The following is a 72,089-nucleotide window of genomic DNA, read 5'->3' on the forward strand; positions in this document are numbered from 1 at the left end:
TACAGGTGCCCGCCACTGCACCCGGCTAATTTTTTTGTATCTTTAGTAGAGACGGGGTTTCGCCGTGTTAGCCAGGATGGTCTCCATCTCCTGACCTCAGATGATCTGCCCGCCTCGGCCTCCCAAAGTGCTGGGATTACAGGCATGAGCCACCGCGCCCGGCCCACCCACAGAAGTTTTGACAGCATCTTTTAAAAATAAAAAGCCTAACCCAAGGGGAGAACCTTTAGTAGCTTATACTCCTGGACCAAGGCAGAACTTACAGCTCTTACTAAGAAATTTCCAGATCCTACCCAGGATCCTATAGGTTTCACTAAAGGGTTTAGTCTAAATTGTACGAACTTATGAACCTGGCTCTTCAGATGTGTATCAGCTGGTTCACATGTTAGTATCTGAAAAAAAAGAAAAGAAAAGAAAAGAAAAAAAGTGAGGGAATCATTATCAAAGGCTGACTGGAAGGATTCATTAAGCAATTTTCATAAAGAAAAAGCCGAAGACCAAGAAAGAACTCGGGAAATAGCAAATCGTGTAGCACAAGTAATTTCCCAGATATTTCCTAAGACCACTGCCTCCTCTAAAGACCAGCAGTGTAAACAAAGAGCAAATGCGACTGTGCTGGACTATTTTGAAATATCTGAGAGGGATTTTAAATAATATTTGGGAATGAATAAAGAAAGTCTAAGGGACTGTCAGAATGATTCTTTATTAAATTCAATCTTCTTTCATGGACTCGATGAGCAATTGGCCAAGATGGTCAAATTGCACCAAATAAATTGGGATTCTGTGCACACTTCAGAACTACTGAATCTTGCTGGTAAACTGGCTAGAGTTATACAGCAGAAGGAAGATTAAAAAGCCACTAAAATCATGAATTTACAGCATCAACAATGTACTGGTGAATTTATCTGATCTAAACAGAAGTCTCTCTTTCAAAAGGGAGTCCCATAAACATCTAAAGATGTCTATTATTATTGCAAGAAAATAATACATCTAAAGAAAAATTGCAGAAAGTTGAAATGGGTACAGAAACAGAAAGAAAAAGAGAAAGGAGAAAAGGAATAGGGAGACTCTAAGGAGATAAAGAGGGCCTTCCCCTGTCTTTTAAGCAACACTCTGGGGGAAGTGGAACTATATATAAATGGAGAAAAAACAAAGGCATTGGTTGACACAGGATCTATCCTTTCTGTTCTCAACCCTACCTTTTTAAAGAGCCCTCTTCCTTGAAGTAATCAAATTGTTCAAATGATAGGGTTGATTAGATAATCAACCAATGACTATATACAAATAAAAACTTTTCCCTTTCCAATTAGGTCATTTAGATGGACATTCTTTTCTTTTGGTGCCCTTTGCACCAGTACATCTTATAGGAAGAGATTTTCTGGAGCTTTATAATGTTCATATTTCCTTCTCAAAAAGAGGAGAAATGTTTTTGAAAATGGCTGAAGCGGAGCTTGCAGTGAGCCGAGATCATGCCACTGCACTCCAGCCTGGGCGACAGAGCGAGACTCCGTGTCAAAAAAAAAAAAAAAAGAAAGAAAGAAAATGGCTGAAAGAGCATTGACTGAAAATGATAAATCAGGAAGTTTAGATCAAATGATCATCAAAATTCATAAAGTAGTAAGACAAAAAAGAACTTGATGCTTTATTATGCCAAATCGCTGGTTGTTTATGGTCCCAGTTGTCTACTGACATAGGGAAAAATTTAACAGCCACTCCAATATGGATACAGGTGGATTCAAATAAGCCACTTCCCAATATTAAATCATATTCATTAAAACAGGAAGCCATAATAGGAATAAAACAAATAATCGAAGATTTCATTGATTAAAAAAATGATTATTCCTTGCACCAGTCCTTATAATACTCCCATCCTTCTAGCACAAAAACCTAATGGGAAAGGATGGAGATTCATACAAGATTTGAGAGCCATTAAAAATATTGTCATTCCTTGTTACCCAGTAGTTCCAAACCCCCACACTCTTTTATCTAATATACATGTAAGCAGTAAATATTTCACTGCAATTGATTTATGCAGTGCTTTTTAAAATATCAGTTGATCCTGACAGTCAATACTTGTTTGCCTTTACCTGGGACACCAGTCCATCTGGACTGTTATGCCTCAAGGTCATACTGAAAGCCCAACTTATTTTCCACAAATGTTAAGGGCTGGCCTGGATGAGCTAAATGTTTAAGGAAATTCCACTCTACTTCAGTATGTGGATAATCTCTTGTTATGCTCCTTTAGTCTGCATAACTGTAAAAACAACTCCCTTTACTTGCTAGAACAATTAGCAAACAGAGAACACAAAATGTGTACAGAAAAACTCTAATTTTGCTTAATGGAAGTAAAACATTTGGGACATTTAATTTCTAAAGAGGGACAACATATAAATCTGGATCGAGTTACTGGAATTCTTGCATACCTCACTCCAAAAACTAAAAAGTAGCTCTGGGATTCTTAAACTTAACTGGTTACTGCTGTAGGTGGATCACCAATTTTTCTCTCATGGCACAGCCTTTACATACATTGTTAAAAGAAGATCAACTTGATTCTATACAGCGGACATCAGAAGGACACATATCAATTCAAGAAATAAAGGAAGATTTTAGAAGGGCCCCTGCTTTGGGCCATCTAAATTATCAGCTGTCATTTTTCCCTTTTGTTTATAAAAAACATGACAGTACCCTGGGTATTCTGACCCAAAAACACAAGATATTCTATCTTGTCTATCTGACAAGATAGACCTATTGACCATTATAGTCAGCAGTGACACACCGTAGCGCATGTGCTGCCCCCTTGTCTGAGGTCTATTTCCGTAGCCGCAAGCTCCTTGAGGCCACTCAGGCAACTGTAATGCAGGCTCCTTTGACTGTATATGTACCTCATTCCGCAGAAACTCTTTTAAATTCACAATATATGCAACACTTTTCTGTTAACAGATTAGCTTCTTATAAAGTACTTTTACTCTCTGCTACACATATTATCCTCCCTTACTGTAATTCTCTTAATCGCACAACATTACTTCCTGAAACAACTGATGAAATACCTCATGACTGTATTTTACTAACAGAATAGCTTTTGATGCCCAGACAGGATTTACAGGAGACACTGCCGTAAAATGCTGATGTTATCTGGTTCACAGACGGATCGTATCTAAAGGATGAATTTGGAAAATAATGAGCAGGCTAGGCCATTGTGTCTCTTGTGGACATTATAGAGAGCAATCCCTTGCCTACAGTAGAATCAGCACAGTTAGCTGAGTTAATAGGGCTCGCCAGAGCTTGTCAAGTGGCCAAAAATCAAATGGCTAATGTTTACATTGACAGCTATTCTGCTTTGGGTGTAGCTCATGATTTTGGAATGTTGTGGAAATAGCAACCTCCTCCAGACGCCCTATTATCGTGGCTCTCAAGTTTCTGATCATTTAGAAGCCATCCAATTAACAACAACAACAAAAATAATGGACTATTATCAAGCCCATTTATAATAGCCCTGGACATTTCCAACTTCACTCTCCAGAGAGTAAAGGAAATCATTTTGCTGATTCGACAGCAAAAAAGTCTGCATTAACACTGATATCAAATAAAACTAGAGAGGTGGCTATATTTAAAATGCACTCCATTGAAAAGGAACTCCAAGGGGCTCAAGAAAAGTCTTCAGAGAGGGAAAAGCAGATATAGCTAACAAAAATGGGGGTGCTTTTTCTCCGCTTGCAAATTATGGTATGGACCCAACGACAGACTAGTTTTGCCTTTGGGATTTCAATTTTCTATGTCACAACATGTCTATGAGCTCACTCACTGGGGGCCTGAAAAAATGATTGCCCAGGGAAAACAATTATTATTGGGAATTCTCACCCACAATAGCACATAGACTTTATGCTAAATGTCCAATTTGTCCTAAACCTAATCCAGGAAAGTGTCTTCACAGATTTCAAGGGCATTTCCCTTTGCCCACTGGACCTTTCAATATATGGCAAATGAATTTTATCCAATTACCTCCAGCCCAGGGTTATAAATATGTGCTGGTTATGATTTATATGTTCACTCATCAGACTGAAGCATTTCTTTGCAGAAGAGTCATGGCACAAGCAGTAGAATAATATGTGTTGCTGTGGGTAATTCCCTCTTGGGGAATTCCTTCCAAATTACATTGCAATAGGGGACTCATTTTACTGGAGAGATTATCCACTCCATTTGTAAAATCTGGCTCATTTTCCAACATTTTCATTTTGCTTACAGTCTTCTGAATTGGTGGAATGGAGAAATGAAATAATAATAACCCAGCTGGCAAAATTAATGAAAGCTTTTCCTATTATGTGGCCCAAGGCTCTTCCATTGGTTTCACTCAACCTAAGAGCAACTCCTTTCAGAAAACATCAATTATCTCATAAGATAATTACAGGGTGACCTATGAAATTGGATGGTGGTTTATATAAACCAACTTTACTGAAAGGAGATATACTCCATTATTGTCAAGGCTTAACTAAATGTCTTTTCAAAAAAAATCAATAAAACTTATTTTAACAGTGTGCTCCCAGAAGATGAAGATCTCAAATACCACGATCTCTAGCCAGGTGACTCTGTTGATTGAAAAAGACATCAACTAAAAGTCTCGCTTCAACCTCATTGGAAAGGAGTTTATCAGGTATTGTTGACTAATCACTGTGAAGCTAAACTTGAAGGAGTTGACTCCTGGATTGACGTTTCTCAGTTAAGAAAAGCTCCAACACCTAAATGGACTTCTAAGTCCACCAGAGACCTCCAATTAAAGATCTCTAAGATTTCCGACTCCTCCGAAGGTGGGAAGGAGACATCTGAGTAGACAGCATTTCCCAAGATACCAGACCAGGTGTGTATTCACGATGATTTTCTTCTGCATATACCTTTTGTTTTTGCATTTTCCTGTCACGATAATGAGTATCTAGTAACGTCCTCTCCTTTGTTTGATCCCCATTTCTCTTATTGGGAAATCACTCATCTAATTTATATGGAAGTAGAACAAACCTTTTTCAATATCAGGAGGATATTGGAACTCTGATGTTGACTTCTTAGAATCAGTTCGATGTTCCTATAGCCTATGGCACCTTCTTTTCAGGCATAATATACTATTAGGGACCTTATTTAAAGAAATACATCCAGAAAATTCTTCTCAATTCGATGCCTGGTTGGGCAGTTTTTAATACTTTACTAATAGCTCACTGCATGACTGTGAATCTAGATGATCAATTACTACCCGAAGTCCTTGAGATAATTGAAAACAGCTGCAGCTTTTGTGCCTTGCCACAGCGTCTCTTGCCCTAGAGGTCAGAGGCTTTGTTTTTTTGGCTGTAGGTCTATGAAACGTTCCAGTGAAACTTGGAATCATACAATGGGAATTACTCGGTGATATGGTTTGGCCTGTGTCCCCACCCAAATCTCATCTTGAATTGTAATCCCCACCTGTGGAGGGAGAGACCTGATGGGAGGTGATTGGATCATGGGGGTGGTTTCTCCATGCTGTTCTCATGATAGTGAGGGAGTTCTCAAAATTGCTAATGGGTTTAAGTGTGGCACTTCCTCACTCTTTCTCTCTCTCTCTCTCCTACCACTATGTAAGATGTGCCTTGCTTTCCCTTTGGCTTCTGTCATGATTGTAAGTTTCCTGAGGCCTCCGCAGTCATGTGGAACCATGAGTCAATTAAACCTCTTTTCTTTATAAGTTACCCCATCTCAGGTATTCTTTATAGCAGTGTGGAAATGGTATTCTCCAGTGGTATCCTCATCCAGTTAGTGGATAAGAATACCGCCGGAGGATAATTTGGGAATTCAACCAGGGAGAATGTGAAAAGCCTTATGGTATACCCAAACTAAACTATATCTAGGGGTAACTGCTACATATCTCACCCTAACTTGGAACACCAAACATATTTGGTTTCACAATCTGTACCTAAATTGCACTTCTGCTATAATTGTTCAATGGCAACAACATGTTTGGTGGTTAAAACAGCACTGGCCAACTAAGGTAAAAAGAAACTTAGGTGCAACAGGGGAATGACTTGTGATATTAGGACAAGATAAAAATGTATTTTATGAAAAAAGACATTCACAAGAAAAGTTGATACTTACCAATCAAAATAGATTAGAAGAAATACTCTTTCATGAGGAAAGTAGGGATCAGGAAGCTGCATGGAAAGATAATGACACTGTTGCTAAGTGGATAAGTCAAACTGCTCAACTAATGAGGGACCATACCAAAACCTAGCGATGAGAAAGAGCATACATCCAAACTCAGCAAGGTTTATTGACCATGCTAATCCAAATGGAAGCAAAAGCCTCTAAAACATGGCCAACCATTCTGGATACAGAAGCACGAGGTGTGCATTTATGGAAAAAAATCCTCTTCTTCCTGGAAAATTACTAGCAGGGTGTGTAGCCTAATTTGCTGCACTCTACAGCTTTAGCACCGGATATGGTTTGGCTGTGTCCCCTCCCAAATCTCATCCTGAATTGTAATTCCCATAATCCTCACAGGTCCTGAGATGGAGCTGGTGAGAGGTAATTGAATCATGGGGGTAGGTTTCCCCCATACTGTTCTTGTGATAGTGAATAAGTCTCATGAGGTCTGATGGTTTTATAAATGGGAGTTCCCCTGCACAAGCCCTCTTGCCTGCCACCATGTAAGACGTCACTTTGCTCTTCCTTTGTCTTCTGCCATGATTATGAGGTCTCCCCAGCCATGTGGAACTGTGAGTCCATTAAACCACTTTTTCTTTATAAATTACCCAGTCTTGGGTATGTCTTTATTAGCAACGTGAGAACAAACTAATACAGCACCCCATATATGTAGTCACCAGACCTATTACATAGTACAGCTAATAGGAATAGGGATTATTTTAACAATACCTACATTCTCCCAATGGGCAGTTGATGGACCATATTAAATAATAATACTTGGAATCCAATTTCAGTTCTAGATTGTAAACACATTCAGGGAGACTAGTACTGTCCCTGTTAGATTTGGAATCCTGAAATCATGGAAACATGACATCTAATTTCTACCCCTATTCAAAATAATATATGGAGCCCAGGCGACATAATAAGACCTCATCTCTAAAAAAAAAAAAAAAAAAAAAAAATTAGCTGGGGGTGTTGGCCCATGCCTGTAGCCTCAGCTACTCAGGAAGCTGAGGTGGTAGGATCACTTGAGCCTGGGAGGTCGAGGCTGCAGTGAGCCATGATCACACCACTGCACTCCAGCCTGGGCAACAGAGCAAGACCCTGTGTCAAAAACAAAACAAAATAATATGTGGTATATGGGAAAAGAATGCTTTTGTTGGGAAAGGAAAAAAATGAGATTGTAACCATTCTCATTTTTACCTCAGTTGGCCAGTGCTGTTTTATCCACCAAACATGTTGTTGCCATTGAACAATTATAGCGGAAGTGCAATTTAGGTACAGGTTGTGAATCCAAATATGTTGGGTGTTCCAAGTTAGGGTGAGATAGGTAGCAGCAATTAAGTTTGCAACCAGACAATATTTGATTTAAATTATACTGCCATTTGGTGCAATATGGAGTTCATACAGAAGTTACTTTTAGGACAAGTATAACACTTAAGATTATGATATGTGACATTATTATGACGTTGATAATAAAACATTTTGAAAATTGAAACTCAGTTCACCTCAAGTTGTATTTCCAGCAAAAAAATGAATGGCTAGAAGAGCAATTAGATAAATCATCAATTAGTTACAGTTCTAAGTGAAATACACTAAAAAAATCGTAAGGTACAAATACAAACAAACAAAGGGGGGAGGAAAATTATTAGATTAGTCATAAGACTATCAAAATATAAGTTCAAGGTTTTTTTCTATGATAGATTGTTTCCTTTCTTCATTGTCTTTACCTGAAAGGACCTCTCAGTTGTTCACACTATTATTAATTATTTTTCTAGTATGTCTATGTTACAAATATTATAAATGCTGCAAAAATTGCAAATGTCACCGAAAGAATAGAACTCCAGCCCAAATTAAGTTAGTTCATTGATCTGAACTAACAGCTGTAGCATGTATGTAAGAGTAGTCTTCTGATGACTATTTGTCCAACACATTATTTCCCTATTTCTGATCAACTGAGGAAGGGCTTTCTATTTTAAATTTTTTCTTTTTTTTTTTGAGACAGAGTTTCATTCTTGTTGCCCAGGCTGGAGTGCAGTGGCATGATCTTGGCTCACTGCAACCTCTGCCTCCTGGGTTCAAGTGATTCTCCTGCCTCAGCCTCCTGAGTAACTGAGATTACAGACGCCCACCACCACGGCCAGCTAATTTTTGTATTTTTAGGAGCGACAGAATTTCTCCATGTTGGCCAGGCTGGTCTCAAACTCCTGACCTCGTGATCTGCCCGCCTCTGCCTCCCAAAGTGCTGGGATTACAGGCGTGAGCCACCGCGCCCGGCCTTGTTTTAAATTTTTTCAATCCTAAAGTCCCAAGGTTTATAAAACACATCAAATGGCCTATTCTTCCTCCCAAATCCTCAAGGCTCTTCAGCAATATGGTTGACCATGCAACACATCATCGCATCTGAGGAAGAGCCTAAGAAAATAATTCTAATTGCAATGATCACCTCTTTTCTCCATAACGTGAGGAGATATTAGCATGACAGGAGAGCCTCTCGCATTCTGAAAGGAAATACAGGAATTTTTGCATCCTCACTGACAAACCAAATGACAGAACTTCATATAGGAGTGAAAAATAGAACAAGGGCACTTAAAAATTGCAATTTGATTCCCCTATGCCCTATAATTCCAAGCAAAGGGGACCTGTCCTCTTCAAATCCATCAGATATATTATTTGGTTTTCAAAGTCCTCTTTTGGAGAATTTAACCAAAAGGGAAAGATTGTTAGAAAAAAGAAAATCTGAAAGAAAAAGTTTTAAAACACAGCCCAAGATGGCTGCAGGCTGGACAAATAGGTACTAATATAAGGCCTATGAACTAAAGCTGAAGTCTCGCCTGCTAGGGTGGAGTCTGTCAAATATTTCACTGGCATGACTGATTGTAACCTTGCCTATCAGATGAAGCACAAATGCAGGGTAGAATCAATCACCCCTCTCCAGACCTTAAGACCCCTACGTATTCCACAACTTTTTACTCTATATATGTTAACTGCATATTTCTTTATTTATGCATAATGTCACTAAGCACCAATCAGAATTGTAAGTGTCACCTTTCCTTCAATGCCCCTGTGGAGACAGGAAGTGACTCCATCTTGGATATGAATGTGCCATGTTGTATTCTAATTAACCCCAGTCCTGCAAATGCCTTCTGATTCTTACTTTATTTACTATCCTTAGTGTAAGAAGATGACAATCTGGATGTCATCACACAAATCATAGGCTATGATGCATGTAACATTCTTGCCTGTTCTGGAGGCTGCCTTTTATTGTCTTGCTGGACACACACGGCCTTTCCCTATGGTACGGAAGCCCCGGGTCTGGGGAGTAGCAGTGTGGAGATCTATCTTCTGCCTTGCAGCTAAAATCCCAAGACTACGCTTCTGCCTGTAAGTTCTCCCCCAGTAAAACACTCTAGACCAAACTGAATTTGTTTCCCTCCTTTTCTGGTTTCCAGCTCCCTTGGCATTTGGGGGTCATTTTGGATATAAGGCCCTTTCATGGAACAGCCCCCTTCTCCCATTTTCTTTCTTTTGTTTGTTTGTTTGTTTGTTTGCTCTGTTTTGAGACAGGGTCTCACACTGTCGCCCAGGCTGGAGTGCAGTGGCATGATTTTGGCTCACTGCAACCTCCGCCCTTGGGTTTTGTTGAGACAGAGTCTGGCTCTATCACCCAGGCTAGAGTGCAATGGCGCAATATTGGCTCACTGCAACCTCCACTTCCCGGTTCAAGCAATTCTCCTGCCTCAGCCTCCTGAGTAGCTGTGACTACAGGCGTATGCCACCATGCCCGGCTAATTTTTGTATTTTTGTAGGGAAGGGGTTTCACCATGTTGGCCAGGCTGCTCTCAAACTCCTGATCTCAGGTGATCTGCCTGCCCCGGCCTCCCAAAGGGCTAGGATTACAGGCGTGAGCCACTGTGTCCAGCCTAAATTTTTAAAACATATATTGAGAGAACTGAAAAGAGGAAGCAGGGAGATATAACAGAAACAAGGACCATCCCTCATATGGAAAGTCAATACATGACATTTGAAGCAAGGGTCGTGAAATCGCATCACGAGCTTGTTATTTGGAACTATTGAGATAAATGCTAGAAGAAATGCCTAACAGAATTCGAAGTATTGGCCTTGGAGGTCAGGAGTCCGGGAGTTGGGAGCTGAGGAGACACACTCGTGAGTCCATTTTTGATAAACTTCAACTGTGCCATGCATCCTTTAAATTTGAAATTTTTGAAAAGTTAAAGGTTAAAACAAATCAAAAGGGCCTTGCAGAGCTGTGTTCTCACCAGTCCCCATGGCAGTCCCTTGGCAATTCACAGATAGGGCTCCCACTACCCAGGTTAGCTCAGGCCACAAGCCCGGGTGCCTCCTCCTCCTTCTCATGTGGGAGGTTATGTAACCCATCCAAGGTCACAGAGGCAGTGGGTGTCAGTCCACAGTCACGGCTCAGGGCTTCTGTCAGAACAGGGACCTCCTCGGGGTGGGGCATGTGAGTGCCCTTGTGCTGTGACTCAACCCAGTTCCCCGTGTGACTCCACAGGGAGCTCAGAGAAAGTCAGCCCACACCCACTTTCACCTGAGGACACCCCAGTGGGGCAGAGCGGGCCTTCCCTGCTCCACCCCAAGCAGGACTCATGCCCCAGCCTTTCTGGGGCACATTGCTACATATTTCAAAATGAGCAAATAAGTACTTTCATGAACATGGCTAGTGGGGAAGAAAGGAGATTATTGCCCTCATTTTGTGGATGAGAAAATTGAAGTTAAAAGAGGGTAATGAGCCGGGTGTGGTGCTCACGCCTGTAATCCTAATGCTTTGAGAGGCAGAGGCAGGTGGATCACCTGAGCTCAGGAGTTCGAGACCAGCCTAGGCAACGTGGTGAACCCTGTCTCTACTAAAACACAAAAATTAGTTGAGTGTGGTGGCACGCACCTGTAGTCCCCAGCTACTTGGGAGGCTGAGACAGGAGAATCACTTGAACCCAGGAGAGAGAGGTTGCTGTGAGCTGAGACTGTACCACTGCACTCCAGCCTGGGTGACAGAGTGAGACTCTGTCTCCAAAAAAATAAAACAAAAAAGAGGATAATGATTTGTTCAGGGCACACCACTGATCCCACCCCTGATTTGGATGCAGGCCTGACTCTAGCACCTGGGTTCTTGGGTCACTGAGGTAAAGCACACCGACTCAGGTTTGTAAAACGTGGGCCAAATAGCAGCTGAGTCACTGGGTTGCTGTGAAGGTCAAATGAGGTCAGGTAGATATGGGACTCTTGGGAGGGTTGTTGGTACATCCCAACCACCTCACACATTTCAGCTGTTAATGGTGATGATGATGTCAGAGCTGGGAGGGCTGGAGAGATGCCCCAAACCTGGGGTTCAGGTGTAGCCTGTTGAGGCTCCCTTGAGAATCTAATGAAAGCAGATGACCCTCTGTTCTGCAGGCAGCCTCAAGACAGTGTTTTGCACGTTAAGACCCTCCTAGGTGCTCTAACATCTTGCATTTCCACAGATGATAAAATGAAGCCTCTGGCTGATATTTCCTTGGATCTGTTTCCCAGCTCAGGAAGGTGTTCTTGAATTCTGAAGCAGACATCTGGAGCCTGTGACTGAGCAGCTGCCATGATAGGAAAGGGGAAAGACCTCTGGTTACCTTCCAGAAAGACGAGAGAAGGTGTCTGTCTCCTCCACGACCTAACTGTACACAGCAGGATGCAATTACCTCTAGAACCACTGAGGAAGCAGACAGTAAACTGGACATCCATCTGTCCCGAGGCACAAAAATATTTGCAGGCATGAAAATATTTGCAGGCACCTCCCCTGTCCAGATTCAGACTAGGCCCTTCCACCACAGCAGTCCCCACAGCTGGGTGGAAGCCTGGAGGTCAGGAAGGAGGAGCACTAGTTGCTTTCAACACTTTAATGGTGAAATCATGCAGAGAAGCACTTCTCATGTTAATCCATCTCACACACATTCCAAGAGCACCTACTATGTGTAAGGCACACAGTGGGACAAGCAGATGAACAAACAGAATCTCTATGGGAAGTGGTGAGTGATATTCTAGCAGTTCTCATACAATGCTGCGGGATGTAAAACACACTCTAGCTGGGGGAACTGACCAGGAAGGAACACGGGCTTGTTGAAACACATGATATTGGAAGTGACTATATCAAGATGCCCCAAAGTCAACTCATGACTTTTACCACCAACCTGACCTTTCACTGCCCAGTGAAAGTTGCCATCATCCGATTCAGTTACATGTCACACTTCCCACACTCTCACTCTCCATACACATCTCGGGTCTTGCTGACTTTTCCTCCTCTATGTCTCTGCCGTCCACTTCTCTCCATCTTTAACATCTACTTCAGCAGCTTCTCCTTTGGTCCACCCTCCAATCTAGCTTCCAATCTGAACGACCTCATCTAAGAACAGATGTGATCATGGTTAATCCCTTTTGAAAATCTTTCAATGGGCCGGGCACGGTGACTCACGCCTGTAATCCCAGCACTTTTGGAGGATGAGGTGGGCTGATCACCTGAGGTCAGGAATTCAAGACCAGCCTGGCCAACATGGTGAAACCCCGTCCGTACAAAAATACAAAAATTAGCTGGGTGTGTTGGCATGCACTTGTAATCCCAGCTACTCAGGAGGCTGAGGCAGGAGAATCGCTTGAGCCCAGGAGGCAGAGGTTGCAGTGAGCCAAGACCATGCTATTGCACTCCAGCCTGGGAGAGTGAGACTCCGTCTCAAAAAAAAAAAAAAAAAAAAATATATATATATATATATATATTTCAGTGGTACTTCTATTGTTATCTGTTTTTTTGTTTGTTTGTTTGTCTGTTTGAGACGGAGTCTCGCTCTGTCACCAGGCTGGAGTGCAGTGGTGCAATCTTGGCTCACTGCAAGCTCCACCTCCTGGGTTCAAGCAATTCCCTTGCCTCAGCCTCCCAAGTAGCTGGGACTACAGGTGTGTGCCACCATGCCTGGCTAATTTTTTTTTTTTGAGTAGAGACGGGGTTTCACCATGTTAGCCAGGATGTTCTCGATCTCCTGACCTCGTGATCTGCCAGCCCTGGCCTCCCAAAGTGCTGAGATTACAGGCGTGAGCCACTGCGCCCAGCCTGTTATCTGTTTGAACAAGTCCCAGTCTTCCTTCCAGGTCTGGTTCAAATGGAACTTCTCCCCAGTTCGCCAGTAGGGTGTGTTCTCTCTCCCGCAGTATTTCATGAGAACGTCAAGAACAGGGCTTAGGAGCCCCCTCTTAGTCTGGCCCAGACCTTTCTTTCTGCCTCATCTTGCATTGTAGCCCTCCTCATTATCCACCCCTCCGCAGAGCTGCTCTGCTTGTAATAAGTCATATTACCTAGGCTCCCTCTCATCTCACCTTTTTGCGTACGTTCTTCCCCATCTCTGGCCAAGTCCATTTTTCTTCCCCTCTTTGCCTGGATGATTCATTATTTATTTTTTGGCTGCTCAGACACTCATTCGTAAGAGGTGCTAAAACCTGAGAAAATGAAGTGTTGGAAGGATTGTTTGATAAGCTGCTTGGAATGTCAGTGAGTTCTCTAAGAGGCATGCCTCAATCATAATGGCTGGGAGTTGATTGCCTTCCTAGAAGATTCCGTCTGGGTAAATATTAGGCTCTTGCTTTGCTAGTAATTAGGGTGAGCAAATGTGGGCCACAGCTGAATTGTTTAGGACAGGAAAGAGAAGCCAAGGACTGTCAAAAGAAACCTTCCTTTTTCTAAACCTTCCTCCACATAATGTTGTTCCTCCTCCAAATAAATGTTAAACTAGTTTTAGTTGAAATTGAGAGCAAAACCCACAAACAATAAAAAGGAAGTCGGGAGAGGCAGAAAAAAATGCACAGAACAGAAGAATGTGTCATTAAGAGTTAAACATCATCAGAAAAAGAAGAGATATGCATAAAACAAGAACACTATGCTATGGAAAAGAAACAATCAGAGAACAAGAAAGAGCTCTTAGAAATTAAAAATGTAGGCCAGGCGCAGTGGCTCACGCCTGTAATCCCAGCACTTTGGGACGCCAAGGCAGGTGGATCACCTGAGGCCAGAAGTTCAAGACCAGTCTGGACAACATGGTGAAACCGGTCTCTACTAAAAATACAAAAAATTAGTTGGGCCTGGTGGTGGGCACCTGTAATCTCAGCTACTTTGGAGGCTGAGGCAGAAGAATCTCTTGAACTTGGGAAGCGGAGGTTGTAGTGAGCCGAGATCATACCATTGCATTCCAGCCTGGGCAACAAGAGCTAAATTCTGTCTCAAAAAGAATTAAAAAATAAAAATAAAAAAGAATAAAAATGTAATAGCTGTTTGGTCAGGATAGGGTCAATGCTGTAATAAACCATCACAATCTCAGTGGGTTGTGACTATGAAAGCTCATTTCTTGTTCCCATCACAGTCCCATTCTTCCCCAAGTCACAGGAAGGAATTAGCTCCATGTAGTCATTCAGGGACCCAGGTAACTTCCTTCATGAGGTCTTGCCATCTCCTAGGGTATTGAAGTACCCTACTTCTAGCCAGCAGATGAAAAAGAGCAGGAGAAGAAAAGAAGATACAGAAAGAAAATAAAAGTTACTGGGCACCACTGGGGAAGTTGGGGCACCAACTTATTTCTCTAAAAATTGTTAATTAAAGGAAAAGAATTAAGCATTTTTTATGCCTAACTGCATTTTCTGGTAATTAAATAGCCAAAATGAATGAAGGAAAGCTCTTCTATGCAGAAGAATCTCAGCTACTACATGAAGAAAAAATTAGAATTAGAAAATTATCATTTTTTAAGCCCGTAAGAAAATAACTGATTCAAGCAATGGTTTTCAATGAATGCCAAAATCACTCAGTGAAAGGTTGATGGAGAACTTTTCAGTGAAGGGTAAGGATGCCATTGCCTGAACCTAAAGATAGATCTTAGCATCATTAAAAGCAAGACCAGCAGACATCATATGCCTCCAGGTGTGATGCCCTGGAGACTTACAAGGTATCCCATGAAGTATAAAGAAACAAGTGACTGTATCCCTAGTGTAAAAACTCTACATGAGAATTGACCCAGTTTCTTCAGGAAGTCAATAGCACTGAGAACAAATATAGGAAGAGGAATTAATTTATGTTAAAAGAGAGTTAGAGGCTGGGCACAGTGGCTCATGCCTGTAATCCCAGCAATTTGGGAGGCTAAGGCAGCCAGATCACTTGAGGTCAGGAGTTTGAGACCAGCCTGGCCAACATGGTGAAACCTTATCTCTATTAAAAACACAAAAATTAGCCAGGCGTGGTGGCCCACACCTGTAGTCCCAGCTACTCAGGAGGCTAAGGAGCGAGAATCGGCCGAACTGGGGAGATGGAGGTTGCAGTGAGCCAAGATCACACCACTGCACTCCAGTCTGGGTGACAGAGCGAGACTCCATCTCAAATAATAATAATGATTTTTAAAAAGTCAACTAATAACATAAGGTGATGAGTCTGGAAAGGATGGCAAGAAAGCACACTTCATAAATATGAAGGAAAATGAAGAAACCACTTGTGTTAGGGTTCTCTAGATGGACAGAACTAATAGGATATATATATATATATATATATATAAAAGGGAGTTTATTAAGTATTAACTTACATGATCACAAGGTCCCACAATAGGCTGTCTGCAAGCTTGAGGAGCAAGGAGAGCCAGTCCGAGTCTCAAAACTGAAGAACTTGGAGTCCGATGTTCAAGGGCAGGAAGCATCCAGCATGGGAGAAAGATGTAGGCTGGGAGGCTAGGCCAGTCTTACCTTTTCACGTTTTTCTTCCTGCTGTATATTCGCTGGCAGCTGATTAGATGGTGCCCACCAGATTAAGGGTGGGTCTGCCTTCTCCAGCCCGCTGCCCCAAATGTTAATCTTCTTTGGCAACACCCTCACAGACACACCCAGGATCAATACTTTGCATCATTAATCCAATCAAGTTGACACTCAGTATTAACCATGATAAGTCCACCCCTTGTCAAGCTGAACCCATACACATCTCCTGAGATCATACATAATCTTCAAATAAAGACAATAATAAGGTCATAATTATGCCTAAAATAATACAACTATCCTTGGTATAACTGGAAACCCACCAATCCCCAACCCAAATATTATTACATAAAGTTAATAATACTTAAATGTTGATATGAAGTCAGTAAATCTTATGTCACATGATAAAGGAAAAGGAAATAAAATGGATATATTTTCTTCGTACAAGTGTATACATGCACAAACATGTTTTTAGCCAAAGAAGGAGGAAATACTCATGATAGTTACAGTCCTCATTTCTGCAGCTGGTCACATGGTCATAGGTGGTATTGATGACTACCTTCTTCTACTACCCATTCTGTATTCCCTTTGCCTTCAGCAAGCACCTCAGCAGGTTGTGGTTTTTTTCCTGGTGGAGTGACCCAAACCTTCATTCCTGAGGGGTCTGGGCTATTTGTAGTCCTGCCTGGATTGGGCTATTGTAGTTTCCCATTGACCTTAATCAAAGGGCATGGTAATACTAAGAGATGCTCTAAAGGATGTCCTGTATTCCATGCATACTCTTCCTTACCTCTGTTATGGAGTAGTAGACTGATTTTATCTTGATAGTTCACCTTCCCACTCCATCTCCCTTCTGGCTCCCCCATCTGCTGAGAGCTACTTCCACTCAATAAAAACTTGCACTCGGTCCCTAAGCCCACTTGTGATCTGATTCTTCCAGTACACCAAGGCAAAAACCCTGGGATACAGAAAGCCCTCTGTCCTTGTGATAAGGCAGAGGGTCTAATCGAGCTGATTAACACAAGCTGCCTACAGATGGCAAAACTAAAAGAGCACTCTGTAACACACACCCATTGGGGCTTCAGGAGCTGTAAGCATTCACCCCTAGACGCTGCCTTGGGGTTGAAGCCCCACAACCTGCCCATCTGCATGCTCCCCCTAGAGGTTTGAGCAGCAGGGTACCAAATAAGCGAGCCACACCCCCATTGCAGGCCCTGCGAGGGGGATAAGGGAACTTTTCCCATTTCACTTGTGCTGTGATTCAGTTCCCTGGGTGACTCCGCAGGGAGGCTGGAGGGAGAGAGTTCTCCCAGAGGGACCGTCCCACACCCACTTCCACGTAAGAACACCCCAGTGGGGCAGAGCAGGCCCTCCCTGCTCCACCCCAAGCAGGGCTTGTGCCCTGGCCTTTCTGGGGTGTGCTCCTGCATACTTCAAGCTCAGCCAACATGAGATACTCTGACTCAGGTGTAGGGTCAGGTGGGGAGAAATGAATGAGACTGGAACAAGCCAACCCAGGCCTATGCACCGAGTTAAGGGTGTACACACTCACTGGGCAATGGGGCAGGGCATTATCGTCCCCATTTTATGGATGAAGATATTAAAGTTCAAAAGTTTAGATGGCTTGCCCATGGTCTCACAACTGCTGTGGAGTGTGGTAGTGAAGTTCATGGACTCTGCAACCAGACTGCCAACCTTTGAGCCTGTTCTGCTGCTGATCTGGGCAAGTACTTGACCTTTCTGTGCCTCCATTTTCCTCTGCCAAATGGTGAGGCTAACACATGCTACTTGGTAGGGTTGTTATGAGGACTGAATAAGCCAATACACATGAAAAGCTGAGGATAACTTTTCCTTTGTAGTCACAACTATGCTGTTTGGTATAAGAGGCCTACCTTTCGGCCTATTTTGGCTTTCAATACACTTACCTCACTAAGTTTAATATTTCTAATTTTTGATTTAGAGCAAGAGATGTGTGACATTTTCACTTAAACATGTAGAGACCATTTTAGGGTTATTCATTGGCCTAATTTTAATATTGTTGGGTCTCAGGGAATTGAGAGGCCTGAGGAGAAGGAGAGAGGAGTAGAGGAACCACTGATTGATATAGTAGTTAGAACACATGCAATATTTCTTAAGTTCTCTGTCTTATATGGGTGCAATTTGTGGCACCCCAAAACAATTACAATAGAAACATCAAACATGAGTGATCACAGATCACCATAACAGATACAGTAGAAATGAAAAAGTTTGGGCTGGGTGTGGTGGCGCACACATGTAATCCCAGCACTTTGGGAGACTGAAATGGGCAGATCGCTTGAGGTCAGGAGTTCGAGACCAGCCTGGCCAACATGGCGAAACCCCATCTCTAATAAAAATACAAAAAAAAAAACATTACCTGGGCGTGGTGCCTTGCACCTGTTGTCCCAGCTACTTGGGAGGCAAAGACACGAGAATCAGTTGAACCTGGGCAGAGGTTGGGGTGAGCCAAGATTGCATCACCATACTCCAGCCTGGGTAACAAAGCTAGACCCGAAAGGGAAAGGAAAGGAAAGGAAAGGAAAGGAGAAAGGAGGAAGGAAGGAAGGAAAAGAAAGAAAGAGAGACAGAAAGAAAGAAAGAAAAGAGTGAGTTTGAAATATTGTAAGAATTACCAAAACATGACACAGAGACACAAAGTGAGCACATGCTTTAGGGAAAAAGGTGTCAGTACACTTGCTCAACAAGGGGTTGCCACAAACTTTTGCCACAAATATTCAATTTGTAAAACAAAACAAAACAAAACAAAAACACAAAAAATATCTGCAGGTGCAACAAAGCAAGTGCAATAAAATGAGGGGTGCCTGTACTGTAAATTGCTTTTGTAAAGATGCACAGCTCTACCAAGTGCCACGAACAATGAGCATAGCTTCCCTTCCTCCACTCCTGACCCTGAACACCCCTGCCCAAGGGTTCTTCTTTTTTGCCACTGTGATGAGCAACCAGCTCAAGCCAGCCCAAGTCAGCTCAAATGGCAAAAACTGGTCCAAACTTGCCAAGACCGTCCTTGGCCTCCCGAGTCCGTACTGTATTGGATCCAACCAGATAAAACCAGCTCAAACTGGCCCAAACCCAATCAGCCATGTCAGTCCAAGCTTACATATTCTTGCAACCTTTCCAACTTTTGTCCAAATCTCCTCCTGGCTTCCTGAGAGCCACCGCTTGAACAAAAGCACACACTCCCCACAGTACGCAATGTCACTCAGGCCCTGGGCAGCCTAACTCACATGGGCTCTATTCAACACATGCTGCAGAGTCAAAAATCTACTAAAAGAGATAGTTGGGTTGTTTTGTTTTGGTTTGGTTTTGCCTTAGCCAAAGTTTGTTTGTTTGTTTGTTTTGATTGCACTTTGAACTTGCACTTTTTAATTTTGATTTGCACTTCACTCTGAACAGACTAAAGAGGAAATTTCTTGGCAGGAAAGTGAGGGATCTCAGAGAAAGCAGGCGAAGAATTCAGCCTCAGGAAAGACAGGAAACCAGGAACTGGAAAGCCCTCAGGAGTTTCAGGGACACTTCTCTCATTCATGTCTCCATCCTGAAGTGGAAACCGAGGCAGGAGAGCAGCTTGTTCAAGGCCAACAGCCCTTTAGAGCAGAGCCTTGTCAGGGGCACTGGGGCCCTCACCGCGGGGGCCTGGAGATCGGAGGCTGATGCTGGCTGGCTCAGTCTGTGACCAGGGACCTGACCCACCAGGAAGCCCTGGGTGCCCACTGACTCCACCACAGGCCCACAGCGACCTGGCTATCCTCCTCAGGACCCTGGAGCCCTGAGAGGTTGTGTGGGATCAGAAGCTATACAGATCGGGGGCTCTCTTTAAGATTTAAGGGACAGAATGCAAAATTATTAAAACAGAATTGCTGAGCCCATCCCTGGGTCTTGAAAGGGGTTGGAGAAGAATGAAGACCACCGGGGGTTCAGCCGCATTTGCTTTATGATGAATCCGCCCCTGTGAGAAGCAGCTAGAGGCAGAGCCCAAAGAAGAAGCCCTTGGCAGAGCCGCAAGCGCGACACCGCATTCCTTGGACACTGCTCTCCCATGAAGGCCCAGAGGGCCTTGCTGAGGTCTGAGAGGGGCTGGCCACCAAGGGAATGAGAGACTTGGTGTTAGACAGTCCTCCACTGTCACCAGCTGTGTGATGACAAGCACATTAGTTCAGTTCTGTGAGCCTCTCTTTCAGGAAGTGATCATAAAAGCACCCCCTTCCACCTCACAGGTGCTGAGAATGTAAGAGAAGAAGGTCAGCTCTCCCTCTGCTGGTGGGACAAAGGGCCCAGTGGTGGCCTGCAGGCTCAGGGGTGTCTGCTCCCACTGCCTGGCCTCTATCTGCTCCTGGCACCTGCTCCCATCTCAGAGCGGGGTTGGGGCCAAGCCCTGGGGCCTTGAATGGCAGCGGGAGGCAGACAGAGTCCTGGGCAGAAGGGGGCAGGTCCCCAGTAAGACCCCACTTTCAGGTCAGGGAAGGCCTGAAGGCTGCGGGCCAGGCTGCCAGTCCCATGGACTGGAGTAGGGACTCATGGTGCCTCTTCCAGCCCACCCATGGCTGCCCGTGGACCAATTGGCATGGACTTCCTCCCCGATAAAAGGTCCATAAAAGCCCTAGGCTCAGCCAGAGCAGATCAGAGGATGGCCAGAGGATGAAAAGGGCAGAGAGACAATGGCATAACCAGCTGCAGAGAGGAGTACTCTCTGCTGATAGCTGGAGATGATGGGATGACTAGCTGCAGAGAGGATCTACCTTCTCCACTGAGAGCTACAGAGACAACCTGCTGGCAGGGAGGAGCCACCCTCTCCAAGGCCTCCTCTCTGCTGAGAACTGAACACTGGACAGATGACCTGCCTGCAGAGAGGAGCTACACACTGCCAGTCTCTGAGCTGTTGTAACACTAAATAAAACTCTTCTTCATCTTGTTCGCTCTTTGCTTGTCTGCATACCTCATTCTTCCTGGACACAGGACAAGAACTTGGGCAAAGGTGCTGTGGCCACAGATGTTTCCAGCCAAAAAATTGACACCCCAAAGATCCCATAACACTAGGGCACTTGGACTTTATCCTGCACGTATGGGCTGCCACAAATGGGATTACACAGTGGGCAGCAGGCTCAGGAGAGCACATTGGAAGGGGCTCTGTGGTGGCCAAGTGTGGTGGCAAATGCCTGTAATCCCAGCACTTTGGGAGGCCAAGGCAGGTGGATCACCTGAGGTCAGGAGTTCAAGACTAGCCTGGCTAACATGGTGAAACCCCGTCTCTACTAAAAATACAAAAATTAGCCAGGCATGGTAGTGCATGCCTATAGTCCTTGCTACTCAGGAGGCTGAGGCATGAGAATCACTTGAACCCAGGAGGCAGAGGTTGCAGTGAGCCAAGATCATGCCATTGCACTCCAGCCTAGGGGATAGAGCGAGACTGTCTCCAAAAAAAAGAAAAAAGAAGGAGCTCTGTGGGGTCATGTGGTCAATGGATTAGAGAAAATGAGACCACAGCAGGGAGGCCACCAGGCTGTTATGCTGGCTCTGGAGAGAACTAGTGAGGGGCTGGAACCTGACAGTGACCTGGGAGAGAGGGGAGAAGGGAGGGGCTGTGTGCATGAGACATTCTGGGAGTAGAACAGGGAGGATTTAAAAAAAAAAAAAAAAAAGCTGTTGGCACACAGTAGGCTTTCTCTACCACCTCCAGTGTGAATGACTTGGTGGCCCATTGATGAGGGAGGTGATGGAGAAGTTCAAAATGGAGGACAAAGCCCAGATTTCTAGCTGAGGAGTGAGGTACACTCTGGCTAAGGGAAGCAGCCCTTCTGCTAGATGGGGGCCCATAGCGGGCTCCCTTTGGCTTGTGTTGAATCTGAGTGAACTGTGGTACATCCTTGGGTCGGTGATCAAGAGGTTGTGAGATTTTCAGGTCTGGAGTGTGGGAGAGAGGTCACAGCTGGAGAGAGAACCTGGGAACCACCAGCAGAGGTGAATCCTGGTGCTATGGAAAGTAGACACAGACGACCCCAGGCTGAGAAGTGAGCTCCAGCCTCAAGACTTGGAGGCCATAAGGGCCAAAGGGTGACCTGTGGCAGGGGGTTGGAGGTTGAAGTTAAATCATGCCCCCACAAAATTTGTGTCCACTGGATGACTGGTGTCCTTATAAGAAGACGAGAGGTCGCAGAGACAAAGAGAAAAACGTTGTGAGGCAGAGACTAGAGTTATGCTGCCGGAAGCCAGAAAAGGCCTGGGGCTACTGGAAGATGCAAGAGGCAAGGAAATATTCTTCCCTGGAGGCTTCAGAGGGAGAGTGACCTTGCCAACCCTTGGCTTCAGACTTCGAACCTCCAAAACTATGAGAGAATACATTTCTGTCATTTTTATTTTATTTTATTTCATTTTTAAAAATAAGACACGGTCTTTCTATGTTGCCTAGGCTGGCCTTAAACTGCTGGGCTCACATGATCCTCCTGTTGGATACAATGAGTTCAAAATTTCTCTTCAAAGAATCAATATGTCAATATGTTCAGTTCTTTGTCCTCCATTTTAAAGTTTAACTTCCCCGTAGTTTCAGTAAACAACATTTCCCCCCAGTTTTAATCAACAGTTCACATCTGTTCCCCTGGTTACCTGCTCTGCGTCCTGACTCATCCCAGTCGCCTGCTTTGACCTGAATCACCCCTGGTCACCTGCTCTGACCTAAGTCACCTTTAGTTACCTGTTCCTAACTGTCCTTCCCACCAAACTACTCACCCCGCCACTGGTTGGTTAGACCTGGAGACCTGTGACTTACATACTCAGACCCACTCACCCTCTCCCACCCCCCAGGGGCAAAGAAAACTCACTGGAATGTCTTCCATCTGGAAAGAGTTCACATTTCCCAAAGCCTGCTCACACCCCTAAGTATCGTACCCATAATCCGTGCTTCTTATATCCTGAGTGTTTGGGCATAACCAAGACCATTTTGCAGGCGGGAAATTTGATGTTCTGGGATGCCCTCATGAGATGCACCTGACTGGATGGGCTGTTGAGCTCCTCTAGCTTCTCTGAGTGGCCTCTGTTACCCCAATCTGCTCTTTGCTTCCCACATGTCAGGGGAAGTTCCTCTTCAGCTCCAGGGACTCTGGGATCCCTGAGGACCTGGCTGAGTTGAGTGGTAGCAGAGAGGGTGGGAGAGGCCCTGCTGAAGGGAGGGGAGACACCTTCCTTGGCTGAGCTGGAAGCTGAGAAATCAATGGCTGTACCTGCTATAGCTGCAGGAATGTGGCCTTGGGGTGTGACGAGCTCCTCCCCTCCCTCCTCTCCCTCCCCAACCATCTGGTTTGCCTGAGACTCAGGAGCTTCCTAGGACTCAGGATTTACAGTGCTAGCACCAGGAATGTTCCAGACAAATCCAGGCAAACTGGTCACCTTGTGTCCCCAGGCTCTGCAATCTCTGTTTCTCATCTCCAATCCTGGCCACTCACTGTTCTCTGAGCAGAGGCTCATTCCCATGCCTGAGCCAAGTTGTTCCCACACCTGAGCCACGCTTCCTACCCACTTTTACCTACTGAGTCTGCTCTGCCTCCAGGTCCCACCATTCTCCCTCCAAGAAGCCACCCACTCCTCCAAATGGATGGCTTCCACCTGAACTGTCCTCAAAGTATGTCCCATGTTCCTCCCTGTGCTGCAGCCAGCTGCGCCTGCCTTTAGCTTTCCACGGGCCTCAGGACAACTCGAAGACTGGGTCTGTACCTGCCTCCCCTGTCCCCCTAGCATTGGGCACACATCCTGGCTTGGCCTGAGTGGGACACCCTACCAACACTCTATGAAAAGACCCAGGATGCACGGTGGGGTCTCTGTGACATCTAGACTCCAGGAGGAGAGCCAGCAAGAACAGGGTGGCCGAAGGAAAGGCTGGCCCTAAACGATATATTCATCCCTCTCTTAATCCCAACAACCCTACGGGGAAGTTAAAGTTATTATTATTACCACTATTTTACAAGGAAAACTAGAGTTCAACTAAGTTAGTTAACCTGCCCAAATTCAAAGCTAGTAGCAGTGGTGCCTAAATTTGAGCCCAGTTCTTCCTTATTCCAGTGACATGCTCTTAACCACTATGATATGTTGATGAACTTTATAGAAACGCTTTCTGGGACAAGGCAAGGGCATGAGTAAATAAAAAGCGGGGAGGAGCGGCAGGATGAATTTAAGGATGTAAACTGACACCAGTTAGGTATGAATTGAGCAGGTGTGTGGGCTGCATTATTTAACATAAAAGATCAATAGCTCATTTTTTGTAGTCACTCTGTGAAGAAGTAGCTTCTAATGCATCCCCTTCAACCACCGTTCAAGAGAGTGGGAAAGGAGGGATGCAGAGGCAAATGACAAGGAGGGTGGGCAGGGCAGGCCGCTGCTGAGAAAAGTCAGTGTAAGACCTGACCAAAGACACAGGCATGCGGTGGCTCACACCTGTAATGCCAGCACTTTGGGAGGTTGAGGCAGGCGGATTGCTTGAGCCCAGAAGTTTGAGACCAGCCTGGGCAACATGGCAAAACTCCATCTCTACCAAAAATATAAAAATTAGCTGGGTGTGGTGGTACACACCTATAGTCTCAGCTATTCAGGAGGCTGAGGTGGGAGGATCGCCTGAGCCCTGAGGGGTCGAGGCTGCAGTGACCCGAGATCATGCCACAGCACTCCAGCCTGGGCAACAGAGTAAGACTCTATCTCAAAAAGAGAGGAAAGAAAGAGAAAGGGAATGGAGGAAGGGAGGGAGGAAAGAAAGAAAAGAAAGAAAAAAGGAAAGGAATGGAAAGGAAAGGAAAATAAAAGAAAGAAAAGAAAAAAGAAATGAAAAGAGAAAAGGAAAGAACTGACCCAAAATGACAGCAAGATGTTTTTGGAAGGTCTGCATAGGATTTCATAGTTACCCAAACCTCTGCATCCTCCCTGCCATCCCAACTCCCAACAGTTCCCAGGGGCCTACCTACCAGAGTGTCTTAAAGCCCTCCAGCCTAGCTGGCTCTGGGTTAAGGCTCTGCCTCCAGAAGGCTCATGGGGAAAGGACATGGGGTACAGGGTGGGTGTCAAGGCCTTTGCCTACAGCCCTGAGGCTGCACACACAGCAGCAGAGCTGGGGCCTGGAGGCAGAGCTGGGGCAGTGGGCGTCTGAAGCAGGAGTAGGGCCAGCCAGTGGCTAGAGGGCCTGGGGATCTCTTTGCAATTCTCCACCTCCCTGGGAGGGGGGCCAGAGGCAGATCAGAGTCCAAAGGTCAGATGGACACTTTGACTTCAGTGAGTCAACAGGGGAAGGGAGATTCCCTGGGGCCAGTTCCCACCCCAAGCTCAAATGAGTGTGAGGTTTCCTGCTTCCTCTTCAACCCCAACTCCTAGGCACCTGAGCTGGGGGCCCATGGTGTAGCAGATGGTGGCGGGCAGGAAGCCATTGAAGCTGGAGCTCATGGAGGACATGTAGGCGCCCATGGAGGGGAAGACCAGCCAATCACCTACGTCCAGCTCAGGCAGCCGCCCATCCTCCAAGAAGAGCCTGTCAAAGGCATCGCACATGGGACATAGAGGGTGCAGGGGAAGAGGGGCGGCTCTGAGCAGAACTCCTGTGTGACATAGGAAAGGGAGTCAGAAAAGACAGCAGGCTGGCCTATCCCACCCCCTTATCTGGAAGGCACTGAAAGACCCGGAAGGACACTCCCAGGGGCACACGGGTGTACACTGGCTGGGACCCATCCCTCCATGGCCCCTGCCCAGCCTGGCCAGGTCTGATGTGCCTACAAGTAAGGGCTCAGATTCCTCCTCTGTAAGTGGGGCTGTTGTCTTCAATAATTGCTATAAGGCAGCAGTTGAAAACTCAATTACCTAGAGGTCAAGCAGGTAACACAAATGAGTGAAATGGGCCAGGTAAGTCTTAACAACAAACTGGAAAGTCAATGTCTGTCCAAAGGGGAAAGCCACTGCTGGAAGTCCCGTTCCAGCAGATCACAGTGCCTGACATGCTAGACTAATTTGTTGAATTATTTGTTGCCTTGTTGTTCTGCAGGCCACGTATCATCAGATCTCTCAAATGTTTGAGAGGAGCTAAGAAAATCCAGGCTTTTATGAAATATGTCTAGGTTTTTTAATATGAGCAACTAAAATTGAAAACTATTGTGGGAACCAAACACAGGGTCTCCTACTGGTTCCTCCACATCCAGAACTCACTCCTTCCGATGAGAAGAGAGGCAAATACACACACGAAGACACACACCCAGAAACACTTCACACACGTACACACTCGCACATGCATGCAGACACATGTCATATACATGACCAAATGTGTGCACACACCAAGACGTTCACTGTCTGGGAGAAACAGTCAAGATATTTACAAAGCAGTGTGGCCCGGACACCAATCCATCACATTAGGAGACAACTGCTGTAGAGCTGGAGGAAGATCCTGTTGGCCCTACAGGGTCAGGTATTGAAGCTTTGTTGCCAGATCATGGGAGGGACTGAGCAGCAAGGGTGTCGGCAGGGAGGCCCCTGGTGGACTCGGGGGAATAGCTCTTTAACCACTAGGGAGAAGGAATGGCTCTTAAGCCACCAGGGAGAAGAACTTCAATATTTTGGAAAACAGCCCACGCCTTTGTGTTCTGGTGATCGCCCCTTTGCCTGAGGAGGCCCACATATCCAGCTGCTGCACATGCTTTGATCTGTGAGCACACATCATGTACGTGTCCACGTGTGCTCTAAGCAGCAGGCCAGGACCTGCCTCTGGGGTCCAGCACAGCCACTGTTCCCAGTGGGGGAGGCACAAGGCACCTCAAGGTAAGGGAATAGACTTGGGGCTGGAGTGGCCCCCTTACCTTCACCACGATGGAAACCCTTGGGACAGGCTCTCGGTGGCAGAGGCGGAAGGAGCCATAGTGGCCATTGTTGAGATAATACATCAGCTTCTGGCTGCCTCCTGGGGAATACTCAGTCACTACTCTGACCCCCAGCTCCTGGGACAGAGCTCAACCCTCTGCCCTTCCTCTCCTCCAGGGCCTGGGGACACCTGGACAATGGCCTCCCCACCCAGTGCCATCCTGGCCCACCCACCGGACTCCAGCACAGCCCTCTTGGCACTGATGTTGACAACGGCCGTGCAGACAGACTCCACATAGAAGCAGCCAGGCTCTGCGATGACCTTGACACCACGCTCCTCAGGGAGGTCCTGGGCCAGGGCAGCAGTGATCACTCTCACCAACTGGAATGGGGTGGAGGGACAGCAGGAAGAGGTTAACTCATCCAGCACATGTTGATGTGCCAGCACCTGTGCCAACGCCTTACCTGCATCAGTCCTTTCATCCCCGAGGCACCCTGCAGGGTAGGCATTAGAATTATCCCTGTTTACCAAAGAGGAAACAGAAGTTGAGAGACAGGAGGTCACTTGTGTGGGGTTGCTGGCCACCAGGCTCCCTGAGAAGTCCAAAGGTGCAGCAATTTAATCTGATGCACCGTAAGAAGGCGAGTGTCTTGTGGACCCGGGGAATGTAAACTCCCAACTGTAACTGTAACTGTATTGGTGATGCTAACAAGAATTCTACATTCTACAGGAAAACATATACATATACAGACACACAGACACACAGAGAGGCACAGCCCCCAGACACCTTGCTGCAGCTGCAGTAGACACCCTGTGCCACCTCCCCTCAGCCTACCTGAGCTCATCTGCCCGTGCAAAATGATTTCCAGCCTCCAGCGCCTGCCTCCCTTTGCTTCTCATTCTGTGGGCTTTCTCCAGCACCCTCGGAAACTAGCTGGAATGTGAGGAAATTAACACCCCCAGACCACAGCCTTCAACCAAAGAGGGACAGGAGTTGGTGAATAAAGAACCAGCCCCATGTCCTCTAGTGGGATGATTCTGAGGTTCTACATTGTCCCCAGGGGGACTGGTGCAGCGGCCCACAGTGGTAACCAGCTCATAGATGAATTTTCTTTTGACTTTTCTCCCTTCTATCTGTCTTTCCTGACTTCCTCATTGGCGCTTCCACGGATCATCTCCAAAAAAACTACTTGTATCCAAGTGTTTGTCTCAGAGTCTGCTTTTGGGGGACATCAAAGCCAAGACATGCACATACACACATACCCACCTGTGCACACAGAGCACAGAGATACACCAGAGAGGCCTAAACACACAGAGGTACATGCATGAACACAGACTCCCCACACACACCCATGCCTGGGCACACATGCGGACCTCCCTGAACACCCCCAGCGCCCGTGCCAGCTCACCTCCTCAAACTTGGGCCTGGAGCCCTTCATTCTGGGGAAGCCCCCTCCAATGTCCAGGCAGCTCATATCATGCCCAGCCCTGTGGCCCATTTCCAACATGCACTGGCAGTCAGCGATAGCTTGTGTGAAGCTCTGGGGGCGTCTGGCAGTTGGAGCCCAGGTGGAAGCTAGCACAGCCAGTGCATGTGACATGGTGAGAGATATGTACTGAAACACATGTTCCAAACCACAAAGCCACACAGACTGTGGATAACCGCAACAGAGACAGAGAGGCACAGTCACACATAAGGCATGAAGCCACTGGGGCCAAATGCAGAAACAAACAGCGGAAACATAACTGATTACACTGGCATAAGTGTGTGCTTTCAGATAGCTGCACACTCAGGCCAATGAGGCACCTACGAAGGGGCACTCACCCTGAGTATTCACACGTACACACACTTAGACACACACTGCCATGGAGCCCATGATCCCAGCACTGCCACATGGGCTGCCCTTCGCCTCATGGACACTTCACAACAAGACCCCAAACCCCAGGGCCTCAGAGCAGGGAGGCCTTGAGTAACCTTCACATCATATCCTGCCCCTTTAGACAGATGGGGTCTCACAGGCCCAGAGAGGGGCCACAGCTTGCCATGGGCCCCAACTGATTACACTTATGCCAGTGTAATCAGTTATATTTCCAGCTGTTTGTTTCTGCATTTGGCCCCAGTGGTTTCGTGCCTTATGTGTGACTGTGTCTCTCTGTCTCTGTCGCAGTTATCCACAGCAAGGGAAGGACCAGAACCCAGGGCTCCTGGAGTCCTCAGGCGTCACTCACCTGGCTCCGACCACAGCCAACCCCAGGTCTCTGGCGGACGTGAGCAGGTGCCCACATGCTTCCAGGCTGGCCCCGAACTTGGTGCTCAGAGGGAAGGTGTTCTGACTGTCCTGGGTCCTCAGCCGGAGGAGAAGTCCGGAGGAGGGACACCGAGGATAGGGAGGAGGGAGAGAGCACTTAGCTAGAGATGGCAAAGGGCCCAGGGCTTCTTATACCACCCCCACCCGGGCCCAGCTGATCCCCACATCTGGGAGGTTTTCCAATGCCACCAATTCCATGTGGCCATCACACCAGCCCAACACACGTGTGTGTACATCTACTTTTCCCCAGGTACACCCAGAGAAGGGAGGGTAGAAAAATGATAGTATTGGTAAGCACCTACTATGTGCCAGACAACATGCCCCCATGTTGTAAATGAAGGAACCGAGTGTTAAAAATGTTAAAAGAGACTTGCCCAGGCGGGGCACGGTGGCTCAAGCCTGTAGTTCCAGAACATTTGGAGGCTGAGGCGGGTGGATCACCTGAGGTCAGGAGTTCGAGACCAGCCTGGCCAACATAGTGAAACCCCATCTCTACTAAAAATACAAAAAATTAGCCAGATGTGGTGGCAGGCACCTGTAATCCCAGCTACTCCGGAGGCAGAGGCAGGAGAATCACTTGAACCCAGGAGGTGGAGGTTGTGGTGGGCTGAGATTGCACCACGCACTCCAGCCTGAGCAACAAGAGAAAAACTCTGTCTCAAAAAAAAAGAAACTTGGCTGGGCACGGTGGCTCACACCTGTAATCCCAGTACTTTGGGAGGCCAAGGCAGGCGGATCACAAGGTTAGGAGTTCAAGACTAGCCTGACTAACATGGTGAAGCCCTGTCTCTACTAAATATACAAAAATTAGCCAGGCATGGTGGCACGCGCCAGTAATCCCAGCTACTCAGGAGGCTGAGGCAGGAGAATGGCATGAACACGGGAGGCAGAGGTTGCAGTGAGCCGAGATCGCGCCACTGCACTCCAGCCCGGGCAACAGAGAGAGACTCTGTCTCAAAAAAAAAAAAAAAAAAAAAAGACTTGCCCAATGCATACATCAGGTAAGCAACAATGCCAGGATTTGAACCTGGGCTGTCTCACTCCAAAGGTAGCTGCCAGACCCTCTTAAAATGGCTGGGCCTTGAGGGTCCTCCCCTTCACTTGTCTCAGACCAGCATTTGTCAGGGGTGTGCTGTGTTGGGTGATTCGTTCTTTACTGCTAACCCTCACCTAGCTGCCTGCACCCCTGCTGGTCTCACCTGGCCCTGGGGTGGTGCTGGGCCACCTTGGTGAGCTCCTCCTCGCTGTCGAAGGTCAGGAGCTGCACCCCGTGCTGGGCAGCATACCGGATGTGGGAGGCAGGCTTGCAGGGGTTGGCATAGATGATGCGCGAGGGGGCCACACCCAGGCCCAGCACCTGCTCCAGTTCCACCTGGGGTGGCCAAGAGCCAGGGTTGGGGGCTGCCTCACTGCCCCCACCCCAACTATGTGGGGACAGAAACACTGTGCGTGAGCCAAAGAGGCTGCCCTGATGAAACCCCGGGTTGGGTCTCACCCCCTGCTCCCTCACTTTCAGGCAGGAGCCCTGCATGGGGCTGACGGGGTGCTCATTATGGAGTCCCTGCAGGGCAGGGAAGGGCAGGGCAGGGCTCATAGTCTCAATGTGCCGGGCACTCCAGGTGCTCATAGTCTCAGTTTAGAACCAACCCCCCTCCCATCAATTTCAGCTACAGAGAGAGGAGATGGCCTGGCTTCCTAGAGGCAGCAGGTGCGCTTAATCCTGCTTAATGGAGGGCTCCTCAGAAAGGGAGGAAGGGCTGGTCCGAAGGCAGTGAGTTATCTCAATTGACTGTTAACAGTCAGTTACAGATGAACTCCTTGTTCTACTCTTCTTCCCCACTTCTCACTACTACACTTGACTAGTCTTAAAAAGAAAGGAAGGAAGGAGAGAGGCTCAGCAAAATACTCCCATCCTGAGTTCTCCCCCTTCCCACCCTTGGGCTTCGGCTCTACCCTTCCTCAACATTGCTGAATCCCTTTCTGCTAAGAACCCCTTGGAATGTTTCACCCCTGGCGTAAGAAAAAAATGCCAACTTTGGATCGGTCATCTCTGTCTCTTACCATATGTTGGCCCATGGGCAAGTGATCTCCCTAAGGCTGTCTCCTCTTCTATGAAATGTGGATCCCCTGACTACCTTGCAGAGCCGATGGGAGGATCAAGGAGAATGCATGTTAGGCCCCCTGCAGTGTGCTTAGCATATTTCAAGTGCTGTGCGGGACAGGGGACGCTTATTCATGACCTCAGCAGCAGCAGCATGGGATTCACCCCCTTCCAGCTGGCCTGGCCTAATCCTCGGTGGGCACAGGCTTACCTGGCTGGCGCAGTCAAAGCCGGTGCCCAGGGCGGCCAGGACACGCAGCACCCAAGGGCTACTGTTGCACTTCACTGCATAGAAGGGCGAGACCTGTGGCAGGGCTTGGCAGAAGGCCTGATGGCGGCTGGCCAGTATGTCGAGGTCAGCCAGTATGAAGGGGTCTTACTGGTCCTACGGGGCAGGGAGACAGGGAGGAAAGGCTGAGGGGCTGGATTATCTCACTTAATCCTCATAACAGCTCTATGAAGTAAAGGCTGCTGTTATCCCCATTTTGCAGATGGGGAAGCAAAGGCTCAAAAAGGTGGTCACTGGCTCAAGGTCCTATAGCAAAAGCATGGCAAAGACAGGGTCTGAACCCAGGTCTCCTAAGCCTAGGGAGACCGCCCTTGACACTGTTCCATTCTGCCTTGCCACGGTCCTGGGTAGGAGAGAGGAGCCTGCTGGGCTGGGGCAGCTCCAGGCTATTTGTTCTACAGTCATTCAACAGGGTTATCCAGCACCTACTCTGTGCCAGGCTCTAGTCTGGGTACTGGGGAAAGAGCAGTGAAGAAAACAGATCAAAAATCCTCGTCTTTGTGGAGCTTCCATCCAACTGAGCCACAGAGAAAAAGGCGTGGACTCAGGCAGCATGAGCTGATTAATCAACTATCATGAGCCACACACTGTGCTGGGGGAAGGGATGGAGATACTATATAAATCATTCCCATTGCACAGATGCAGTCACTGAGGTGCAGAGGGCTGGAGTGCCTCACCCAAGTTCTTACTGCTGGACAGCAGCACAGTTGACATTCAATCCCAAAAAGAAATGGCTTCAGGAACACCTGTAGGCCAGGATATTTTTGAGATATCTATTTTTTTCTTCTAATTTTCTCTCTTCTTCTCCCCCTTATTGATGCCAGTGTCTGGCTCTATAATGTCCCTGGGGAGAGATGTGGCCAGGCAGGAGGCAGATGTGGCCAGGCAGGAGGCGGACTTCTTAGGGAAGCTTAGCCCTTGGGAGAAGAGGATGCCAGGGTACAAGAAGAATGTCATGGTGACACCGATAGAAGGCCCTCCCTGACCAGGAAGAGGGTCCCCTGACTGGCGGGGATGGGGTGGTGAAGATGGTAAGAGAGCTGAGACTTTGTGCCCTAAGGGAATCTGAGGGGTGGTAGGATGGAGCCCCTGGAAGCCAGTGGGGAAATGGTAAGTCACCGGGTGAGTATAGAGCAGGCCTTCCCAGCCTTCATGTGCAGGCAAATCCCCCAGGATCCTGTCAACTGTGTGCTCCATGCAGTCGGTCTAGGGTGGACAAAGAGTCTGCACTGCCAACAGGTTCTCCAGTGATGGTGACAATCAGGTCCAGACGAGAATATGCCCAGAGGCAGCACAGCCCTAAAAACCCAGGGAGCCGGGGAAGCCAGGAGGACAAGCAGACAATCATCTTTGTAGACCAAAGCTGGAGGACCCCACAGCTTGGCACTGGGTAAAACCCCCAGTGGTGGAAGCAGGCAGGGCAGGAAGAACAAAAGTCAAGCTTTCCCATTAGCCCCAGCACAAGAGAGCCTTGAGAGAGACGGCCTAATGGCGTTACAGAACGGTGAAACAGAAAGCCTTATTTCTTGCCACTAAGGAAGACCTGAGGCTCACAACTCCCTGTCTCTCACCTCCCTCCATACTCAATCAGAAAGCTCCTGGATCCTCCGCAGGACCATCTGCTGGGCAGATTCTTCTGGCCCCAGGGCGATGAGCTTCTTTGGCCATGGCCTTCCATGGGCTTCCTGCAGGCCCCCGAGGCGGGTGCTCATCCCTGAAACTCCAACTGAGCCCTCTACCGGGCATGGTCCTGGCATCCTGGAAAAGACTTGCTCTCATGACCCAGCCTCCTCCCAGCCCCCAGCTCCCCACTTCCCACAGGCCCTGGGAGCCAGAGCTCCCAAATAAGTTTTTTGTGTGTTTTTGTTTGTTTGTTTTGTTTTTAAGATGGAGTCTTGCTCTGTCGCCCAGGCTGGAGTGCAGTGGCGCAATCTCGGCTCACTGCAACCTCCACCTCCCAGGTTCAAGCAATTCTTCTGCCTCAGCCTCCCTAGTAGCTGGGACTACAGGCACCTGCCACCGCACCTGGCTAGTTTTTGTATTTTTAGTAGGCACAGGGTTTTGCCATGTTGGCCAGGCTGGTCTCCAACTCCTGACCTCAAGTGATCTGCCCACCTTGGCCTCCCAAAATGCTGGGATTACAGGCATGAGCCACTGTGCCCAGCCTGGAGGCCAGTATTCTAAGTGAGGTAACACAGGAGTGGAAAACCCAAAACCGTATGTTCTCACTTACTAGTGGGAGCTAAGCTATGAATATACACAGACAAACAGAGTAATATAATGGATTTCAAAGACTCAGAAGGGGGAGGCTGGAGGGGTGCTAGGGATTAAAAAAAAACTACACGTTAGGTACAATTAACCCTACTCAGATGATGGGTGCACTAAAATCTCAGAATTCACCACTGTATAATTCATCCATGTAACAAAAAACAAAAACAAAACAAAACAAAACAAAAAAACACTTGTACACCAAAAGCTAATTTTTTAAAAAAAAAGCAGCAATATGGAGTCAGCTGTGTTAGATTTCTCTCGGTGTTTTAATTTTGCAAAGGCAGTTTCAGGAGTCAGATCTCCGGTGTTCCTGGGCTTCAGGTAAATCCCTATGGGAAGAGCAGAGTCCAGCCCAGATCTTAAGGGATAGGGGAAGTACTTCCTAGCTGTCCCCTCTAAACCTCGGCCACCCTGGACTGCTCAACCCAAATCTCCCAGCCAGAAAAATGTACCTTCCTAGGTCTGCCCGCAGGACAGGTGCACAGAGAGGAGTCCGACCCCTGTTATAAGCGAATGCCGGCAATGATGAGAAATGGAGGGAACCTAGAAACTTCCCATCCACTCTTTCCACTCTGCAGATGGAAAGCCGTGGGGCCCAGAGATCTCCAGATCATTCAGCAAACCAGGAGTGAAACTGGGAGTAGGACCAAGGCCTCAGACTCCAACAGGGAGCTGTTTCCACCGCCTCAGAGACCAGTTGCTGTCTCCTGGGGTCGTGTCTCTTGCCCTCCACTGCAGATTTAAGCATCTCACTGGAAGTGTCTTCGAATGGAAGTGGGAGCCTGTGTGCGTCACTCAGGGTCTAGTCATCTCCCCACTCTCTCCCCACCCTCCCTCCCCACGTGGACTGCTGAGGTCTCACCTGAGCTCTTCTGGCCCTCCCAGGCTGAAGCCACCACCTTGGGGCAGCCCCACGGCAGGGATCAGCTGTAATCTCCTGCAGGCTTACACCCCACCTCTGTGCTGTGACCCAGAACCTCCTCTGCCTGTTCCAGTGAAGGACAATCAACAGGGAGTGGGCTGCTCTCCAGGTTTTTGTCTGCCAGCCATGCCCAGGGCAGGAGGTGGGGAGGAGGGCAGAGATGACAGGGCTGTGAACCCCAAATATCTGAGACAGATCTCAGTCAATGTAGAAAGTTTATTTTGTCAAGCTTAAGGATGCACCCATCACACAGCCTCAGGAGGTCCTGACATGTGCCTAAGGTGGTCGGGGTACAGCTTGCTTTGATTCACAGGGAGCCAGGAGACATCAATCAATATGTGTAAGATGTACATTGGTTCAGTCTGGCAATGTGGGACAGCTTGAAGGCGGCAGGGGTGCTTCCAGGTCATAAGAGACAAAAGGTTGATAAGCGATGAAAGATTGCATTGAGTCCTTGATCAGCCTTCCACTGAATACACAATTTAATCTGACTCAGTGAATCTGCATTTTTACATAAACAATAGGGCAGAGGAAACAATCAGATATGCATTTGTCTCAGGTGAGCAGAAGGATGACTTTCTGTCTGCACCTCTGAAGATCAGCTATTAGTTTACATTGCCAGGGTGAAATTCAACAGAACTGTTTTAGGATAAAGACCTTGAGGCCCACAACGAATTTTCTTGTGGGCAGTTTGTGAGGGAGGTATGTAGCTATCTTATTTAGGAATAAAATGGGAGGTGGGTTTGCCTGACATAGTTCCCAGCCTGATTTTTCCCTTGGCTTAGTGATTTGGGGATCCTGAGGCTTTATTTTCCTTTCAAAGGGCCCAAGTCTTCTTCTGCCTGGGGCAGCAGAGATAGGGGTCTTTCCCCAGAAACGGACCTGTTCTGAGACCTTGGACCAGCTGTTCTTCCTTTCTCCTGGCCTGCCTCTCGCTCACTGGCCCTCTATGGCCCTTTCTCCTTGGTATAGCAGAGGGCTTAATCCCAAGGGCTCGACATCAGCCTTGTTTACCACTTACCAAGCCTGGTGTGCCACTCGCAATGAATTTGCAACAGGCAAGTTAGTTGACTGCTCTGAACCTCAGTTTTTTCATCTGGAAAATGGGGCCTTAAGGCCAGTTATGAAGATTAAGATATAAAAAGAAAATATATACAAACTTCCTCACTCTCACTGCTGCTGTTTGTGTCTGTGTTTCTATCCATAGGAACTTTCCCTGCCAGATTGTATTGGTCCCTCTGCTTAAAACAGGGACCAAATCTGCATTGCTGGGTCCCCAGTGCCTAGGATAAGACTTGGGCCGGGGCGTGGTGACTCATGCCTGTAATCTCAACACTTCGGGAGGCCAAGGTGGGTGGATAGATTGAGCCCAGTAGTTGGAGACCAGCCTGGGCAACATGGCAAAACCCTGTCTCTACAAAAAAATACAAAAATTAGCTGGCTGTGGTGGCACACACCTGTGGTCCCAGCTACTTGGGAGACTGAGCAGGAGGATGGCTTGAGCCCAGGAGGTTGGGGCTGCAGTGAGCTGTGATCATGCCACTTTACTCCAGCACTCCAGCCTGGGCAATAGATACCATGTCTCAAAAAAAAAAAAAAAAAAAAGGCTTGGCACAGAATTCAGTAAATATTTGTAGGATAAATTAATAAATGGATGTCACAGCTAACATATGAGATCTGGGATTTAGATCAACTCCTATCTGACTTCACACCCTGTAGGTATCCTGAACAGAAACATCAATGGGGCAGAATTGAGGGCCCAGAATCAGAGCTGATAGCAAAAACTGGAACATATCACCAATCACCAAAGAAGGTGAAGGGGACAGAGAAGTGGTGCTGGGACAATAGGTAAACGGTTTGGAAAGTAAAGTCTGTTTGGAACCTCACTTCTCAATAGAATAAAAGTGAAATGGTTTAAAAAGTTAAATAAATAAATATATATATGATCATATGATTCCATTCATATAAAATATCCAGAATATACAAATCCACAGAGACAGAGAGTACATTTGTGGTTGCCTATGACTGGGGAAAGGGGAGAGAGGAATGGGGAGGGCCTGCTAATGGGGACAGGGTTTCCTTTTGCGGTGGTGAAAATATTCTGCAATTAGATAGAGATGATGGCTGCTCAACTTGGCAAACATGCTAAAAACCACTGAATTGTATGCTTTGAAATGTCAAATTTTATGGTATATGAATCATATCTCAACAAAGTTGTTTAAAAAAACAGATTGTGTGCTCGCTTCGGCAGCACATACACTAAAATTGGAACGATACAGAGAAGATTATCATGGCCCCTGCACAGGGATGACACGCAAATTCGTGAAGCGTTCCATATTTTTAATGATCAAGTGGGCTTCATCCCTCGGATGCAAGGCTGGTTCAACATATGCAAATCAATAAAAGTAATCCAGCATATAAACAGAACAAAAGACAAAAACCACATGATTATCTCAATAGATGCAGAAAAGGCCTTTGACAAAATTCAACAGCCTTTCATGCTAAAAACTCTCAATAAATTAGGTATTGATGGGACATATCTCAAAATAATAAGAGCTATTTATGACAAACCCACAGCCAATATCATACTGAATGGGCAAAAACTGGAAGCATTCCCTTTGAAAACTGGCACAAGACAGGGATGCCCTCTCTCACCACTCCTATTCAACATAGTGTTGGAAGTTCTGGCCAGGGCAATCGGGCAGGAGGAAGAAATAAAGGGTATTCAATTAGGAAAAGAGGAAGTCAAATTGTCCCTGTTTGCACATGACATGATTGTATATTTAGAAAACTCCATCGTCTCAGCCCAAAATCTCCTTAAGCTGATAAGCAACTTCAGCAAAGTCTCAGGATACAAAATCAATGTGCAAAAATCACAAGCATTCTTATACACCAATAACAGACAAACAGAGAGCCAAATCATGAGTGAACTCCCATTTACAATTGCTTCAAAGAGAATAAAATACCTAGGAATCCAACTTACAAGGGATGTGAAGGACCTCTTCAAGGAGAACTATAAACAACTGCTCAATGAAATAAAAGAGGATACAAACAAATGGAAGAACATTCCATGTTCATGGATAGGAAAAATCAATATCGTGAAAATGGCCATACTGCCCAAGGTAATTTATAGATTCAATGCCATCCCCATCAAGCTACCAATGACTTTCTTCACAGAATTGGAAAAAACTACTTTAAAGTTCATATGGAACCAAAAAAGAGCCCTCATTGCCAAGACAATCCTAAGCCAAAAGAACAAAGCTGGAGGCATCACGCTACCTGACTTCAAACTATGCTACAAGGCTACAGTAACCAAAATAGCATGGTACTGGTACCAAAACAGAGATATAGACCAATGAAACAGAACAGAGTCCTCAGAAATAATACCACACATCTACAACCATCTGATCTTTGACAAACCTGACAAAAACAAGAAATGGGGAAAGGATTCCCTATTTAATAAATGGTGCTGGGAAAACTGGCTAGCCATATGTAGAAAGCTGAAACTGGATCCCTTCCTTACACCTTATACAAAAATTAATTCAAGATGGATTAAAGACTTAAACGTTAGACCTAAAACCATAAAAACCCTAGAAGAAAACCTAGGCAATATCATTCAGGACATAGGCATGGGCAAGGACTTCATGTCTAAAACACCAAAAGCAATGGCAACAAAAGCCAAAATTGACAAATGGGATCTAATTAAACTAAAGAGCTTCTACACAGCAAAAGAAACTACCATCAGAATGAACAGGCAACCTACAGAATGGGAGAAAATTTTTGCAATCTACTCGTCTGACAAAGGGCTAATATCCAGAATCTACAAAGAACTCGAACAAATTTACAAGAAAAAAACAAACAACCCCATCAACAAGTGGGCAAAGGATATGAACAGATACTTCTCAAAAGAACACATTTATGCAGCCAACAGACACATGAAAAAATGCTCATCATCACTGGCCATCAGAGAAATGCAAATCAAAACCACAATGAGATACTATCTCACACCAGTTAGAATGGTGATCATTAAAAAGTCAGGAAACAACAGGTGCTGGAGAGGATGTGGAGTAATAGGAACACTTTTACACTGTTGGGGGGACTGTAAACTAGTTCAACCATTGTAGAAGACAGTGTGGTGATTCCTCAAGGATCTAGAACTAGAAATATGGTTTGACCCAGCCATCCCATTACTGGGTATATACCCAAAGTATTATAAATCATGCTGCTATAAAGACACATGCACACGTATGTTTATTGTGGCACTATTCACAATAGCAAAGACTTGGAACCAACCTAAATGTCCATCAGTGATAGACTGGATTAAGAAAATGTGGGACATATACACCATGGAATACTATGTAGCCATAAAAAAGGATGAGTTCATGTCCTTTGTAGGGACATGGATGAAGCTGGAAACCATCATTCTCAGCAAACTATTGCAAAGACAAAAAACCAAGCACCGCATGTTCTCACTCATAGGTGGGAATTGAACAATGAGAGCACTTGGACACAGGGTGGGGAACATCACAAACCGGAGCCTGTTGTGTGGTGGGGGGAGGGGGGAGGGATAGCATTAGGAGATATACCTAATGTAAATGATGAGTTAATGGGTGTAGCACACCAACATGGCACATGTATGCATATGTAACAAACCTGCACGTTATGCACATGTACCCTAGAACTTAAAGTGTAATAATAAAAAAATTAAATTAAAAAAACCAAAACAAAACAAAACAAAAAACAGATTGCACAATCTCTGCATCCATCCAGGGGGGTCCAGGATCACCAGTTATTCTCTTATTAAAAAGTTAAATATATATATAAAATATAAAATATAAATTATACATGTATTATATATAAAATATATATAATACATGTATTATATATAAAATATATATAATACATGTATTATATATACAAAATATATATAATACATGTATTATATATATAAAATATATATATAAAATATATATATAATAATATATATAATATATATAATAATATATATAATAATAATATATATATAATACATAAAATATATATATAAAATATATATAATACATGTATTATATATATTTTATATATATCATAAAATATATATATAAAATATATATAATACATGTATTATATATATTTTATATATATAATACATGTATTATATATATAAAATATATATAATACATGTATTATATATATAATATATATAATATATGTATTATATATATAAAATATATATAATATATGTATTATATATATAAAATACATATAATATATGTATTATATATATAAAATATATATAATATATGTATTATATATATAAAATATATATAATATATGTATTATATATATAAAATATATATAATATATGTACTATATATAAAATATATATGTATTATATATATAAAATATATAATATATGTATTATGTATTATATATATAAAATATATAATATATGTATTATGTATTATATATATAAAATATATAATATATGTATTATATATTATATATAATACATGTATTATATATTATATATAATACATGTATTATATATTATATATAATATATGTATTATATATTATATATAATATATGTATTATATATTATATATAATATATGTATTATACATATAAAATATATATAATATATGTATTATATATTATATATAATATATGTATTATACATATAAAATATATATAATATATGTATTATATATATTATATATAATACATGTATTATATATTTTATATTATATATAAAAAATATTATATATTTTTTATATATAATATATGTATTATATTATATATATTATATTATATATATTATATTATATTATATATTATATATATTATATATAATATTATATTATATATAATATATTATATATATTATATTATATTATATTATATATATTATATATAATATATGTATTATACATATTATATTATATATATTATATATAATATATGTATTATACATATAAAATATATATAATATATGTATTATACATATAAAATATATATAATATATGTATTATATATATTATATATATAACACATGTATTATATATTTTATATTATATATAAAAAATATTATATATTTTTTATATATAATACATGTATTATATAAAAAATATATATAATACATGTATTATATATAAAAAATATAATACATGTATTATATATATAAAATATATGTCATACATGTATTATATATAAAATATATAATACATGTATTGTATATATAAAATATACATAATACATGTATTGTATATATAAAATATACATAATATATAATACATGTATTGTATATATAAAATATACATAATATATAATACATGTATTGTGTATATAAAATATACATAATATATAATACATGTATTGTGTATATAAAATATACATAATATATAATACATGTATTGTGTATATAAAATATACATAATATATAATACATGTATTGTGTATATAAAATATACATAATATATAATACATGTATTGTGTATATAAAATATACATAATATATAATACATGTATTGTGTATATAAAATATACATAATATATAATACATGTATTGTGTATATAAAATATATATAATATATAATACATGTATTATATATAAAATATATATAATATATAATACATGTATTATATATAAAATATATAATATATAATACATGTATTATATATTATAAAATATATAATATATAATACATGTATTATATATATAAAATATATAATATATAATACATGTATTATATATATAAAATATATATATAATACATGTATTATATATATAAAATATATATATAATACATGTATTATATATATAAAATATATAATATATAATACATATATTATACATATAAAATATATATAATATATAATACATGTATTATATATTATATATTATATATAATACATGTATTATATATTATATATATTATATATATAATATATACAATATATTATATAATATATATTATATAATATATATATTATATATTATATATATATTATATAATATATATATTATATATAATACATGTATTATATATTATATATTATATATAATACATGTATTATATATTATATATAATACATGTATTATATATAATATATAATACATGTATTATATATAATATATAATACATGTATTATATATTATATATGTAATATATATAATATATAATATATAATACATGTATTATATATTATATATTGCATAATACATGTATTATATATTATATATTATATAATACATGTATTATATATTATATATTACATATAATACATGTATTATATATTATATATAATATATATATTATATATAATATATAATATATATATTATATATAATATATAATACATGTATATATATAATATATATATATATAATATATTATATATATATTATATATATAAAATATATATAATATATATATTTTATATATATTTATATATATATATTTATATATATATAAAAATATATATATATTTTTTTGAGACAGTCTCACTCAGTCTCCCAGGCTGGAGTGCAATGGCATGATCTTGGCTCACTGCAATCTCTGCCTCCTGGGTTCAAGCGATTCTCCTGTCTCAGCCTCCTGAGTACCTGGGATTACAGGGATCCGCCACCACATCCAGCAAATTTTTTGTATTTTAGTAGAGACAGGGTTTCACCGTGTTGCCCAGGCTGATCTCGAACTCCTGAGCTCAGGCAATCCACCTGCCTTGGTCTCCCAAAGTGCTAGGATTCCAGGCCTCCCAAAGTGCCGGGATTTAAAAAATCAGCCAGGTGCAGTGGCACATGCCTGTAATCCCAGCACCTTGGGAGGCCGAGGAGGGCAGATCACTTGAGGCCAGGAGTTTGAGACCAACCTGGCCAACATGGCAAAATCCTGTCTCTACTAAAAATACAAAAAAATTAGCCAGGCGTGGTGGCGCACACCTGTAGTCCCCGCTACTTGAGGAGCTAAGGCAGGAGAATTGCTTGAACCCAGGGAACAGAGGTTGCAGTGAGCAGAGATCACGCCACTGCACTCCAGCCTGGGTGACAGAGCAAGACTCCACCTCAAAAAAAAAAAAAAAAAAGAGAGAGAGAGAATTGACTAAAGTATCTTTAAAAGAATTACTTTCTAAGCTTGGATGTGACACAAGAGATCACACTTGTGAAAGATCATCAGGTTTGGTGGCACCTGATTTATAACTTGTGTATATTCACAAATATAAAACTCAGCTCTTCCTGGGAGTTAGGACACCTGGGGATTAACTAAAAGGATATTGTGGCCTGAATAAGTCACTCAGGTTTCAGTTCCCTTGACTATAAAACCTTAATAAGTAATTTAATGCAGTGATTGTGTTCTTCTTCTGAATCCCAGCTTCTAATAAAATTATGTCACCTTTCCTGATCCTCCATTTCCTCATCTGAAAAATGGAATTAATATGTTAGTATTTGATACCAGCATTGTTTTAAGGATTAAATGAGATAATCTAAGTAAAGATCTTAGTTTAAACCGTGTTAATTGAAATCCCTGGGGTTAGAGGACTGTTCCTGGCCTCATCTGCCTGATACACATGTTAGCAGAAAGTTCTTAGCAAATGGCTCTGACAGCTCTGTCTTTCTCAGAGGGCTGTGACTGGCTTGTGCAGAGCTCTGGTGGGTAAATAGTTTTCAGCTCAATCTGCCTGATTATATCCTCATTTCTTCTGGAACATCACTACAAACAAAGCAACAAGTTTGATCCTATGAACTAAGCATGGAGTTGGAATTCAAGGGTGACTAGCCAACAATGGGGGTTAGACCCCTTAGGCCCTGGGATGGCCATGTGAATAAAGTAAAAAATACTTCAGTTTTTTTTAACTATGCTATTAAAGGTCTTCTTTATGTGCAATATCTGAAGCTTCACCTTAAGGGAGATATTTCACATAAATAAGATGCCAATATTATTTTGCCTTAAATGTATAAAAACTATCATCTGTTTTGTAGCAAGGATCAGAAGAAAAATAAACCAGGTCCAACTTTTCTATGACTCCCATGTTGGATTAATGAATATGGAATCTTTATAAATTATGCATTGCATAATTTCACTATTTCTTATCATCCTCGTAACAACCCCATGAAGCACTAATCATCATCTCCATTTTACAGATGAAAAATCAGAGGCTTACAGATGTTTAAAATGAAGAATTTCCATGGTTGTCAGTAAGTGGCAGAGCCAGGATTCAAACATGGGTCTGTCTGATTCCAGACCCCAGGCTTCTTCCACCAGTGCTTAACTCATTGAATAGTATTCACAACTGTTGGGAACAGGCCCCCCAAAATCTGGCCATAAACTGGCCCCAAAACTGGCCATGAACAAAATCTCTGCAGCACTGTGACTTGTTCATGATGGCCATGATGCCCATGCTGGAAGGTTGTGGGTTTACCAGAATGAGGGCAAGGAACACCTGGCCCACCCAGGGTGGAAAACTGCTTAAAGGCATTCTTAAACCACAAACAATTGCATAAGCGATCTGTGCCTTAAGGACATGCTCCTGCTGCAGATAACTAGCCCAACCCATCCCTTTATTTTGGCCCATTCCTTTGTTTCCCATAAGGGATACTTTTAGTTAATCTAATATCTATAGAAACAATGCTAATGACTGGCTTGCTGTTAATGAATACGTGGGTAAATCTCTGTTCGAGGCTCTCAGCTCTGAAGGCTGTGAGACCCCTGATTTCCCACTTCACACCTCTATATTTCTGTGTGTGTGTCTTTAATTCCTCTAGAGCCACTGGGTTAGGGTCTCCCCGACCGAACTGGTCTCAGCACACAACAACATTGAGAAGTGACTATTATTATGCCTGTTTAAGAGAGGCATCTGTAAGGTCAGAGAGGGGTAAGACCTCATCCAAATCAAATTACTACCAGAATTGACAAAAGTCATCTCAAAGGTGACCTTAGATCTGGGTCTGATGCAGGCCAAACCTAACAGTCAATCTCAAGAGAACAGATGGCATCTGTCCCTGCCAGTCTACCCTTCCTATCATATACCCACCACTTACTGCATCCCTCTCTGTTCCAAACCTCTGCAATCATGCGTCCTTCTTTCAGAAACCCTTTCCCTCCAGCCTAGCCAGCTGCTATTCTCTCCAGTTTTCAATTCAAATGGCACTATGTGCTCGTCATGAGTGCTGCCCATCAGCCGTTTCCAAGTCTCCTCTTGATCACGGGGTAAAATTATACTTCCCCACTGAGGCCATCAGTGTAAGTTAAGTTATACTGCAGTAACAAACAATCCCCAAATCATAGGAGCTTATAACTACAAAGATTTCTTTCTCACTCATGCAGTGTTCCCATGTGGGTCAGTTTTGCTCTGTTCCATCATCTCCAGGACTCAGGCTAAGGGAGCAGTCAGTCCCTCATGGCACATTTCTACTTGAAGACCAGTAGCCAAAGCAAGTCATGTGGCTAGGCCAGATGTTAATGAGGAAAGAATTATAATCCTTCCACAGGTGGGGACAGCAAACATTCTGGCAATAATAAGGTCTATTATATTCCTCCCCCTTGAAATGGGATATGGCCATGTGGCTTGCTTTGGCTAATGAAACATGAGTAAAGTGATGTTACCGCCAGTAGGAAACTTTAAGAGCCAGTGTTAATTCACCATGCACTCTGTCCCTTTGCAGAAGCAGTCAGCAGCCAGTGGTTACTCTATCAGCCCAGTTCCTAGGGTGGGGACAGCAGAGAGCAGGGCCCCCAGCTCTCTCCCTTCATAGGGATATAGTTTGAGGCAATCACAACCTTATTAGTTTAAGTACTGAAATGTGAGGGTTGTTTGTTACTGCAGCATCAGTTAACCCATTCCGCTCAATACATGCCTCCTTTGGAAAAGTTCACTTTACTTACAGGGAACAGTGGGAGGTGATCAGAACTAGACCCAGTAGCCAAGTGTGGTAGCGCACACCTGTAATCCCAGCTACTCTGGAGGATGAGGCAGGAGAATCGCTTGAACCTGGGAGGTGGAGATTGCAGTGAGCCAAGATCACACCACTACACTCCAGCCTGGGAAACAGAGCAAGACTCCATCTCAAAATAAATAAATAAAATAACTGGACCCAGGCATTGGTCAGTCAGGAAGCTTCCTGGAGCACTGAGTTTTAAGGAGGATTAAAATATCATAGGATGGGGAAAATCTTCAGGATATTATTATGGCCAAAATTTCTTGAGCAATATCCCACAAGCACAGGCAACCAAAGCAAAAATGGGCAAATGGGATAACAAGTTAAAAAGCTTCTGCACAGCAAAGGATACAATCAGCAAAGTGAAGAGACAACCCACAGAATGGGAAAAAATATTTGCAAACTATCCATCTGACAAGAGATTCATAACCAGAATATATAAGGATCTCAAACAACTCTATAGGAAAAAAAATCAAATAATCCAGTCAAAAAGAGCAAAAGATCTGAATAGACATTTCTCAGAAGATGACATACAAATGACAAACAGACATATGAAAAGGTGCTCAACGTCTTTAGTCATCAGAGAAATGCAAATCAAAACTACAATGAGATATCGTCTCACCCCAGTTAAAATGGCTTATATCCAAAAGACAGGCAATAACAAATGCTGACAAGGATGTAGAGAAAAGAGAACCCTGGTACACTGTTGGTGGGAATGTAAATTAGTGCAACTACTATGAAGAACAGTTTGGAGGTTCCTCAAAAAACTAAAAATCGAGCTATCACATGATCCAGCAATCCCACTGCAGGATATATACCCAAAAGAAAGGAAATCAGTATATGGTAGAGATATCTGCACTCCCATGTTTATTGCAGCATTGTTCACAACAGCCAAGATTTGGAAACAACCTAAGTGTCCATCAACAGATGAAAGGAAAAAGAAAATGTGGTACATACGCCCAATGGAGTACTATTCAGCTGTAAAAAAGAATGAGATCCTGTCATTTGCAACAACATAGATGGAACTGAAGATCATTATGTTAAGTGAAATAAGCTAGGCACAGAAAGACAAACTCCTCATGTTCTCACTTATTTGTGAGATCTAAACAAAAATCAAAAACAATTGAACTCACGGACATAGAGAGTAAAAGGATGGTTACCAGAGGCTGGTAAGGGTAATGGAGGGCTGGTGGGGGAGGTGGGTATGGTTGATGGGTGTAAAAAAATAGTTAGACAAACAACCCCATCAAAAAGTGGGCAAAGGATATGAACAGACACTTCTCAAAAGAAGACATCTATCGGCCAAGAAACATGAAAAAAAGCTCAACATCATTGATCGTTAGAGAAATGCAAATCAAAACCACAATGAGATACCATCTCACACCAGTCAGAATGGCAATTATTAAAAAGTCAAGAAACAACAGATGCTAGTGAGGCTGTGGAGAAATAGGAATGCTTGTACACTGTTGGTAGGAATGTAAGTTAGTTCAACCATTGCGGGAGATGAATGAGGAGCAAAGTCACGTCTTACATGGCAGCAGGCAAGACAGCATGTGCAGGAGAACTCCCCTTTATGAAACCATCAGATCTCATGAGACTTATTTACTATCATGAGAACAGCATAGGAAAGACCTACCCCCATGATTCAATTACCTCCCACTGGATCCCTTCCATGACACATGGGAATTATGGGATCTACAATTCAAGATGACATTTGGGTGGGGACACAGCCAAACCATATCACAAAGGAAACATTGAAAAGTCACTTGGAGGCAGAGTGGGTCCCTTGAGGGCCTACTTGAGTGATGGCAATGCAGGCTTTCACTCTACTAAATGGGATGTGCAAGGGTGGGGAGGAGCTGGACTGTTCTGAACAGGTGAGGAAGGGCTTCCAGGAACCCCAGAGAAGGCAGAGAACAAGAGCACCTAGTGTCACAAATAGTCTCCATTCATTAGATATGTAGAGAACAATGATAAAAGGAAAAAATAAAGACAAAGATCTGCTTCTGAAGTTTTCTCTAAAAGTTTCCTTCAGTTCTAGCCCCATGGAGGGGCTGAACATACGCATCTAGCTTTCTTTATCTCAATCCCACTATTTGAACTACTTGAACCTCATGTTTATAAATTTCCTTTTAATAATGCCATTATTTATTCTTTTGTTATAAGTCATTTCAGGGGTGAACTCTAGTCTTCTAGAGGCTTCAGAAACACATAATATGCATCACCTCAGTGTTATAAAGCCCTACCCGCCTCAAACCACTCAAGAATGTCAGAAAAGAGCTTTCTTGGAATGGGTGTGCTGCCAGAACACAGGTATCATGAAAACCACTCCAAAAAGCCAAAATGGGAAAGGAAAAATATTCTTGTCAACATTGTCATCATTGGACACATAGATTCAGGCAAGTCCACCACTACTGGCCATCTGATCTCCAAATGCGGTGGAGTTGATAAAAGAATGGTAGAAAAACTTGTGTCTTCTTTTGGTCACAGAGGAGGCTGCCGAGATGGGAAAAGGCTCCTTAAAGTAAGCCTGGGTCTTGGACACACTGAAAGCTCAGCAAGAGTGTGATGTCACCATTGACGTCACCATCTCCCCATGGAAAGTTGAGACCAGCGAGTACTACGTGACTAACATTGATGCCCCAAGACACAGAGACTTTATCGAAAATGTCATTACAGGCACATCTTAGGCTGACTGTGCTGTCCTGATTATTGCTGCTGGTGTTGGTGAATTTGAAGCTGGTGTCTCCAAGAATGAGCAGACTCATGAGTGTGCCCTTCTAACTTACACCCTGGGTGTGAAACAACTAATCGTTGGTGTTAAAATGGATTCCACCGAGCCACCCTACAGCCAGAAAAGACACAAGGAAGTCATTGAGAAAATCAGCACTCACATTAAGAAAATTGACTACAACCCCTATCCCCTGGATAGTAGCATTTGTGCCAATTTCTGTTTGGAACTGTGACAGCATGCTGGTGCCAAGGGTTCACATGCCTGGGTTAAAGGGATGGAAAGTCACCCGTAATGATGGCAATGACAGTGGAACCATGCTGCCTGAAGCTCTGAATTACATCCTGCCACCAGCTCGTCCAACTGACAAGTCCTTGCGTCTGCCTCTCCAGGATGTCTACAACATTGGTGATATTGGTACTGTCTCTATGGGCTGGGCAGAGACTGGTGTTCTCAAGCCCGGCACAGTAGTCACCTTTGCTCCAGTCAGCGTTACAACTGAAGGAAAGTCTGTTGAAATGCATCATGAAGCTTTGAGTGAAGCTCTTCCTGGGGACAATGTGGGCTTCGATGTCAAGAATGTGTCTGTCAAAGATGTTCGTTGTGGCAATGTTGCTGGTAACAGCATAAATGACCCACCTGTGGAAGCAGTTGACTTCACTGCTCAGGTGATTATCCTGAACCACCCAGGCCATATCAGTACTGATTGTGGCCCTGTGCTGAATTGTCAGACAGCTCACGTTGCTTGTAAGTTTGCTGGGCTGAAGAAAAAGACTGATTGCTGTTCCGGTAAGAAGCTGGAAGATTTAAATTCTTAAAATCAGGTGATGCTTCCACCATGGATATGGTTTCTAGCAACCCCATGTGTGTTGAGAGCTTTTCTGACGAGCTCCCCTGAGTCCTTTTGCTGTTTGTTGGTTTCATCAAAGCAGTGGACAAGAAGGGTGCTGGAGCTGGCAAGGTCACCAAGCCTGCCCAGAAGGCTCGGAAGGCTAAATGAACATTATCCCTAGTACCTGCCACCCCAGTCTTAATCAGTCATGGAAGAACTGTCTAGAACAGTTTGTTTCAATTGGCCATTTAAGTTTAATAGTAAAAGACTGGTTAATGATAATAATGCATCATAAAAGATTCAGAAGGAAAGGAGAATATTTTATGAATCATATTTGTTTTGTTTTCATGTAGCAATTTTCAGTAATCAGATTTTTTGGTTTTGGTTTTGGTTTTGTTTTGTTTTGTTTTTTGAGACACAGTTTCACTCTGTTGCCCAGGTTGGAGTACAGTGGCACCATCTCAGCTCACTGCAACCTCCGCCTCCTGGGTTCAAGCAATTCTCCCACCTCAACCTTCTGAGTACCTGGAATTACAGACATGCCACTGCACCTGGCAAGTCATTAGTTTTCAAAATCAGTAATTTTTAATGGAAACAACTTGACCAAAAATCTGTCACAGAATTTTGAGACCCATCAAGACAAAGTTTAATGAGAAAACTGTGTCTTCTTTTGGTCAACACTGAAACTTTTATAGACGTGCTTAGGCAAAAGACTTCATAATCTATTTCTGGTGTTGAGCAGCTGTGAAACCTTAGGAGAATATAATTCTGAGCTACCATTTTTTTTTCTGGGTTAATTTGAGGGTGTCTTCCCCCACCTATTTTTTTTTGAAATGGAATCTTGTTGTCATCCAGGCTGGAGTGCAGTGGCGTGATCTCGGCTCACTGCAACCTCTGCCCCCAAGGTTCAATCTATTCTCCTCCCTCAGGCTCCCGAGTAGCTGGGACTATAGGCGCACACCAACACGCCTGGCTAATTTTTGTATTTTTAGTAGAGACAGGGTTTCACCATGTTGGCCAAGCTTGTCTCAAACTCCTGACCTCAGGTAATCGGCCCACCTCGACTTCCCAAAGTGCTGGAATTACAGGCATGAGCCACCATGCCCAGCCTCCACCTATTCTAAGCAGGAGGAATCTTGCTTCAGGTACCTAGTGAAAAGCTATGGGAGGGCTCTGTTGAATTGTGTATTAGTTCATTCTTACATTGCTATAAAGATAGTACTCTGAGACTGGGTAATTTATAAACAAAGGAGGTTTAATTGACTCACAGTTCTGCATGGCTGAGAAGGCCTCAGGAAACTTACAATTATGGTAGAAGGGGAAGCAGGCACCTTCTTTACAAGACGGCAGGAGAGAGTCTGAGCAGAGAGGGAAGAGCCCCTTATGAAACCATCAGATCTCGTGCAAACTCACTCACTATCATGAGAACAGCATGGGGGAAACTTTCTCCATGATCCAATCACCTCCCTCCCTCGACACATGGGGATTACAATTCAAGATGAGATTTGGGTGGGAACACAGAGCCAAGCCATACTAGATTGCAACACTGTTGGTTAGTTTAGAAATGCAGAATGCTTTTGTTTACCTGTGATTTACTTTAGAAGGCCAAATCCTATGATACTAAAGGCCATGCATTACATATGAAATTTCATGTATTTACATCAATATTGAGTAAATTTGTTGAAATCTCAAAAAAAGGAAATGACAGAAAAGATAGCCAATATTCAAAATTATTTTTAAAATATTGTTATAATGTGGTTAAATTCTAACATAACACATATATAACACATATCGCATTGATTTATTTAATATGATATCAAATTCCACGTTGAAAATTTATGTGAAACTCTTTCTATAGTTTGTCATTTTCACAATACTATTTGGATGTTACTTAAATATACAATTTTAAACTCTCCTAGAACGCTTCTCCCTTTTCTTTTTCAAGCTTTCCACATTCTCTAATAACAATTGTCCTTAGTGTTTTCACTGAAGCGTCTCTCATTTTATTTTAGTTTTTGGTGTTGACATGCCAGCTCTAGCCCTTCAAGAAAAAACTTTTTCTGAAGAAGAACTGCATAACACAATTCTTACAATACAAAACGTGTGATTTTAAAACACTTGCATTTCTAATAAGATGAATTATTTGGAGTCGTTTTGCATTGTCCTACTTGGGAACCCCCGCCCAGGGCACACAGAGGTGCCACATTCAGCTTTGCCAAGGAGTAGTCATGTTTCAAGGTGAAGTTCATCGCCACCCATGAAGTATTTACTCTTGCCAAGGCTGTTCTGCTTAAATCAAATCAAGCTTACAGACATTTATCTCAGTTTATAGAAGATACGGGAGATGAAGGAACATCAAGTGGAAATAATTAGGCCCATTCAGAAAGCGGGATGTTATGCAATTTAACCCTCCCAGCCTCGTAGAAACAAGCAGAAGGGGAAACCATTCAAGAGAATTCAGACATACAACAATTAACTACAATGTGTGGTTAGTGATTAGAGCATAGTTTGAAAACATCAGCTACACAAGACATTTGGAGGGAAATTGAGGAAATTTGCATTGGAATTTACATGACATTAGGGAATTGCTGTTACTTTTTTAGGTGGGATAATAACCATGCGGTTATATAGGAGAGTGTCCTTTTTTTTAAAGAGATGCTTGCTGAAATAATTAGAGGTTATGTGACAGGATGTCCTTACTTTGAAATGTTCTTTTTATTTATTTATTTGAGATGGAGTTCCCCCCTCCCCCATCCCCACCTCCATCACCCAGGCTGGAGTGCAATGGCACCATCTCAGCTCATTGCAACCTCCGCCTTCCGGGTTCAAGTGATTCTCCTGCTTCATCCTTCAGAGTAGCTGGGATTACAGGTGCCCACCACCACACCCGGCTAATTTTTAGTAGAGACGGGGTTGCGCCATGTTGGCGAGGCTGGTCTCAAACTCCTGTCCTCACGTGATCCACCCACCTCAGCCTCCCAAAGTGCTGGAATTACAGGCATGAGCCACCACGCCCAAAAAAATTCAGACCAGGCGTGGTGGCTCACACCTGTAATCCCAGCACTTTGGCAGGCTGAGGTGGGCTGATCATGAGGTCAGGAGATAGAGACCATCCTGGCTAACACGGTGAAACCCCGTCTTTACTAAAAATACAAAAAAATTAGCCAGGCATGGTGGCAGGCGCCTGTAGTCCCAGCTACTCAGGAAGCTGAGGCAGGAGAATGACGTGAACCCAGGAGGCAGAGCTTGCAGTGAGCCGAGATCCTGCCACTACACTCCAGCCTGGGCGACAGAGTGAGACTCCTTCCCAAAAAAAAAAAAAAATCTGTTGATGGGTGGTGGTGATGGGTGCATAACAACATGAATGTACTTAATACCACCTAGTAATATACTCAAAAAGGGTTAAAATGGTAATTTTTATGTTATGTATATTTTGCCACAATAAAAAACAAAATACTCATCCACTTGGGGCTGCTGAGCAGAGACAAGATCTTACTGAGGACAGCCTACCAGTGACTTGCTGCCTCTGCCTGCTGGACTCTTGGGTTCTTCTTCCCCAACACCAGCCTCAGCTGTTGGTGGCAGCAGAAAGGGGTTGGGGGAGCCCCATTCCCCATGGATCAAGCCCATCATGCCATCAAGAATTTGAGTTTGGTGGCTTCCCACCCCATGGTTCAAAATCTCTTGGGATCCCAGATCCAGCAAATCTAATTGCAAATGTTTTGGGGTCAACCAAATAGGGACTGACTCTCCCTCAGTACCAGACCTTACTTTGTTTTCAATTCCAATGAACCAGAAATCATGAGGCACTTAGAGCCTTTTATTCCCTACTAATTACAATGCAAACTGCTACCCACATTTTCTTGCTTTTGTCTGAGGGTGGGATCCGTCAGTTATCAGAGCTGATGTGTAGTCAGTCTGTTTGGCAATAGGAGCCAACAGGGATTCATTACCCACCACCCACAGCCAATCCCGTACACTGCAGCAACCAGGAAGCTGGGGAAGATGAGAGTATGGTCACCCCCTTTTCATTGTTTCACTCAGGATAGAAATTCAGGGCCTACGGGGACATTGCAAATTCCTTTAACTTGAACAGCGATGCTGATGTGCACGTTCTTAGAAAGTAGCATGGACATTAACAGAACATTAAGCAAGCATGATGACTAAACCAAAGGGAGTTGACGCAGAGCATTTCAACACCACATAATTAATTACCCAGCAGAAAAACATTTCAGCAAAGGGCCTGGAGACCACATGATTCTACTTCCTCATCATAGATCTGCAACTGACTTCACAGATGGTGTGTAGCAGCCGTTGCATGAGGTGTTTAAGAATAATCACAATGTTTTAATTCCATCTGCTTCCCCTGGGGAGAGAAATTCTTACTTGACAGTGAAGCTGAGGGAAGAGAGAGACCCTCTCATATTGTTTTATACTCAGTACCTGTTTTAACAAAAAACAACAAGGAAGTAAAACCAAAGACAGGCAGCCCGGTGCCAGGCCCAAAACCAGGCCTGGGCCTGCCTGGCCTAAACCCAGTAGTTAAAAATCAACTCATAACTTAGAAACCGATGTTATTCATAGATTCTAGACATTGTATAGAAGAACATTGTGAAACTCCCTGCCCTGTTCTGTTTCTCTCTGACCACCGGTGCATGCAGCCCCTGTTACGTACCACCTGCTTGCTCAAATCAATCATGACCCTTTCATGTGAAATCTTTAGTGTTGTGAGCCCTTAAAAGGGACAGAAATTGTGCATTCTGGGAGCTCGGATTTTAAGGCAGTAGCTTGCCGATGCTCCCAGCTGAATAAAGCCCTTCCTTCTACAGCTCGGTGTCTGAGAGGCTTTGTCTGCAGCTCGTGCTGCTACAAAGCCACACAGTACAAGGCAGTCTAGATTATCTTCCCCATTTGCTTCTGACAATGTGAAGGCTGACACTGAGTTTGCCACTCTCCAGGGTAAATATCTTTAGTTCGTTTCACAGATGGGTTGACCGAGGTCCAGAGATTGTGGGTTGTGCCCAAGATCACAAGCTCAAATTCATGTGTGACGGACAGCAGAGAAAGGGTTGCCTTGGAATCTGATTAACACCCTGTGGCTACTCCCAACTGGGGTGAGGGAATCTCCCCACACTCAGTACCCAGTCCTGATTAGGGTTAGAATGGCATTAGTGGTCCTATGGGCAGGAGTCCTTCCTTTCTCCCTTATTCCCCACAGGAAAAATTTTTAATTGATAAGTATCATTGCCATGTATGCATTTGTATTTCTACCACCTATGTATGTATCCATAGACAATATAAAGTATTATTTTGTGTGTTTTTAAAAATTTAAAATAAATAGTATCATACCATATCATTTTGCAACCTGCTTTTTTTTTCAGTCTTTAGTGTGTTTTAAGTTTATCCTTATTGGTTCATGTAACTCTACTTAAATTATTTCAAATACTATAAAGTAGTCCACTGTTTGAATAAACCTCAGGTTATCTACCCATTTTTTTGTACATTATATGTATTATATAGTGAATTCCTACAATAACATAAGCTAGAGAAAAGAAAATGTTATTAAGAAAATCACAAGGAAGAGAATATATATTTACTGTTTATTAAGAGGAAGTGGGGTCATCATAAATGCCTTCATCCTCATTGTGTTCATGCTGAGTAGGCTGAGGAGGAGGAGGAAGAGGGAGAAAGAGAGAAGGGTTGGTATTGTCATATCAGGGGTAGCAGAGGCAGCAGAAAAGTAACATATAAGTGAACCAACAGAGTTCAAACACAAACCCATGTTGTTCAAAGGTCAATTTTTCTTTTCTTGTATAATTTATTGGGTGCAGTGTTCTAAAGATGTATTTTAGGTATAGTTGGTTTATAGTGTAGTTTAAGTTTTTGGTTTATAGTGTAGCTTAAGTTTTCTATTTCATTGTTGGTCTTCTGCCAAGATATTGTATTCATTATTGAAAGTATTCAACTACTATTGTTGAATTGCCTAGTTCTCCCTTCATTTGTCAGTTTTTACTTCATATATATTTGGCCTCTGTTGTTAAGTGCATATATGTTTATGATTGTTATATCTTCCTGACACATTGACCCTTTTATGATTATAAAGTGTCTCTCTTTAGTAACATTTTTTTGTTTTCAAGTCTATTCTGTAATATTAGTAGAGCAACACCAGCTTTCTTGTGATTTCTGTTTGCATGATACATTTCTCCGTTCTTTTACTTTCTTCTTCTTCTCCTCTTCCTCCTCCTTCTCTTCTTCTTCTTTTCCTTCTTCCTCTTCCTCTTCTCCTCCTCTTCCTCTTCTCCTCCTCTTCCTCTTCCTCCATCATCGTCACTGTCGTCATTTCACTATATCACCCAGGCTGGTCTCAAACTCCTGGGCTCAAGGAATTCTCCTGCCTCGGCCTCTGGAGTAGCTGGGACTGCAAGTGCACACCACTGCACCCGGCTCAAATTACCCATCCTTAATTGAGCACTAATTAGGCTTTTGGACTTTTTGCTATTATGAACAGAGCTGCAATGTCTCCTTGTGCACATGGGTGAGTTTTGTCCCCAGTAAACATCTATTAGTGGAATTGCTGAATCATAGATGTAATTTCCCAGATATTGCCACATTTCCTTTCAAAATAATAGCCCTAGATAGTTATGAATTCCTGTTTTCCCAGGAATCTTGCCAGCACAAAATGTCATTAGCCTTACTCTTTTTTTTTTTTTTTTTAAGTAGAGATGGGGTTTCACCATATTGGCCAGGCTGGTCTCAAACTCCTGACCTCATGATCCGCCTGCCTCGGCCTCCCAAAGTGCTGGGATTACAGGTGTGAGCCACCACATCCTACTAGCCTTACTAAGTTTTAAGTTTTCTTGCTGAGACCAGCTCGGTCTGGGAGACCCTAACTCACTGGCACTAGAGGAATTAAAGACACACACACAGAAATATAGAGGTGTGAAGTGGGAAATCAGGGGTCTCACAGCCTTCAGAGCTGAGACCCCCGAACAGAGATTTACCCATGTATTTATTAACAGCAAGTCAGTCATTAGCATTGTTTCTATGGATATTAAATTAACTAAAAGTATCCCTTATGGGAAACAAAGGGATGGGTCGAAATAAAGGGATGGTTAGTTTACTAGTTGGGCTAGTTAACTGCAGCAGGAGCATGTCCTTAAGGCACAGATTGCTCATGCTATTATTTGTGGCTTAAGAATGCCTTTAAGCAGTTTTCTGCCCTGGGTGGGCCAGGTGTTCCTTGCCCTCATTCCGGTAAACCCACAACCTTCCAGTGTGGGCTTCATGGCCATCATGAGCATATCACAGTGCTGCAGAGATTTTGTTTATGGCCAGTTTTGGGGCCAGTTTATGGCCAGATTTTGGGGGGCTTGCTCCCAACACTTTCTATTTCCCTGCTTTTCTATATGTCATTCATTGTTGAAAATGTCATTCAAATTTCTCTATTGTTACCCATTTTGTCTGTTTGATATCATTTACTGAGAGAGGCACGTCTAAATTTCTCAAATTGTAGATTTATTTATTTCTCCTTGTGCGTCTATCAATTTTTGCTCTGTATAATTTATAACCAGGGTAAGTGGAAGTTCACGTGGATAAAGCAAAATTCATGAACTCACTTATGCCCAGAGATCACAGAGAAGGCTGTATGACTAGGGAGATGAACTTTCCTGGTTTGCTCAAGACAGATGGGTTTCCCAGGATGTGGGACTTTCAATGGTAAAGCAAGGGAAGTACAAATGACCAATTCTAACACTTTCATGAATGACCCACAGAAGTGGAATGTGGGGGAGGAATCCTGCTTTGGGGCCTCCCCAGCATCCAACCTCTATGTCATCTTTTCTTCTCATGCCAGAATTTTCCAGCTATTAGAAGTTGGGTAACACTGATCTCACCTTTGGGTGGGCTGGTGATGAATGACTTATATTCTTGACCTGCAGACCACTGGCAGAATTCAAAGGGGTACATGAACTCATACAAGAAAGTAATTGCATCTTTATTTTCACCAGGGTCCCATTGAAATTTGTCATTTTCTTTGATTATGAATACAAGAAACATCCACAGTCACATTAGCAATATGTGTGTGTTTGTGACCCAGAGGAAATCACAGATATTCATATTACATGACAGTTGTTGCAGACATCTCAAAAGTAAGGTAATTATTACATTTCCTGCTGCATACAGGTGATCAAAGTCTTTTCATCTGATGCCCCTGCAATGTTGCTAGCCAATATCAGACAACTCTTTGCCATGGGACAATGATGTCTCACATTCTCACACTGGTGACCCAGACACATTAATTACTTTCCAGGATCCCCTATTCACATTAGTTTATCAATCAGTGGAAGGAGGTGAGTCAAAGAGCACTTCACAGTTTAACACTCGTATTAAAGCGTAGCAACCACCCTCACTGATGTGTCATTTTAAAATCAAATTAAAACTTTGACTTGCCCATATTTATAATATACTGTCTTATTAAGTAATGTATTAATTCAAAAATGTATATTACTCTATTGGAAGTTTGTTTATTCATTATTTTGGTAGCTATATTTTAATACACTTTGTTTCCTCTGTGATTTTTTTCTGAGACAGAGTCTCTCTCTGTCACCCAGGTTGGAGGGCAGTGGCGCAATCTCTGTCACTGCAACCTCCACCTCCTGAGTTCAAGTGATTCTCCTGCCTCAGCCCCCCGAGTAGCTGGGACTACAGGTGTGTGCCACCATGCTTGGCTAATTTTTGTATTTTGGGTAGAGACAAGGTTTTGCCATGTTGGCCAGGCGGGTCTTGAACTCCTGGCCTCAAGTGATTCACCCACCTCGGCCTCCCAAAGTGCTGGGATAACAGGCATGAGCCACCATACCCAGCCTCCTCTGTGATTTTATACATTTTACTTTGTGCATTTAAACACATTCTGAGGCCTGGTGTGGTGGCTTATGCCTGTCATCCCAGTACTTTAAGAGGCCAAGATGGGAGGATCACTTGAGGCCAGAGGTTCAAGACCAGCCTGGGCAATATAGTGAGAACCTATCTCTAATAATAATAATAATAATAATAATAATAATAATAAATTTTTATTTAATTTAATTCAAAAATAAAAACACTCTGAGAAGGGATCCTTTGGCTTCCCCAGGTGGCCAGAGGCCTACGGCACTGAAAAGATGAAGAACCACTGGCTCGTTCCATCCCCCAGGTTGTTTTATTTTTATTATTTTTATTTTATTATTTATTATTTTATTCTGTTTTTATATTTCATAGTGTTTTTCACCTTTTAATACACTATATAGTCTACATTTAAAAATTATCTGTGCATCTCTACTAGAAAATGAAACCAATGGAAACAGAAATTTTGGTCTGTTTTGCTTGCTGCCATACCTCAGACATGGGAAAATGATACGTCAGCATTTAAGAAGCACTTGTTGGTTTTCAAGAACATCATGGCGGACGGCAGCCAGGACCAGATTGCAGCTCCCACTTGGACAGACAGAACAGTGTGTGGAGACCCACATCATGAACTTTTGCTCCAGAACTACTGCAGGAATAAACCAGAAAAGCTGAGATAACCCACAGACCCTCTGAAGGAAGCAGATTGCTCCCACAGGACCCAGGAGACACTTCAAATACTGTGAGTGCACAAGCTGTGGAAGTGGGAACGGGGGATCATCTGGCCTGAACACACACCCTCACTGGGGAACCTGAAGGTCTAGATCACGGGAGAAGATTCTGACCTTACCGGGGGCTAAGTCAACTTGGAAAGCCCAGCAAAATACAGGGGTAAAGGAAGCAGTGGAAAAGCCCTGTGGGCTCTCTGGGTCTCCTGGGAAGCCATTTCTGCATTATCTCACGGGGTCCTTGGGGAGGGCTGCCAGAGGTACTAGGAAAAGACCACAGGAAGAAGGAAACCTTCAGTTGAACTTTGCAGCAATTCCAACCAAATGCAAAGTCTCCTGGCCAGAACTTGGGGGAGGACATGAATCCGGTGGGCAGACTGCGCAGGTCGGGGAGGCCTGAAAGCCTTGTTTGCTTTCGCAGATGGGAAGCTGGTAGCCTGGGGCAAATTCTCAGCACTGCTTGCCCACTGCCTGGAAACAGACTCAGTGCCGTTGGGGGTGGAGCATGGTGTGAGTGAGACTGGCCTTTTGGGTTGTGTGGGAGCTGAGCAAGGCCTGTGACTGCTGGCTTTCCCCCACTTCCCTGACAACCTGCAAGACACAGCAGAGGCAGCCATAATCCTCCTGGGAACATAACTCCATTGACCTGGGAACCACTCTCCCATCCGCCACAGCAGTCACAGCAAGACCCATCCAAGGAGAGTCTGAGCCCAGACATGCCTAGCCCTGCCCCTACCTGATGGTCCTTCCATACCCACCCTGGCAGTTAAAGACAAAGGGCATATACTCTTGGGAGTTCTCGGGCCCTGCCCACCACCTGATCCTTCCTGTACTACCACATCTGGTGCTCTCTTGAAAGTACCACCTCCTGGCAGGAGGCCAAACAGCACAAAAATTGTGCATTAAACAACCAAAACTAAGAAACCTCACAGAGTCCATTTCACCCCCTGCCACCTCCACTGGAGCAGGTGCTGGTATCCACAGCTGATAGAACTGCAGATGGTTCACATCACAGGACTCTGTGCAGACAACCCCCAGTACCAGCCTGGAGCCTGGTAGATCTGCTGGGTGGCTAGATCCAAAAGAGAGATAACAATCACTACATCTCAGCTCTCAGGAAGCCACATCCCTAGGAAAAGGGGGAGTACTACATTAAGGGAACACCCCGTGGGACAAAAGAATCTGAACAGCAGCCTTGAGCCCCAGATCTTCCCTCTGACATAGCCTACTCAAATGAGAAGGAACCAGAAAAACAACTCTGGTAACATGACAAAGCAAAGTTCTTTAATACCCCCCTAAAAATCACACTTGCTCACCAGCAATGGATCCAAACCAAGAAGAAATCCCTGATTTACCTGAAAAAGAATTCAGAAGGTCAGTTACTAAGCTAACCAAGGAGGCACCAGAGAAAGGTGAAGTCCAATTTAAGGAAATCAAAAAAATGATACAAGAAACGAGGGGAGAAATCTTCAGTGAAATAGATAGCATAAATAAAAAACAATCAAAACTTCAGGAAATAATAAATGCAGTTAGAGAATACAAAATGTTCTGGAAAGTCTCAGGGATAGAATCAAACAAGCAGAAGAAAGAACTTCAGAGCTCAAAGACAAGGTTTTCAAATTAACCCAATCCAACAAAGACAAAGAAAAAAGAATAAGAAAAAATAAACAAAGCCTCCGAGAGTTTGGGGTTGTGTTAAACAACCAAATCTAAGAATAATTGGCATTCCTGAGGAAGAAGAGAAATCTAAAAGTTTGAAAAACATATTTGGGGGAATAATCGAGGAAAATCCCCAGTCTTGCTACAGACCTAGACATCCATATACAAGAAGCTCAAAGAACACATGGGAAATTAATCACAAAAAGATCATCGCCTAGGCACATTATCATCAGGTTATCTAAAGTCAAGACAAAGGAAAGAATCTTAAGGGCTGTGAGGCAAAAGCACCAGGTAACCTATAAAGGAAAACTTAACAAATTAACAGCAGATTTCTCAGCAGAAACCCTACAATCCCAATAAGAGATTGGGGGCCTATATTCAGCCTCTTAAACAAAATAATTATTGGTCATATCTAGCAAGACTAAGCTTCATACATAAAGGAAATATACAGTCTTTTTCAGACAAACAAATGCTGAGAGAATTCACCACAACCAAGCCAGCACTACAAGAACTGCTCAAAGGAGCTCTAATTCTTGAAACAAATCCTGGAAACACATCGAAACAGAACTCTTTTACAGCATAAATCTCACAGGACCTATAAAACAAAAATACAACTAAAAAAAAGTGTACAGGCAACAAATAGCACGATGAATGGAATAGTGCCTCACCTCGCAATACTAACGTTGAATGTAAATGTCCTAAATGCTCCACTTAAAAGACATAGAATTGCAGAATGGGTAAGAATCCACCAGCCAACTATCTGCTGCCTTCAAGAGACTCCCCTAACACATAAGGACTCAAATAAACTTAAGTTAAAGGGGTGGAAAAGACATTCCATGCAAATGGACACCAAAAGGGAGCAGGAGTAGCTATTCTTTTATCTGACAAAACAAACTTTAAGACAACAGCTATTTAAAAAGACAAAGAGGGACATTATGTAATGATAAAACGTCTTGTCCAACAGGAAAATATTACAATCCTAAATATACATGCACCTAACACTGGAGGTTCCAAATTTATAAAACAATTACTACTATACCTAAGAAATCAGATTGACAGCAACACAATAGTAGTAGGGGACTTCAATACTCCACTGACAGCACTAGATAGGTCACCAAGACAGAAAGTCAACAAAGAAACAATGGATTTAAATTATATCCTGGAACAAATGGACTTAACAAATATTTACAGAACATTCTACCCAACAACCACAGAATATACATTCTATTCATCAGTGCATGGAACTTTCTCCAAATAGACCCTATGACAGGCCACAAAACAAGTCTCAATAAATTTAAGAAAATTGAAATTATATCAAGTGCTCTCTCAGACCACAGTAGAATAAAACTGGAAACCAACTCCAAAAGGAACCTTCAAAACCATGTGAATACATGGAAATTAAATAACCTGCTCCTGAATAATCATTGAGTCAACAATGATATCAAAATGGAAATTTAAAAATTCTTCAAACTGAACAATAACAGTGACACAACCTATCAACACCTCTGGGATACAGCAAAGGTGGTTGATATGGTTTGGCTGTGACCCCACCCAAATCTCAACTTGAATTTTATCTCCCAGAATTCTCATGTGTTTTGGGAGGGGCCCAGGGTTAGGTAATCGAATCATGGGGGCCAGTCTTTCCCGTGCTATTCTCATGATAGCGAATAAGTCTCACAAGATCTGATGGGTTTATCAGGGGCTCCTGCGTTTGCTTCTTCCTCATTTTTCTCTTGCCACTGCCATGTAAGAAGTGCCTTTCACCTCCCAAGGCCTCCCCAGCCATGTGGAACTGTGTAAGTCCAATTAAACCTCTTTTTGTTCCCAGTTTCAGGTGTGTCCTTTTTTTTTTTTTTTTTTTTTTTTTTTCCTCGAGGCAGAGTCTTGCTCCATCCCTCAGGCTGGAGTGCAATGCCACAATCTCGGCTCACTGCAACCTCTGCCTCCTGCATTCAAGTGATTCTCCTGCCTCAGTCTCCCAAGTAGCTGGGATTACAGGTGCATGCCACAATGCCTAGCTAATTTTTTGTATTTTTAGTAGAGACAGGGTTTCACCACGTTGGCCAGGCTGGTCTCAAACTCCTGACCTCGTGATCCACCTGCTTTGGCCTCCCAAAGTGCTGGGATTACAGGCATAAGCCACCACACCTGGCTCAGGTGTGTCTTTATCAGCAGCATGAAAACGAACTTATACAGTAAATTGGTACCAGTAGAGTGGGCATTGTTGAAAAGATACCTGAAAATGTGGAAGCAACTTTGGAACTGGGTAACAGGCAGACATTGGAACAGTTTTGAGAGCTCAGAAGACAGGAAAATGTGGGAGAGTTTGGAACTTCCTAGAGACTTGTTGAATGACTTTGCCCAAAATGCTGACAGTGATATGGACAATAAAATCCAGGCTGAGATTGTCTCAGATGAAAAACTTGTTGGGAACTGGAGTAAATGTGATGTTACTAAGTTTTAGTGAAAAGTCCAGTGGTATTTTGCCCCTGCTTTAGAGATTTTTGGAACTTTGAACTTAAGAAAGATGACTTAGGGTATCTGACAGAAGAAACTTATAAGCAGTAAAGCATTCAAGAGGTGACTTGGGTACTGTTAAAGGCATTCAGCTTTATAAGGGAAGCAGAGCATAGAAGTTTGGAAATTTTGCAGCCTGACTATGCAATAGAAAAGAAAAATCCATTTTCTGGGGAGAAATTCAAGCCAGCTGCAGAAATTTGCATAAGTAACAAGAAGCACAATGTTAATCCCTAAGACCATGGGGAAAATGTCTCCAGGCCATGTCAGAGATGGCCCCTCCCATCACAGGCCCAGAGGCCCAGGAAGAAAAAGTGGTTTCATGGGCCAGGCCCAGGGTCCCCATACTGTGTGAAGCATGGGGACTTGGTGCCTTGTGTCCTACCCACTCCAGCCATGGCTGAAAGGGGCCAATGTAGAGCTTGGGCTGTGGCTTCAGAGGGTGGAAGCCCCCCAAGTCTTGGCAGCTTCCATGTGGTGTTGAGCCTGTGGGTACACAGAAGTCAAGAATTGAGGTTTGGGAACCTCTGCCTAGATTTCAGAAGATGTATTGAAACGCCTGGATGCCCAGGCACAAGTTTGCAGCAGGGGCAGGGCCCTCATGGAGAACGTCTACTAGAGCAGTGCCAAAGGGAAATGTGGGGTCGGAGCCCCCACACAGAGTTCCTACTGGGACACTGCCTAGTGGAGCTGTGAGAAGAGGGCCACTGTCCTCCAGACCCCAGAATGGCACATCCACCAACAGCTTACACTATGTGCCTGGAAAAGCTGCAGACACTCAATGCTAGCCCATGAAAGCAGCTGGGAGGGAGGTTGTAATTTACAAAGCCACAGGGGTGGAGCTGCCCAAGACAATGGGAACCCATCTTGTGCATCACTATGACCTGGATGTGAGACCTGAAGTCAAAGGAGATCATTTTGGAGCTTTAAAATTTGACTGGCCCACTGGATTTCAGATTTGCATGGGCCCTGTAACCCCTTTGTTTTGGCCAATTTCTCCCATTTGGAACAGTTATATTTACCCAATACCTATACCCACATTGTATCTAGGAAGCGACTAGCTTGTTTTTTATTTTACAGGCTCATAGGCAGAAGGCACTTGCCTTGTCTCAGATGAGACTTTGTACCATGGACTTTTGGGTTAATGCTGAAATGAGCTAAGGCTTTGGGGGACTGTTGGGAAGGCATGATTGGTTTTGAAATGTGAGGACATGAGATTTGGAGGGGCCAGAAGCAGAATGATATGGTTTGGCTGTGACTCTACCCAAATCTAAACTTGAATTGCATCTCCCAGAATTCTCACGTTTTGGGAGGGACCCTGGGGGAGGTAATCAAATCACGGGGGCCGGTCTTTCCTGTGCTGTTCTCATGAAAGTGAATAAGTCTCACGAGATCTGATGGGTTTATCAGGGGTTTCCATTTTTGCTTCTTCCTCATTTTTTCTCTTGCCATCACCATGTAAGAAGTGCTTTTTGCCACCACCCATGATTCTGAGGCCTCCCCAGTCATGTGGAACTGTGTAAGTCCAATTAAACCTCTCTTTATTCCCAGTTTCAGGTGTGTTTTCAGCAGCATGAAAACAAACTAATACAGCAGTGCTAAGAGAAAAGTTCATAGCCCTAAATGCCTACATCAAAAAGCCTGAAAGAGCACAAACAGACAATCTAGGGTCACACCTCAAGGAACTAGAGAAACAAGAACAAACCAAATCCAAATCCAGCAGAAGAAAGGAAATAACCAAGATCAGAGCAGAACTAAATGAAATTTAAATAACAACAACAAAATACAAAAGATAAAACAAAAACTGGTTCTTTGAAAATATAAATAAAATTGATAGACCATTAGCAAGATTAACCAAGAAAAGAAGAGAAAAATCCAAATAAGCTCAATTAGAAACAAAACAGGAGGTATTACAACCGACACCACAGAAATACAAAAACTCATTCAAGGCTACTATGAACACCTTTACACACATAAACTAGAAAACCTAGCAGAGATGCATAAGTTCCTGGAAAGATACAACCCTCCTGGCTTAAATCAGGAAGAACGAGATATTCTTGTTAAAGGTCGTGAACTCCAAGTTTCTTTTCAAAGAATCAGTATGTCAGTATGTTCAGCTCTCTTATTCTTTTTGTTTGTTTGTTTGTTTCTCTTTATTTCTCAATTACATTTATTTATAAGTAAGCTGCCCTCTCAGTTTTCTTAAATGGGTAAATCATCTTTTCAGCTGAGTGTTTACTTTTGTCACTTTACTCCCCAGCTTACTCTCTTTATGAAGAAGAAAGACAAATTTTCCTAGCTGCAGTCCAGTTCATAGAGAGTTAGACTTAATGACTTCTAAGGGCCCTCCTAACACTGAGACACTGTAGGTACGGTGCAGCAAAAATTAATGAATTTCTACTGGTACTCACAATCTGAGTTAAAACATTCTTCCGTATTCGCTATGACTAAACATTTCTTCAGCACCTATTTGTGCCCTTTAGAGCAAAGATTGGGAAACTTTTAAAAGTTGTTAAAGCAAACTAAATATGGCCTGAGAAGGACTCTGTACTTCTATATTTGATGCCTTGTGGATGAACTGCAACCTAACTTAACAAGTAGACAAGACTGAAAACCTAACTTAGGAGTATGTGCCTGTAACAATAGTGGAGTCTTGGCCAATCCCAGCAGCGGTACTTCAACCACTGATACACTGCTGAGTGTTGAAACTATGTTCAAATAAGCCAAATGCCAACTTCTGACCAATCCAGCTGTTCCTGCACCTCACTTCCGAGTTCTGTATGTCACTTCCCTTTTTTTGTCCATAAATTTGTTCTGACCACAAGGCATCCCTGGAGTCTCTCTGAATCTGCTGTAATTCTGGGGGCTACCTGATTCGTGAATCGTTCACTGCTCCATTAAACTCCTTTAAATTTAATTGGGCTGAATTAACTTTTCTTTTGCAAGGCCCAGAGAGTAAATATTTTTGGCTTTGTGTGCCATATAGTCTCTGCACAACCACTCAACTCTGGTTGGAGATCTGTTGCCCTTTTATACACTGTACTTTACCTGGAAAAGTCTAACTTCCTGGTTCTATTGCCCCGCTTGCCTCTAGTTTCAGCAAACAAGTTTCCTGCCAGTTCTAATCAGTAGTTCACATCTGTTCCCCTGGTCACCTGCTTTGTCCTGAGTCACCCCTGGTCACCTGCTCCATCTTGAGTCACCCCTGTCACCTGCTCTGACCTGAATCATCCTGAGTCAACTGTTCTGTAACCACCCCTCCCACCAAACTTCTCACCCTGTCACTCCAGCTCGTACCCCTGCTCTCTTTAAAATAGCCCATTGGAATTAGCTTAGACTGTGTGGTCCAATCCTAGCCAATAGGGGAATGACACAACAGCAGGGACTACCTGCATCAGGAATAAGAACCGCTTCCCTTCCCTTGTTCAGGTGTGCTTTCGCCATTACTCCAACCACGAGTCGCACCCTTCTATAGAAGTAAAAATTTCCTGGCTGAGAAAATTAAATTTATGTTCAAGTGCTATTTCTCTGCAGCACCAAGGAACAGGCATTTGTTTCTAACAATCTCGTGGCCCATATGGGGAGCTATTCTCCTCTAGGGGTGGCCTCTATTCCTCTCTCGAGAGGAGGCACGCCCCGCTGCCTTGTTGCGGTGGCCTCAAGAGTAAGGAATCGAGACTCACCTGGTGTGACGAATAAACCTGGACTCAGCAATGTCGAAAGAAACCAGCCGGCGACCTAGGGGAAAGGATCCTCACACACCACAGTGACCAGGCAACTCTGTGCACAGACCAAGGAAGGAAACGCCTGGGAGCCAGCAAAGTATTTCCTTGGTGGTTGGAACAGACCAAGGTAAGAAAAGCCACAGCGGGTGATGGTATTCCTTGATCAGGACATATCAAGGTAAGAAAAGCCACGGGGGAGGTGGGGCGGTGAAGTATTCCCTGGTTGGGGTATCTTGGGGGTTAAAAAGAGGCAAGACATTTCTAGCAAGGGGAATTGAGCCTCACACTAAAAATGGGAAATACCCCAAGTAAGGTAAGGGATAAAAAGGATACACTAGCAATGATAATATTCCCCCTAATAATCCACTCAGCCTAATGATAAAATATTAGAAGGGTAATGAAAGGACCAAAAACAAGAAAAACAGCTGCTGTCCCAGACCCTTCTCCTATCCCTGTTGTCCTTCTCCTTACAATTCTGCCTCTTGGGAATGTTCCCAAGAGCCCACTCGCAACCAGCCTGAGTACCCTTCCCTAAAAGGACTTCACACAAGATAGAGCAATGTAAAAAGGATATTCAGAACTTCCCTTTCCCCTCTTCTCAGGGGAAGAAAGAGGCATGATCCATAGAGCTGCAATGGGAGCCTAGGAACCATGAACACCCCGCCCCCAGCTCCCGGCCAAAACGTTCCTACAGCGGATCAAAAATTTCCCACCCAAGACCCCTGGTGGGACAATAACAATGCAGCTTACCAAGAAAATATGCAAGACCTTAAGGAATTGATAATAAAGGGGATTAAAGAATCAGTACCCCGAACCCAGAATCTTACCCAAACATTTGATATACAGCAAGGGAAAGATTAAGGGCCTATAGAATTGTTAGACAGATTAAAGGAACAAATGAGAAAATATACTGGTCCAGGTCTCCAGGATCCCCTTGGACCGGGAATGTTAAAACTTCATTTTGTCACTAACAGTTGGCCAGATATTAACAAGAAATTACAAAAGATAGGGAACTAGAAAGATAAACCTATAGAAGAGCTTCTAAGAGAAGCCCAAAAAGTATATGTAGGAAGAGATGAAGAAAAACAAAAGCAGAGGGCAAAAATTCTGCTGTCCACCATACAACAAAGTACCCAGGGGGCAAGAACCTATAAAGAACCTAGACCCCCACTCTCCAGGCAACATAAAGGGTACAAAAGAGTAAAGCCAGGAGACTCAAAGGTAGAGAAAAAAATCTTAGAGGCGAAAGACTGACAGAGGGGACAGAGGAAGTCAGAGAGAGAGAGAGGGAAAGAGACAGAGGAAGTCAGAGAGAGAGGGAAAGAGACAGAGGAAGTCAGAGAGAGAGAGAAAGAGACAGAGGAAGTCAGAGAGAGAGAGAGAGGGAGAGGAAAAGGGAGAGAAAGAGGACAAAACAAATGTTTCAAATTAAAAATAGGTCACTTCAAAAAAGAATGTCCCAAGTGGGAAAAAGAATAAAGTCATATGTAAAAGCAAATCAGCTAATATTAACTTTCTGCTAATTCTGGAAGCAGGGACAAATCTATAAGGAAGAGATTTAATGCTAAAATTAGGCTTAGGCCTCGAAATCAATCATAGAAAATTCCTCCTTTCCCTAAACTTACCACCACAGCAAAAGATGGGAACCAAGGAAAGTTACAGATTCCTCCAATTCATGTTAAATTAAAAAAAAAAAAACTATTAAAAACACCTGGGGAAGTAGTAAAGAGAAAGCAATGTACCCTATTTCTTTGAAAACTAGGGTAAATTTAAGACCTATAATTGATAATTGAAGGTCGTCTTGGTGTTGTGCTTCTTAAACCCTGTGTGTCTCCCTATAACACTCCAATATTGCCTGTAAAGAAGCCAGATGGGGGCCAGGCGCAGTGGCTCACACCTGTAATCCCAGCACTTTTGGAGGCCAAGGCACGTGGATTACAAGGTCAGGAGACTGAGACCATCCTGGCTAACACAGTGAAACCCCGTCTCTACTAAAAATACAAAAAACGCGCTGGGCGTGGTGGCAGGTGCCTGTGGTCCCAGCTACTCGGGAGGCTGAGGCAGCAGAATGGTGTGAACCTGGGAAGTGGAGCTTGCAGTGAGCTGAGATTGCGCCACTGCACTCCAGCCTGGGTGACAGAGTGAGACTCTGTCTCAAAAAAAAAGAAGCCAGACGTGTCATACCCGTTAGTGCAAGACCTTGGAGCTATTAATCAAATAATCCAAACTACCCACCCTATTGTTCCCAATCCTTATACTATTACAGTCACCAGTGGTTTACGGTAATAGATTTAAAAGATGCTTTCTGGGCTTGTCCATTAGCAGAGACAGCTGGGACCTATTTGCCTTTGAATAAGAAGACCCTCACTCTGGTTGAAAATAGCAATACTGATAGACAGTCTTACCCCAAGGGTTTACGGAGTCTCCAAATTTATTTAGTCAAATATTAGAAAAAGTCACTTAATTAGCAAAGGTAAACAGAAAATTGAGCTTGAACGGATTGAAGGCATAATATCCTTCCCTCTGCTAGAGACTAAACAAGAACTTAAAACATTTTAGGATTAGTTGGGTACTGTCATCTATGGATAGACTCTTACGCCCTAAAAACAAAACCCTATACAAAAAGCTCATGCAAGATGGGCCAAACCCTCTCATTTGGCAATTACCAGAAATCCAACAGGTGGAAAGGTTAAAACATCTATTAGTGGCCGGGCATGGTGGCTCACGCCTGTAATCTCAGCACTTTGGGAGGCCAAGGCGGGCAGATCATGAGGTCAGGAGATTGAGATCATCCTGTCTAACACGATGAAACCCCGTCTCTACCAAAAATACAAAAAATTAGCCATGCGTGGTGGCGGGCACCTGTAGTCCCAGCTACTCAGGAGGTTGAGGCAGGAGAATGGTGTGAACCTGGGAGGCAGAGCTTGCAGTGAGCCAAGATCACGCCACTGCACTCCAGCCTGTGCGACAGAGCAAGACTCTGTCTCAAAAACAAAACAAAACAAAAACATCTATTAGTAACTGCCCCATCCTAGCTTTACCCTCCTTAAGCAGCCATTCCATCTTTTTGTCAGTGTAAACAAGGGCATAGCCTTAGAAATACCCAAAAGCACAGAGGCCACTGACAACCTGTACCCTTCCTATGAAAAATCCTTAACCCAGTAAACTGTGGATGGCCCAAATGCATTCAGTCTGTAGCAGCAACTGCTTTGCTAACAGAATAAAGTAGAAAACTAACTTTTAGAGGAAACCTCATTGTGAGCACACCTCACCAGGTCAGAACTATGCTAAGTCAAAAAGCAAAAATGTAGCTTACTGACTCAAGAATCTTAAAGTATGAGGCTATTCTGTAAGAAAAAGATGATTTAACATTCACCACTGATAATTTGCTTAACCCAGCAGGTTTCCTAACAGGGGATCTAAATCTTAATTAATTACCATACAAAGGTCTGACCAGACCTAGGAGAAACTCCCTTCAGGACAGGACGACACTTATTTATAGATGGTTCCTCCTGGGTAATTGAGGGAAAAAGACACAATGGGTATTCGGTAATTAACAGAGAAACTCTCATAGAAATAGAGCTAGGAAAATTGCCTAATAATTGGTCTGCTCCAATGTTTGAGCTGTTTGCACTCAGCCAAGCCTTAAAGTACTTACAGAACCAGGAAGGACCATCTATACTGATTCTAAGTATGCCTTTGGAGTGACTCATACATTTGGAAACAGCTGGACTGAACGAGGTCTTATTAATAGCAAAGGTGAAGACCTGGTCCACAAGGAATTAATCACCCAAGTATTAAATAACCTTAAGTTGTCAAAAGAAATAGCTGTTGTCCATGTCCCTGGACACCAGAAAAGCCTTTCTTTAATTAAAATCCCAAATTTACAAGATTTTCCACAAAAGTAAAGTTTGCTGTTAGAAGTAAATGCTTATTTCTCAGTGCCGCAAGGAAAACCAGCATTCAGACAAAAAAAAATTCTCAGCAAGGCAATTTTACTTTCTCCAGAAAGGGTGCTACTCATCAGCAATCTCACCATGAAAGCACACTGAACAAAGAAAGGCAGGAATATTTATCCCTTATTGGGTCCTTACTGCTGTGTCCTATCTCCATTGGTTGGAGCTGGACCTCACAGTCTAAGCTAAACCTGATTGGCCAAAAACTTAAAACTTTCCTAAATTGGTAAAGGCAATGGAGAACAAAAAAAAAAAAGAGAGAGAGAGAGGAAGTTGCTTGCAAAGGACTTAGAGAAGTAATAACATTTCCAAATAAGAAAGGGGCATAGGCTGTGAGCTGGGACATGCCTGAGCATGTCCAGAATAAATATCTTGGTTAAAGTACAAGGACATAGAATGTACTTATTCCCTTATATCTAACATCCACATAGGATAGGGCTTAACAAAGAGTTATCAGCAAAAAGCAAGAAGGCTTTGAAGGAAGTCAGTCTTTAAAAGAAACTATTATTTCTAACATTTATTATTTATTATTTAACAAGAAGGGAAACTTTGAAGAGGAACTTTTTACTTTCCACAATTTCCCCCTCTTGATTTTATAGTTTTTCCTCTTCAAACTTTCTTAATATGTCTTGGCTTAGTTGTTCTGCCTGAGTCTCTAAAAAAAAAAAAAAAAAAAAAAGCTTCTCTGAATAAGGTGGAGTAGAGTTAAGGGAGGTTTTAGTAAGAGCCATTTTCATTAACCTTTGCACCAACTCTCAGATGCATGGTATAACACAACACCCAAAAAGAAGGAGTATACTTATTACAGTTGCTAAAGAGGTAAGAATTGAGGCTACAGTCTCTTTTCATTGGCCAAACCACCCTTCTAGCCATTTTAAAACAGGGTTATTAATTCCAGAATTTTTAGCTAGTTCTACAGGTAAAGTAGTAAGGCCTTGTAGGGCCGTCATTATGCTTCCATTGGGAGCAGTGTTGTTTGGGATGAAGGTACAACATTGGATTTTAATCATAACACAAATACCACCTTTTTCAACTAATATCATATCCAAAGCCATTCTGTTTTCCCAGGCCATTTGGCTAGTGGACCCTAACTGTTCCACTCTTCCATTGACAGCATCTTTAGTGTAATTAATAAACCGTTGTTGATTGTAAAAAATATAGTTTTTCCAATCTTTGTTTTTATTAACTGTTATCCATGGGAGGATAGATTCAAACCCTGCAGCTATTTGGAATCCCTAGCTTTATATTCATCTGGTACACCCTGTGGAATGCTAATTGCATCTAAATAGACGTGGGGGTTGAAAGACCAGTAAGGGGCTTCTCTTGTTTTACGATGTCATGTTTTTTCTTTTTCTGGTTGATGAAATGTCAGGGTAAAAGGGACAGCCAATTGAACTAGAGCACAAGTACTACTCCAATTATTTGGCAGAGTGTCCAGTAAAGGTCCTCCAC

At 43.2% G+C, this 72,089-nt stretch overlaps 1 non-coding gene and 2 pseudogenes across 1 annotated transcript; 2 read left to right on the forward strand and 1 right to left on the reverse strand.

The window, feature by feature from the left end:
* Positions 1-4,244: 4,244 nt before the first annotated feature.
* On the reverse strand, positions 4,245-33,193 carry LOC100613090 (antizyme inhibitor 2-like; annotated as a pseudogene).
* A 3,716-nt stretch (positions 33,194-36,909) lies between these two features.
* Positions 36,910-37,016, forward strand: LOC112206961 (U6 spliceosomal RNA). Its single transcript, XR_002941433.1, has one exon. It is a non-coding gene; the product is annotated as a U6 spliceosomal RNA (small nuclear RNA).
* Positions 37,017-48,116: 11,100 nt separating this feature from the next.
* LOC741454 (elongation factor 1-alpha 1-like) lies at positions 48,117-49,343 on the forward strand (annotated as a pseudogene).
* Positions 49,344-72,089: the final 22,746 nt, after the last annotated feature.

Source organism: Pan troglodytes, chromosome 1 (genome assembly GCF_028858775.2).
Source record: "Pan troglodytes isolate AG18354 chromosome 1, NHGRI_mPanTro3-v2.0_pri, whole genome shotgun sequence".
Lineage (NCBI taxonomy): Eukaryota > Metazoa > Chordata > Mammalia > Primates > Hominidae > Pan > Pan troglodytes.